We start from the raw sequence: 54,455 nt of genomic DNA on the forward strand, positions 1-54,455 counted from the left end.
TGGTGCTCAAATCCATTTTGGGGTCCAAGCTGTGCCTATGGGTCCCCAACCCCCTGTGTGTCCCAAACCCCCTGTGGTGCTCAACTCCATTTTGGGGTCCAAGCTGTGCCTATGGGTCCCCAACCCCCTGTGGGTCCCAAACCCCTTGTGGGTCCCCAATCCCCTGTGGGACCCAAACCCCCTGTGGGGTCCAAGCTGTGCCTGTGGGTCCCCAACTTTTTGTGGGCTATGAACCCCTCGAAGCCCCCAAACCCCTTTGGGGGTCCACACCAGCTTGTGTGTCCCCACCCCCCTGTGGTGCTCAAATCCATTTTGGGGCCCAAGCTGTGCCCGTGGGTCCCCAACCCCCTGTGGGTCCCAAACCCCTTGTGTGTCCCGAACCCCCGGTGGTGCTCAAATCCATTTTGGGGTCCAAGCTGCACCTATGGGTCCCCAACCCCCTGTGGGACCCACACCTGCTTGTGGGTCCCGAACCCCCTGCGGTGCTCAAATCCATTTCGGGGCCCAAGCTGTGCCCGTGGGTCCCAACCCCCTGTGGCTCCCAAACCCCGCCCCCGCGTGTCCCGACCCCTTCCAGGGTCCCCCGTGTGCCCCCCCGCCCGGCTCAGCGCGGGGCGGGGCGGGGCTGTGTCGTCAGCCCTGACGCACGGTGACGCCCCGCGCGGGGCGGGGGGGAGGCAGGAAGCCGGGCGGGCCGGGCGCGCGCCGGCCCCGCGCCTGTCACCGCCTGCGTCAGAGCCCGGAGTTTTCCACTGACGAAAAAGGGCAGCGCGGCGCGGCGCGGCGCAGCCCCGGCCCCGGCCCCGGCAGCGGCAGAGCGGGAGGCGCCGCGCCAGGCACCGCCGCTGCAGCCGGAGCCGCCGCGCCGAGAGCCGCCGCAGGTAGAGCCCGCGGGGGGCAGCGGGCGTCGGGACGGGGGCGGGGAGCGGGGTGGGCTCCGCCGCGGGGGCGGCTCGGGGCTGCGGGTCGCGGGGTCCGGCGCAGCGCCCGGCCGTCGGGGCTGCGGCTGGGGGCGGGCTCGGCGCTTGGGGTCCGGCGCGCTGCGCGGCTGCCGGGGGTCGGGGTCGGAGCCCGCCCCGCTGCCCGGCGCTCGGGGGCTCCGTCCCGGTTCCCCGCCGTCCGGAGCCGGGCAGGCGCGCCGCGGCGGCGCCGTCCGGCCGCGCTGCTCCTGCCCGGGGGCGAGGGGAGCCCGGCAGGGCCGGGGCCGGCGGGGGGGGGGGGGGGCGCGGGGGCTGGGGCGGCGGGACCGCGCTGGTCGGGGCGGGTTTGCGGCTGCCCCGGCCCCCCCGCGCTGTCCGGCGGCGGGAGCGCTGCGCTCCGTGCGCGCCGGTGCCCGTGCATTGCATCCGCGTAGCGCCGAGCTGCCCGTCCGTTAGGGCTCTGCTCCATCTTCACGGCTGCGCTTCCAATTTTCTGATGTTGAAAGAACGGCGGGGGGGTGGTGGCGGTGGTGGCGGCGGGGGGGTGGCGGCGGCGGCTGGGGGGAGCCTTTTCGGCTCGCTCTTCCCCAAATCTGCCCGGCTGGGGATGCTTTCCCGTCGCTACAGCAACACCTACCGACCGCCGCACGGATGGACCGACGGACGGACCGGGAGCGCCCCCCCCCCGCCAAGCCTCCCGAAATAAAAAAAAAATCTTTTACTGCGCACTTGAGAAAAGGGAAAAAAGGGAGGAAAAAAAAAAACAAACCCAAACTACTAAGTTTTCTCAGTATTTTTTTTTTTTTTGCTTGCCCCCCGCATCCCCGAAGGGTCTGTCACCCCCCGTTACACAGTGTCGCTGTAGGAGGGGGCCCGGGACAGCCCTTCCCTAAAACAGCCCTGCCTCACCGGGGCTGTGAGGACAACGCCTCGCTGGGATGGAGAGAAAACCCTCTCGGCCATTTACAAACCTCAAAGTCTTGTCATTTGTTACAGCGAACTCATCAGCAATTTATTCCCCCCCCCCCACCATATGTTTTTTTTTTTTTCCCCTTTCCCCCTCTTCCTGCACAGTTTGCAGATGAGGCCCGGCAAGGTTTTGGGGAGGGGGGTGGCGGTTTATTTTCGGGATGGCACGTTTGTTCTCCGCGTGGAGAGACTCTGCAGCTCCCGGCGAGCCTTTAATAATTCAGCGCAGGAAATGCGTGCGTATATATAGCAGGCAAGGTAATGCACGGCGTGTACCTACAGGAGGACAAATATGGAAACCTGGTGTGAATTATTCATGAGGTGTAATCAAATAGAGGATTTTCCTAGACAAAGCGCACTTCGCCGTTTTCATATTTATTACGGCACAATCTGCGCCGAGTACGTTTGAACCTCGTCTCATTTGGGCTGTGTCAGATAACCTTTAATGTATTTGCTAATGTTTCTTATTTACCTTTCAAGCTGTCAGCGAGAAATAAGGGCTCGATAGGAAAAAAAAAAAAAAAATCTTGAAAAGCCTTTGCGGCCTTCTGAAAATTAGTCGATGGAGTAGATGCTTCTGATGCTCTTCCCGGGAAAGGTGTTTTGCCTGTTCGGTCTCTGGCAGGAGAATAAACTCGCGGTGCTACGGACTGATTCATGCTCCTGCTCGGTGGCACGGGGTGCTTTGGGTTTTGCTGTTGCATAGTAGGCAGAGGCTATTTTTAACCAGAGCAAGGTTATGAAACCTTAGACCCAGCTGGGTGAAAATAATCTGGTCTGAACTGGAAAGCGCAGCTTGCGTGGCTGGGAACACGTGCGGGACTGTCCCCCTGGAGGGTCCCGATGGGATGATCCCGCTCGCCTTGGCCCCGGACAGCCCCGAAGTTGGGAACTGTTGCCATCGTGGAGGCTGTCACAGCAGCGCTGGGGAAACCACTTAAGTAAATATGCAAAGAATTAAAATAGTTAAATGAACAAGCAATGAATCAGTGTTGATAGCGCAGTGATTATTAAGTAACCCAGAGGCGTTACTGGAATCGCTGCTGCTGTTAGACATCAAATATCTGGGATAGCTGAACGGGAAGCCCAGCTCCGCACCAGTTTTTGGTGATACTCGCGCCGAGGTCGCCTGACCCGCGATAAACCGCGGCGTGCAAACAAACACCGACCCCCAAAAGTCCCCCAGCTTTGCTCCGCGAGTCGCGTTCGGAGCCGTACCTGGCTAAAATATGCAGTGGTGTTTTTTAAACTAATATTTACTCCTGCTAGACCTGCACAGCCACTGCGGCTCTGGGGGAGGGAGCGGGAGCCGCTCTGACTCAGCTCGGCAGAGTTGTTAACTCGCTCCCGGCGCCCGAGACCTCGTCCCGGTGTGCTGGGAAGGGTCCACCTTGGCTTCCCAGGCTGCAGGCAGACGGCTGTGCTTGTTAAGTCAGCAAGCCGGCTCAAAAAATCGCTGGAAAATAAATGCTTTTAGGGCATTGCACTGAGGTTTTGGGGGATTTTTTTCTTGTTTTTACCCAAATTGCTTTGCAGGAGAAAGTTTGCTTTCGATAGCTCATGCACAGATTTGGGATCCTTCCCTTCTTTAGGATGCTCCACCGATGGAAACCCCAAAATTTGAAATAGCCTTGCTCGTAGGTGTTCTCCTGCAATACCATGGGAGTTGTGGCACGAGCGCGCACAGCTGCTGGACTTGCTGGGAGAAGTTTCCTTTGCCTTGCTTGCACTGCTGCGTTCGCCTGTCCGGTGCAAAGCACATAGACAGCCCCAAAATATAACGCCGAAAACATCTTCTGTGCATACTTCTTGCAGAAAGCCATGATGCCTCTTTGTGCAGCCTCTTATAAATAGACTAACTGGACACTGGTAGGGGGTTTAGTTGCCTTCCTCTGCGCTTGGCTAAACAAATGCCAAACCTTCTTAAATCTAAATTACTCGAAATATTTACTGTTGAGACGTCGTCCAAGAGGAGGATAGTTAAAACATTAATTCCTCGCATTCCAGTGTATTAGGGCTTTACCCTGCGACTTGCTGAGCGCCAGAAATGGGACTTTGCAGATTCGATTCCCTTCCCCCCAACTAGACAGCCCCCCCCTCCACTCCCCTCCCCCCCCCCCACCCAAACTTTAATGCTTTTTAAAAAAAAAAAAAAAAGGAGGGAGAGAAAAAGAAAGGAATGCACATCTGGGCTAAATATTTGTTAGAAAGTATTCCCAGGATAGTGGGAGTTCTGGTGCCAGAGAGGAATTCCTGCGGGTTTGATCCATTGCATTATGTACTTGTTCCAAAAGCTGTTTTCAGTAAAATAGATGAGTAAGAAGTCTTAGCCAAGAACAGAATGTCTTTTTTGGCAACTAAAAGGAAGATAGGATTATTTTATTTCAGGTTATGTAAAAAAAAAAAAAAAAAAAAAAAAAAGAGGGAGAAGGTGGTAAAATCCTGCACTCGGTGGTGCCTGCAGAGATTTGCAATGGCAAGCGCAGAGATATATTTTTCTCTTTTTTTCATGCTGCTGTGCACATTTTTGTGACTTCTTTGTAAGATATCAACGTGGATTTAAGATTACTTGCGGAATAACTGCAATTAAAATATCCTCGCTCTGTCTGAATTTGCCTCTGGGTTTTTTTGGATGAGCGGCCAGCGGTTTCCGCGACATGGCATTCAAGGCAGCGTCCAAATCGCTGACGTGAATTCAGCTCCCAAGTGCCGGGCCGAGGAGGGGAGGAGAGGATCGTCTTTGCCTTCACAGCGAAACCCCCGTCTGGAGGATTTTTTGGGGGTGGATATAAGTAGACACCAATGGGTGCAGCCCCACTACATCGCGTATAGCTCCTGAGAAGGATTGGAAAACTTGACCTGGAAAACGTCGCAGCCATAAATCAGCGAAGAAGGGGAAGGCGTTACGGGGGAAAATTAATGTGTTTTGGCTGGTGGGCAACAGGTTCACCAGCTTTTTTCCCATTAATTGAGAATCATGTTTGCACGACACCTACTTTGCATTAACAAAACAATAGGTGTTTGGAGTAAGACAGCATGCCAAAGGTGGTTTTTTTTCCTATGCATTTGGCTTATTCTTATAGATGGGAGATGCATACACCTCCCTTCATCCTTCTGCCAGGCGTGGCTAATCAGCAGTGATAGTATTTAAAAAAAAAAAAGAAAAAGAAAAGAAAAAAATTGCACCATCTTACACACAGCTTGCCTTGGCTCTGGCTTGGTGTTTGTGTTAATTCGGTTAGCTTGCTTGAGGAAAACGCTTTGGTTTTTTCTTGCTGTGTGGTTTGGGGGGAGGCGGTGCGGCTCGTGACGGGCACTGTTGGGTTTGCAGGCAACCTGAGCGGCGGGGCTGCATCGCTCTGCAGCATCGTGGTGTCCACCTTCTCGCTTCTCTGGGAGTCCTGCAGACCAGCTAAATCCCGGTAGGAATGGATGCGGCATGGGGATTTTCTTTTTCTTTTTTTTTTTTTTTTTTTTTTTTTTGGTCTGAACCTTGGCTGCTCCACCACCCTCCGGTGTCTCCCGCGAGGCTCGGATGTGGCCAACATCGCATCTCCGAGGGCGTTTGCTGTTGGACACGTGTCCTACGGGCTTTTCAGGGAGCTGGTTTCTCCCTCCCTCGGCGAGACGCTTGCATCCTTCACCAGCAACGTCGGAGGTGTCCTTTGGAGTAGCAAGTGGTTGCTCTGCAGCGCCAACTGATGCTCTTTGAAGCCACGTGTGTGGGTTTTGGTTTTTTTTTTTTTTTGCAAAGTTTTTGGCTGCTCTGGGTGGACGGTGGGGTCAGCTAGTATGAGCAAACCTCTGGCAACAGCCCAGGCTTTGATTCAGACCCCTGCCATGGATTTGGAGGGTTTCTTTGCTCCTGGTTGTTTCTTAAAGCAAATGTGAGACAGAGCAGAAGGCACAAAAAAAAAAAAAAAAGAATAAAAGGTTTGTAAATGCAGCCAGGTCACCGGTTTGGGTGTCGTGGCCGCCTGCAAGCTCACGCAGGCAGGAAGGGGGTTAATCCAGGTGTCAGGTAGGACATGTGCTGCTGGGGCTGGAGGGTGGCCAAATCCACCTTCTCCCCATCTGTTTTGGATTAAGGCCAAAAAAACAACCACCCCTCCGTGGCGAAACCACCTGCAGCTCCGGGGCTGCCGAGGAGGAGGAGGAGGGATGGAAGGTTGGGGGGAGCGGGGGGATCTCCTCTCCCTGGCCCCCGGGTTCGGGGGGCCGTGGGGGATGCCGTAGCCCCGTAGGCGAGTGTTGCAGTGAATGATTAACTTCGTCAGGCTGAGGAACTGCTTCATCCAGGGATTTTTTTTTTTTTTTTTTTTTTGACCTTTTAGGGGACTATTGTCTCCTGAGAAGCTGTTGGTAAACATAATTACCGAGGGCTGGTGGGGCTCGGAAGGCACCGCGCGTCCTCCCGTCCCGCTACGTGTTCCTGTGCGGCGCTGTCGGGATACTGAAAATCCCATCGTTGGGAGGTGTTGGAGCCCGTGTGGTTTCTGTGCCGCCTGCTCAGGGCTCTCAGGAGGGCGGGTTTGTAGGTTTGGGTTTTTTTTTTTTTTTTTTCTTGACTTAAATTAACTTCAGACATGCAAAAGAGGGTGAGAAAGTGCTACGGTTGTAGAGAACAAATTTGGCCGGTGGAGGAGTTTGAGCTGGCGGGAGGGGATGGGGATGGGGACCGGGTACCTGGCACGTGTCTGAAGCATCCCAGCATCATCCGAATTTCAGGAATGCTTTAGGTTTTGCCTGTTAGCTCCGGTTTTATTGAAGCACCGGGGTGGCTGGTAGCATCCCACGGTGCCAGGGCTCTCCCGTCCTTGCTGGAGGGAGTTTCTGGGCTGGGGCTGCCTCTCTCCCACCATGGTTGTGCCTTACAGCCCGGTGGGATGGGATCAAAGCAAGGCACTCCTCCGGCAGCAGCCTGGTTCTCAGCTTTGGGTATGGCTCGCTGGCTTCAAAATAAGCTGGCAGTGACTTCTGCAGAAGCAGGGGCATCTGGTGCGGTGTTGCCAGCGTCTAAAACAGTCCATCGTCTATGCCAGAGCATCCCAGGTTAGGTGGGCTCTGATATCCATTAGCCTATTGTAGGCAAAGTGTGTAGCTTTTGTGCAATTTCAGGAGGCAAAAACCCCACAAACGCTCTGAAAGCAAAGGTTAAAACATACAACAAAGTTATTTTTGTTTTTTCTTTTTTTTTTTTTTTTTTCTTGAGATGAGCAGGGGAAAAGCATGCAGGAAATTTAGGAATCTAGGCAATTACAGAGCTCCTTTGTTTTTAATTAGCTGTGTTGTTTTTAATTGCTACTATGCTTGATACATAACCCAGCCTAAACAAGAATAGCTTATTGAATGGGGGACTGACTATGAAAGGCACCGTGAGGAGAAGGGCTGTTCTTCACAGTTGATATATTTGTATTTCAGTGCTTCGTTTAATAAGTGTGTTTCCCCAGGGGGCTGTAGCAAGTAAATCATGCCAACAGATTGTTCTCTGCAAACTGGCTTATTTTTGTAATTAGCAAGACGTTAAAGCTGTAACTGCATAGAAAGCAATCTGGGTAAGGAGTTAACATAAAAGAATTAGTAAGCAAAACGTAATACTTATTGTTTGATAACACTGGTGTTGATTGAATTGGTTTCCGGACAGTTTGTTGTCTGCGATAGTTGGGTTTTCTGCTGCGTCGGAAAATGGGAGAGAAATTCAGCAGGTGTGCACAGCGAGGGCGGTAAGGTGTGGGTCTTTTGGGGAGAGCACTTTTTGGGCATCAGACCTGCACGGCCAGGTGGACCTGATGGAGAAGTCTTGCTGGGGGTTAAAGCCATCCTGCTTATCACCAGAAACTGCCAGCATTTCCCTCGCTTTATTTTGCTTTTCTCCTTTGTCTTCCAGTTATATGAAAATTACGGCGTCACCATGAGCGGGGTATTGAAAAGGAAGTACGAAGAGCTGGGGGATGACAGCACCTACTGCTCCTCCTCTTCCTGCTCCCCCCTCTCCTCCTCGGCGTCCTCGGGCTGGGAGTCGGATGAGGAGAGCTCCCGCGGAGAGCCCAAGCCCAGCTCTGCCTTAACGCCCGGCTTCACCCGTGAGTATCTCCAGCAGCCCCTTTCCTGGGATCAGACATGCCCACGCACAGGTTTTTTGTAGCGTGGTGGTGGGTCATCGCCTCTGTCCATGCAGAGACCCCCTTGGAGCACACCTTCAGGGGTGGAAGTGGCCGTGACACTGGCTCCCTGTCATTACACCAATTTATCCTGGTTTTATAATTGGCCAGCATCTTCAGGGTCGTCTTTCTCAGCCCTTCCTCCCAGCCTTTATCATTCCTTTATAACGTTTTTGCTGAAGTCCAAATTTCTAGGAGTAGAAACCCAAAGACCTGGGTGTGCAGAGACCACCAAGCAGTGCTGTAGGACCAGCCCCCAGTCCCCCGTCAAGCTGTTCCACAGGCAGCCACTGAACAGACAGCAAAGGCCCATAACGCTGGGTTTTAAAAACTATTAACCAGTAGTGTAATTACCCTTTCAGAACTCGTTTCCTACGTAAGTTGGGTACTTTGCCAAAGAACATGACACATTTGACATTGCCTCCGCTGTTAGTACAGATAAATGCTATTTTGTTTTCCCAGCGATACCAGTTTTGAGAGCTTTTAGGAAAACACACAGAAGACAAGGTTGTAAAATCCTTTATCTGCCACGTGAAGGGAAAAATAAAAAATACAATAGGGAACATCTTCGTGGAGGAGAAATAGTCCAACCTAGTAAATAATACTGAACACCCACTGTATATAGCAGTTAAGGTCCACTTAGCAGACATACACAAACACGCAGTGGTCTGAAAAGGCTTTAGAAGTCTTGTAATAATAAAGAGTCTCATTCTTGCTTGTCTTCCCAGGTTTTGTGACAAAACAATGAACTTTTTGTATTCTCTGGCTCAATTGGAAAAGGGTCAGGAATGGGAAAACAATTTCAGAGGGGGGTTGCGGGGAGGGAGAAGCAAATGCCAAAGCGCAGCAGCTCAGCTGATAGATGATCGCGGTGGTTAACTTGCCTTTTGATAAAGAGCTAATGTTTTAGAAGATTGAGTCAAGGTTATTATGAAAATGCAACGCGCAGTGCAAAGATATCATCAAAGCAACTGCAGAGCCCAGTGTGAAACCCTCAGCTATTTAGCAGAAGCTGCTGACGCAGCTGGGTGAACGCTTTTTTTTTTTTTTTTTTCATATGAAACTGAAATGCTGTATTTTGGCAAGCAAGACTTGTGAAACGTGGGTGCAGCTAACTGTTCGGTCTTGCACTTTCCCAGCCTTTTGGGGCCAGCCAAACCAGCCGAGCCCCTTGGGTTTTCGGCAGTCCTTTCAGTTGGCTCCCTGCAGTAGGGCTGCCTGCGGCTCCGCCATCCAAAGAGTGGGGCTCGGATCCCAGCTCTGCGGGAGTCACCCATCCTTTCTGGGTTGTTTTTTCCCATATTCTCCATGCTGGCAACTGGGACATCCATGCACCAGCAGAGAACGGGACCAAAAAACCCCACCACTGAATTTGTGCACAGCTGACTCTGACGCTCATGCGGCAGAAAAAGCAGCTCTGTAACCCAGTACCACTGAGTTTTGCTTTGCTTTCCGTGGCCAGCTACGTTCGTGGAAATTCATTGACTCTGAAACTGTCCTGGCTAATTAGTCCACCTCCATCTGCTATGTTTGCACATGCAAATGTGCAGAACTAGGTATCTCTGGAGAGGCTCCTCTTTAAATGGTGTGTAGCGTGTTTCAGCAGTTTAAGATAAACCAGCGTAATGTATTGCCATGTTTACCCTGGGATCACCTGCATAAAGAGTAACATCTTTGCAGCTGCTCTCAAATGAGTCTCTTGAGAATAAACTATAGGTTTGTAGTTCCTCCCAGTGGATGGTGAAAGGAAGTACCAGAAAAACAGCCGGTTTGGCTATTTTCTACCCTGCCGCAAAAGCTGGAGCCACGCAGGGCTGGAGCGTTGGTGCTCCGGCATCCCGGGAGCGAACCGCGAGCTCCTGAACGTGAGGCAGGGTGCTTGGGTTTAGAGCAAGGCAGGCATGTAGGATGGTTTGTTGCTTGTTCATTATGCTCTGCTGCACGTGAAGAATAAGCAAATGTATGTTTCCTGGAGGAAGTCAAGCGGGAAGGAGAAGCAGCAGCCGTTTCTTAGGGCGAATCTGATCGGTGACTCCGATGCATGGGGGCTTGGCTTAGTTTCCTCTCCATCCTCATGCCACCTTTGAAGCGTTAGATCCTAAAACACCAGAAGCCATCAAGCGATGTTGTAACCTTGTCCCATCGTGTCCCTGTCAAGAGAGTAATTGCACGTCCTGCCTGTTTGTAATATTTACAGCCTGTTTGTAATATTTCTGTCCCGTCTGCAGGATGGCAGTACTGACTTTCTCCCTTTTTTTTATTTTCTTCCCCCATTTTTAGCCACGTCTATCCTGAAGAAATCCAAGCGACTAAAGAAGAACAATGTGGAGTTTGACCGGGTCACTGTGTTTTACTTCCCACGCTGCCAGGGGTTCACGAGCGTGCCTAGTCGCGGGGGCTGTACCCTGGGGATGGTGAGCAAACACAGCTCCTCCCGGCAGTTCACACTAGCAGAGTTTTCCAAGGAGCAGGAAAACGTTCGTCGGGAGAAACTTGAAGAGAAATTAAAAGAGGAGAAGTTGGAAGCGTTGAAATGGAAAGTGAGTAGGAGCATGGGGCTAGGCTGGTGAGGAGCGGGTGGGTGTCGTTAGTTAATGGCCATTTTTTTAGTAGGAGCCTCTCTGAGACCTGGGGGCATCGGTCCTTAACCCTGTTTGGGTCTCCAAAAACACGGGCTCCAGCGTGGGATTTTCAGCTCAGTTCTCCACCTTTGAAACCTGGTGGAAAAGACACGGAACTCCATGTGTCAGGTGTCTGTCAGGTCTCTGGGGGCTCTGACACAGATTTTAGTCCTGGGGTTGTCCACCATGGGGGACAGATCTTTCCTTTCTTGTTTCTCCTGACCTGGGGGTGCTGATGGCTCTGTGTCCGCAACAGGTCCCTAATGCTTTGCCCATTTTTTGCCCTCAGCTAACCATGAACGGCACAAAGGAGTCGGAGGAGGCCAACCAGCTCACCATCGAAGACATCTCCGATGATGACATCGACGTCAGCAACATGGACCTGGAGGACGGCTTCTTCCTCCAGCCCTACCCCCGCCAAGAAGAGGCGCGCGCTGCTGAAAGCCGTGGGGGTGAAGAAGATCGACAAGGAGGAGAAGCGGGAGCTGCACAACATCCGTCTGTCCCGGGAGGACTGTGGCTGCGACTGCCAGGAGGTCTGCGACCCGGAGACCTGCAGCTGCAGCTTGGCGGGCATCAAATGTCAGGTACTGCCCTCGCCGCTGGGCGCGGGGGAAAAGCCGGGGCTCCAGCTGATGTGGACGTTAAAGCGGGGGGGGGTTGAGCAAGCAGGACGGGGTTAGGGCAGCTTGTAAAATGCGTCTGTTCCCACCCGCACTCGTAGCGAAGCAGGCGAGAAAAGCTCTTGGAGATACTCCCCAGGCTGCTCGAAAGCGTGCGCTTCCCAAATCACCCGTGTGGCCATGCACACGCTGCCGCTGCAGCCCTGGGGACGTGCCCGAGCCTGCAGCCTGAATGCGCTCGCCACGTCCGTCCCCACGAGACCCGTGCCTGCTCGCTCTCCTATTGGAGACGGGCCACGTGGGAATGTCTGGGCAAACAAAAGCTTCTCGCTCCTCACACGAGATTGCAATTTCTCCTCCTCCCCTTGGTTTTATTTTTGATTTTTTTTTTTCCCCCCACCCCTTGGTGTGTATCACAACTCCCAGTGCGCTCAGGCGAACGTGGGAGTGTCAGCTGAGCGTCAACCCCCAGCTAGCAGTGCGGACCACCTGCAAAGTGGGATAATCCCTCTATATTCAATTAGCTTTTTTTTTCTTTTTTTTTTTTTTTTTATGGGTGCCTGCCCAGCTGTGTTTGGGGAGCCATATTCCCTACCCTGGGTGCCGCTCGCTCCCTCGATACTGTGGTTGCCGGTGGGGGTGGTGTAGGGTGGGTGTGCGCGGGCGGGTGGGTGCACACAGGACGGGTGCTCCGTGTGCATGTCACAGCCCCCCTCTAGCGGCTGCTGATAACGGGGACATGAAGGTGCCGCAGATGCCTGTGGAACAATTTGTCCTTATGTCGGCGAGGGGCAGAAGCTCATGATATGGATCAGGTATTAAACATCATGATGCAATATATAAAAACTCACGCTTGCCCTGTTATGTCTCCTTTTGGAGCATTATATTTTGCTTTTTTGGAACCTTTTAACTTCCTTCAGTTGTACTGAAAGCCAACATTTTTATGACAACCCTTCAAAAGAGCAGGGTGTCTTTTTTTTTTTGTTTGTTTTTCCCCTTTCTTTTTTTCTTTTTTTTTTAAGTCTGCTCTTAAACCCCTCAGCTGTTACTTGGTTTCTCAGGGCGGGTGAGTCATGGGCGGTTTTGGTTTTGCGCCACCGGGTTCGGTCCTAACCCTTCGCCTCTGCTTCTCCCCATGCCAGATGGATCACACCTCCTTCCCCTGCGGCTGCACCAAGGACGGCTGCGGCAACACTGAGGGCAGGATCGAGTTCAACCAGTCCCGTGTGCAGACCCACTTCATCCACACCATCATGAAGCTGGAGCTGGAGAAGCAGCAGCAGAACAGCGAGAAGGTGGTGGAGGCCGAGCCCCCTTTTCGGGAGCGGCTCCCGCCCTTGGGATGTGCGGCGGGGAAGGGCTCTTTGGAGGAGCGCGCCGTGCCGCTGGCACCCGCCTTCCAGTTCAGCCCCGACCTGGAGGCCCTGGGGGAGAACAGCTGCAGCAGCGACATGACGGACTCCTCCATCTCCTCCCACCCCAGCGAGGACCTGGAGGAGCCCTACGAGAGCCTCCCCTCCGACAAGTCCCAGTCGGACGTGGACGACGACGGCTTGGCACGCATCCTCCACTTCAACGACTCGGATGCCGAGGAAGATGGTGGCCGCGGCCAGGATGACCTGAGCTGCTTCCACCCTACCGACTTCTTCATTGAGGACCACAGTGGTGAGGCCAAGCCTGTCCCCGGCCACTTGTCCCACCTCTCCGAGTGCCTGGATGAGAATGCCAACCAGGACGGCGGGGGTTTGCTGGAGGATGCTGCCCACGCGCGGTGCGATGGGCTGTCCTGCTGCGCCTCGTCCCCGGCCGAGCCCTGCTCCAAGAGCTATGCCGACCTCAGCCTTTCCTCTGACTCCTTGGATTTCTTCCAGTCCTTCTCAGACTATAACTTGGGACCTCTTTACAACTCCTTAAAGGAGTACGAGAACCTCGATAACTTCTCAGCGTTACAGTTTCAGTTGCCTAATTTCCCCGGCTTCCCGCAAGCCGGAGATCAGGGCTCCTGTTTCTTGGAGTCCCTCATCGGTTTGTCCGAATCCGTCCCCGAAACCCCAGCCCCTTTCACAGACAATCAACTTTTGGAGGATGCCATCAAGTCATCGCTGATGGAGACGGTGAAAGTGTGAAATGCCTGCGTGGCTGGGGTGGGAAGGACCAGCACCAAAAGGAAAGATGAAGAATGGTCAGACGGGCAAACTTTCACCGAAAGGTTGATGTGCTCCTCAAAAATAAGGAGGAAAAGACAACAAAAAAAAAAAGACTTTCTAAGCAAACAAACTATTTTTGGTCTTTATAGAACATGGACGTTTTGACATACTGCAGCTACAATCAGTCCTCTCGCTGTTTGTGCAAAAATTTCTAAACTTTCATGATGGGGTGGGGTGGGGAGGGAGGGAAAAAGACTTTCACGTATGAATTTCCTTGTGTTTTGTATGAAAAGACCTGTTGAGAAATACTCCTCGCTAACGTTGCCAGTCGTACACACAGCCCCTTCTAGAAACGTTTCAGTGTTGCAGGAACTTTTTAAGACAACTTTTTGAAGCTGTATTTATTGTGAAAATTTGTGGTTTGCGTAAGAGAGCCCAACATGCTCTTACGTTTAAATCAGACAAGGTTTACAGAAGAGATCCATACACTATATGCATAATCATTCTTCATCTATTTATTGCAAATTCCAGAATTTAACTAGCCACTGAAGCTTGAACTAGCATGAAACCTTATTTAAATTGGTAATACCTCAGATGTATTATGTGTACAATCATATTTTTTTGCATAATATATCTGTATTTATTTATTTTCTACCTGTAGTACATGAATAGCACTGTGGTTTATCAATGACCTGGAAGGGCAACAAGGTCTTCAGCAGCACCCGTCCGAAAGACAACCCTGTTTTTTTTCTGAGTCTGAAAGGTGTTGGCTGTTCGGTCTTCACTTCACATTTCTAAAAGAGCTGAATGCCAGCGGGTGGGAGGGGAGGGATGGAGGAAACCTTGGTGCAACATCCTTTGGTTGCTGTCAGCCTTCGAGTAGACATCACGATGGTGTCTGATCTCCATAATATCGCTATGGAGAGGAAAACAAGCAAAACCCTCAACTATCCAAGAAATAACATGAACTAGCTCTATTTAAACAAACAAACAAACAAAAAAAAACCAAACCCTTTTCATAAATTATTTTATAATTTATTTAATTTCCTAAGGATTTGGCTGTGAGATCTTTCCCAATCAGTTATGGTGCCTGAATATGCAGAGGAACCATTAGCGGCGAGGGGGGTGGAACAAGAAGGATCTCTGCAGCCTGGGGCAGGTTTGGGAGAGCAAAGCCAACAACACCAACACCGTGCTCACGCTTCTCAGCAAGTGCTCCTTAGGACTCCCCAGTGCTGAGGGTATCGCAGCTCCAAAACCTAGTTCGTCAGACTGTTTATGCTATTTTTTTTTTTTTATATAGGTAAATCGGGTAAATCAGGTAAAACAGATGCATATGAAGGTTATTGGGTTATTCATCCTTTGAGTACGGTTTTAGAGGGAAGACAAAATAACACCTGAAAACAAAGCTGAAAAACTTCAGGGCTTTTGGTTTTTAAAATGAGAGAAATCGTATTTAGGAATAATACTGGGGGCCCTCTTGGCCTCTTGCTATTTTAATCAGTCTGAGAACATGACACTATTTGGCCACAAGATGTAACTGGACATAAAATCTGTACGTCAGTGATACACTAAGTGCCTATGCCAGCAGTATGGAAAAAAAAAAAAAAGGCTTTAAAACCTACCGGCTTTAACTCCCCCCTTGGAAAATGTGAGATTTGGTGATGGGAGTGATTCCTGGCATTGCCGGCATGGGGCAGGAGGCGGCAGCTCTGGCATCCCAGCCCTGCGGCCCCAGGAGCGGGGTGCTGGGGGGAGCTCCCGAGGGGTGTGGAGCCACGCAGATAGAGGGGAAAAAACCCCAAAATACGGATTTGAGGATTTTTCCATTGGCTGAACTGTTTATATCACCATGACAGGGATGGTGCTCTTGGGTACCTGCTGTTAGACAGGCGCCTCGTGCAAACCTGCCGGCAATTTAGGAAACTTCTGGCGTGTGAATATGGCAAAGGCTGGGTTGTTTGGGTTTTTTTAATCATTATTATTACTATTTAATTGTACATCTTCTCTGGTATTGAGCCGGTCAACTTGGAAGCGGAGCTGACCCGCCACGGCCGCAAGCAGGTGCTCGCCCCGCGCTCGCTGCCGCATCCCGCGAGGCATCGCCCCCGGGACCTCCCCGCCGGGCAGGAGGGCGACTGTAGGAATACTACTGGCAGATGGAGGATTTCCTGGATATATATATATATATAATAATAATTATTATTATTTTTTGTTGTCGTCGTTGTTTCCTTAGACTGAAAAATCCCCTTCAGTTATCTCCTAGGTGGTAGTTTCTATCCTTCAGACAGCATCAAAAATACTGACAGTTGAAAGTCTGGTACCATTCTGTATTTATTGGCACTAATATATTTTATAACATTCCTAGGTTTCTCTGCATATATATATATTTATATATATAAAATATATACATATATTTTATATATATATACACATTTTTTTAAAATGAATGACGGGGATAGACTCCTGCCTTTGTGGATTTTTTTCTATAATTTATTCTTTTTATTTGTGTTGGTGCCAAAAAAAAAAAAAAATTTCTCTCCCCTCCCCCCCACCCTGGGCACTGAATTGTAAATATATAATTTTTTTTTTTCTTCTTGGTATCTGTGTAAAAAGTTGCCTGTTAAACAGTTTAAAAACTGGGTATTTATTGACACAATCTGTAATTATCTAATGTATTGATTGAAACGCTTTGGTTTCAACATAGCTTTATTTTAGCTCTCTTTGTGTATATATTGTGATTATGTTGCTTAAAGGTACAAGTTAAAAAAAATGCTTTATTTTTACCTTATCCATTTGCATTTGTTTATAAAAAAGCATATTTGTCTACAGCTGCTGTCTCTCATTTCATCAAAGCAATATGAAGAAATTTCCATTACACTTTCAATAAAAGAATTTTGTTTGAATACGTCAGCATCTTCGCCCTGTTTATCCTTTACTGTGGCTCAAAAATTTGGATGATGGCTGTGTACGCTGCATTGTATGTCCTACTTGTCCTTTTTTTGTTTGTTTTGGGCTTTTTTTGGCCCCTTTTTGAGGCTAATGGGTGCCCTGGGGTTGCTACCCCAAGTGTCGAGGTGGGAGCATCCTACCAGGGCAGGAGCAGCCCTTGTCCCAGCCTGGTGTCCTCCAAAAGGCTTCTCCTGAGCTCGAGGACCCCCGTTGCTTTTCCAGCTGCTCACCCATGCTTTTGCAGTGTCCCCACCGCATCGTCTTGTGGTGGCACGTGGCAATTGTCCTGTTCAAGTTGCTTCCTGCTCCACTTGTGTCACTCTGGGTGACAAAGTGCCTTTTTTTCCCCTACAAAAGGCAAAATTCAGTGCAAGGGGGTCTGGCTGTGTTGTTTCCCAAGCTTGCTTGGCTTGTGGATGGTAGCTGCACCTCTTCACGGGATGATGGAAAAGACAGCGGAGGTAGCAGCATCCCCATCGCCAGGGAGCGTACAGGAGAAATCTTGGGGAAACCCTAGAAATCCCTTCCCCTTGCAGGCCACAAACTCTTTCTCATCGCCCCACGGCACCCCCGGGACCTGGAAGGATGCAGCCAAAAGAAGCATCACCACGATCCTGTGCCCCAGGGGAAAAGCAGAGAAAATACACTTGGTCCTGGCAACAGCAGGGAAATAAGAAGAAGGTGAGGATGTGAGCCAGCCCATGGTGCAAAGGAAAAGCTGAATAAATCCCAGAAACCTGGATGGGCAAATGCACACCTATCCCAAGGACTTGCGCCTGGCAGTATGGGTATAAATCATAACCACTGACGTTGACCTGAAAGCAAGGGAAATTGGCCCAAGAATGCCATTGTCTAGTTTTCCAGCGAGAATACATTTCTGAAAGGTTGCCATCTGCCCCCCATAGCTGAGAAGCTCAATTAATTGAATAAACTATTTGTTACAAATTATTTGCTGGGTCATAAAAGCAGCAATACTGAAAAGAGGCCTGGTTTTTTTAATTTTATTTTATTTTATGGGGGTTATGCCTATAATCCCCTCATGTTAATTATTCTGCGATTGGGAGGAGCAGAGCCCGTGGTGTACAGCTCCAGCTGCCACACTGGTGGCTTTTTGGCTCACAGTGATGACTTTGTGCCATGCCCCAGCAAAGAGCATCGCAGCAGGGGGACCCGCCACCCCCAAGGGATGGTGCCGAAACAGCCCCAAGGTGCTGCATCCCATCAGCCAGCCTCCAGCACAGGCATCTGCCATGCCGGCACCTCCACGGGGAAGCGGCAGAGCTTCTAACAGCCTCTTTGTGCCAAGAGTTCATGTTTGCTTTGAAGACCAAGGCTGGAGGAACTTCCCTGGCTGGTTTGGGATGGTCCCTCTGCAAGGCATTGAAGTTAAAGCCGTGGCCACTCTGCTTTCATAGGGCTGCATCTTCAAAGGGGTGCAACCAGGTGCAACCCTCGATTTGCTCCCTGGCCATGGAGGGGTTGAGGCCAGCTGACTTTCTGCACACACCGGGACGGCCGTGCCCCAGCCCGGTGACACAGAGCTGGGACTCACGCCTCGTTCCATAGTGGGTGGTGGTGCTCCTTCCCATCCCCAGGAATCATTGACCCCAATTAAACCCATCTGTGCGCTCCCCACCTTGCTTAGATCTTCATCACCCTCTTTATTTTCATTTATTTTCTTTTTTCCTCCACACAGCCGCCCTGTACGCCTTGCTTGTAACACCCAGAGGCACAGAATTACTCATCGCCTGCTTTCGTTTCATTTTTAGACGAACTACGACTACAAGAGTTGAACCGTGCGTGTAGCCACCAGACTAGAAAGCATTTCTCCCCGGGTGGCGGAGCAGCCTCCGGAAAGGGTTGAGTCATTTGATGATCGACGGCCGGTGGGGACAGGGACGGTCTGCGATGCGAGGCGAGGCTCCTTCAGACCTGGCGCCATGTGGGAACGAGGACTTTTCTCAGCAGGAAGAGCTATAAAATTACTGGTAGTATGGACTTTATCTCCAGCAGGGAAAAAAACCAACCCGGTAGAACCCAGTAGCTCCAGGGCAAGGTGAGGGCAAGGGTGTTGGCTCTGCAGCACTGGGGGCCTTTCTGTAGGGCCAGATCCTGCACGCAAATGGCTTGTGTCCACTTAGGAGGCAGGAGCATTGGGGAAAAAAACAGTTTTTTTCATTTCTTGTCTGGCTGGTAGAAGAAAAAGGCAGGTTTGTACTGCATGGCTGAGCAGCGTGACACTGCGGAGGATAAGGTTGCCCCAGGCCTTCTGCACAGCTAATAAAAAGCATCCTCGACGGTGCCTCTGCATCCCTGCTGGCTTCAAGACCTCTGTCAATGTAACAGCACCTTCTCTGCCCGTGCACGTGTATTTTCCATGGAAATGAGTAGAAGTTTGCAAGTGCTAAGGTCTTAACTCAGACCTGTTGAACAACTTGGCTTTCCTGTAAAATGGCACTGCAGAATTGGCAATAGTTAACGCATTCATGTGGCCCATCTGAGTTTTAATCTGTCAGTGCCACGGGATGGGGAAAAAAAAGTTTCAGCTCTTATTCCTTATTCTTTGGGGTAATGATGTTCAACATCACAGAAATGATGTGATGTTCACATCTTCTTCACGCTGTGAAGAAGTGTCCTCGCCACCAAATCAACCCAAAGTACACACCAAGACAAAAGCAGTTTGATTTCTGCACCATGTGAGGGCCCCTCTGTGGTCATCATCTCTGGAGGAGCTCTGAGTCCTCAGCATCTGGGGAAACAGGTGGTGCTAAAGTTAGTGAATAAATATAAGTATTCTGGCTTCAGTGTTCTCCCTGCATAAAACAGCAAAACATCCTGGTTTGCCAGAGCTCTGGATAAAGTGAGACTTCAGATAAGTAGGCAGTAGAGAGAACTAAGTTTTCTCCTTCACAGCTATGACCATTAAGAGTTTTCAGTGCTGCTTAATCCACACGTTTCCATCAGCTTCTTTTATACCCCTAAGCCTGCTGCTGAATGAATGGCAGTATTGCCATCTACTGGGCAGCCGTCTCCTTCTCCCAGCCTCTCAGCTGGCCAAATTGCTCTTGGGCAATGCTCGTCCTCCTCAGTGGGACCAGAGTCACTGCATATCTCACTGAGATACGATATTAAAAACCCCTAAAATAAGTCTTAAATGGCCCACTAAGGCCTGGATGAAGGGTGGGGATGTCCCAGGGCTTGTCTACACTCCCATGCATGGCCTGGCACACATGTTCACAGCTGGAGGAAACCATCTCCAGAAGGTAAATGCCCATAAAAACCCCATGGAGGCACCCCATTTTGGCCAGGAAAGCTGAGGGAGGGACCAAAATGCCTGTGGCTGGACGTGCCCTGATTCCATCGCATTGGTAGGTCCATGAAACCCACCAAAGGGGGAATATCTGTGACCAGGAGGGCTGAAATATTTTGGCATGAGCGTGGAGGCTGTGAAGAGTTTCAGGTCAGTCCAGCCGAGGAGGCTGAAAGGCTTGTGATGGTCTGGGGACCCGGTTCCCCAGGGACCACAGGAGCCACATGCCAGGGCAAAATGTTACAAGAGAACCCTGCTACCACGATGAATAACATAAAAAGATCTCCCTCCAACATCAGCCTGCTCCATGGAGATACCCTGCATAGGAATCTATTATCTATTACGCTTCCCTGGAAATAAATATTTGGATACTACTTCGGAGTAAATAGAGATGAGAACTTAATGGTCCTTAAGTGCTTTTCTTATTCAAAGCATCCCAAAGTGCTTTCTGGTAATTAAGGCTGAATAGCTGTCAGGAGACAAGGGAGCCCGTTGTAGTCACATTCCCAAATACCCATCATTTTTGCCTGCAAGTGAGTGAGCAAGGGAATGGTTGGGTGAAGGAATGATACAAATTTGACTAGAGATTTTAGGGGTTAATCTGATAAGGGGTACCATTGGATGGCACCATTAGATGAGGAGGTACCATTAGAGGAGGTACCATTAGATGACATGTCCATAACCAGAACATCTCTGTTCAGCTGTGACACGACTGAGGGCCCCATTGCTGAACTTATTTCTATGTGACTTTAAAGCTCCCCAGCTCTGTTGTGTTTTGGGCCACTTGAGATGCTCAAGGGTATGAAGACATCCCCATGTGGCTGGTGGAGAAGGCAAGGGACCTCAGGAGAACTGTGCCTGTTCAAAGCAGTGGCAGGATGGGGTGGGATGTCCTCAGACATCACTGATGGCACTGACCACTGTATTTGATCCCTGTACCCCCAAGCTGTGTTTCACAGCATCTACAGCCTTATGTACCCCAAATAGCTCAAGGTGTTGTAGCCAGTCCTACACCTCACTGCAGCACCCTACACCTGGTGGGACCAGCCCCAGTAGATAAGTCTCCTGTTGCCACTGTTGTCTCCTTTTTCTACTCCCCATAAAGATGTGGGGAGCACCAGTTTTCCAAAATCTGTTTTTTTCCCTGGTTTAGCTGCATCCTCCAGCTTTGGAGAAAAGATGGGAACATTATATGTGAGCATTATAGTACTGTGCGCAGCCGAATTTTCCCAATGCCATTGGATATTATGTCGCTGTGACACCTAGTATCTTTGTGCAGTAAAACCTGCATGAAGCACAGCATTTTCAATAGGCTTCCCTATTGGGGAAACAAAGCTCCTGGAATCACAGCTTTGTCCGGCAGCTCCGGGGAACAAGTAGCTCTAGCAAAGCTCTTGGGTAGTGAGAGGTAAATGAAGTGCAGGAGAACCACATGCACCCTGTCCGCATTCTGCCAGGCTATCGCCTCCCTCTTATCCTATGCAATAAATCATGGCTGAGCAGCACAAGCTGTTCCTGTCATCAAAACACGGAAAGAAACGTTCCTCTTGGCACCAGGGAGGTGATAATGACCCTGAATTAGAGCTGTACGTCTCCAGCACCTGATCCTCCTGCTCCTGCGGGTGCAGCCTGATGTTTCTTGTCCTGGCTGTTGCAGGAATGGTCCAAGTCTTGCTCACGTGGAGGAAGGATTTAAAAGAGCAATGTCCAGCCTGGCTTTTGCAGCAGCTTGTGACAAGAGGTTTCAAGCACCCAATGGCCACGGCTGCCCCGTGGAGACCCGGGGCAGTTGCATGGCTGCGGGCAGAAGCAGGGAGAGCCCGTCACCGCTGTCATGTCAGGGGATGAATTGGGGATGACCGTGGCATTTTGGGTTGTGCCGAGGCACGTGCATACTCATTAAATTGCTAACGTAGTCCTGGGAGTGCTTTTGGCCCAGGGAGCAGCAACATCCCCGACGGTTCCCAGCTTTGCTCAGCCCAGGCCAGGGACAGAGGCTGATGAGAGTTTGGGACCCCGTGTGACATCCCCAAACCCCCCCATGACCCATGCACTGAGCACGCAGGGTTACACCCCCCAGCCCAGGAACCAGGCACTGCAAAACCACCAGTAATGTAATACTTCATTTCTCAGCCTCTGAGTAATTTTTTGAAGAAGTTTGAGGGGCTCCCTTTAAAAATCTCCTTTTCCAAAGCCTTTGATCTGTGTCTTTTTAATTGCTTCTGAAACTCAAAGGGAAATGTTTGAGTATAGTCAGGCCAAGATCTCAGATGCCAGCGTGCTCCTGTCACTTGGCTCCTAAGTGAACTTTTAAGGGACATTACTCCACCACTGAGCCTAACAGGTCTAGGCTTCTTCAGGAGAAGTTAAATATTTGAACTTGATATTGCAGCAGAAATCACACATGCTGTCTTAAAAGGAGCAAGAACCATTCAGTAATATTAAAGGGCAGGAAAGCTGAGATTTGGGATTTTTCAAATTGTCAGAAGAGGAAAATTGCCAAACTACTGAGCACCCAGGAGACACTGCCAAGTGCAGTCCAATAAAACAGAGAGCTAAAAATACAGCTGGAACTCCACTCCTTTTACAAGCCCTAAAGAAAGTGCCGCTGGTTTCGTTTTCATTTGTGCTTGCCGTAATAAGGAAGATTTATCTGTTCACAAATTGGACCTCTGGATAGGGGCGGTGAAAAGCAGCTCCTGTGTATCATTGCTTATCGGTCTGTCTGCAAGCAAACACGAAGGACAGAGTGCAAGGCTGCGTACATGCCATTTTATCATTCTCGGCCCACAAAACTTCTTTAGCAGTCGGTGATAACTGTATCGGATATTCCTTCGGTTTGCCAATGCCCTCTAGTGGCTTTTGGAGCAAAGAAATGTGCATTCCCCCCAAAAAAAGAGAGGATTTTGCAAAAATACTGCTATGCCCTAGGTGGGTGCAGGCTTTAGGAGAGATGGGACATAGGCAGTTTAAAATGGAAAAAGAGCTAAATCAAAATCCTTCATTCATAAATGCTCATCTCATACACAGCAAAAGGGGAAGAGGGAAGGTTGTGTGGGGGATTCCCCGTGTATTCCTAGAAGATGGTTTTGTAGTTCATCAAAAGACAAATCTTGCTTTATTGTGGACGTACATCTCCCTTTCTTCCTCCTTCCCTCCCTTTACCAACCCTGCTGTGCGTCTAATAAGAACACGGCTTTTAGATGGAAATGTTATACACTGCAGATAGGCTTGCCCAGCTGGCTGGAGTATGGGCCCCTGCGTGCCTAACAGTGCAGGGGATCGTTTTACACTGAATTTATTGCTTCCTCACTAGAAAAGCACCCTCCAGAAATGCCCTTTTCTAGGCACTTAGTCTTAGAAAACTGATTTAAAAAATAATCATCCTGCACAGAGTGAATTTAAGAAGAAGTTAGATGGATCATGCTTTCTATGGGTTGAGTTTGCCAATACACTTGAGGCAGATGCCCTCTGTATGAGCAGCGCTGTATTGAAGCTGTTTGTTTTGGAATATAAAAAGAACCCAGTTCTTCAAGCAAAACCTCTGCTGGCTGAGAATAGAATAGAATAGAATAGAATAGAATAGAATAGAATAGAATAGAATAGAATAGAATAGAATAGAATAGAATAGAATAGAATAGAATAGAATAGAATTGTCGTGGTTTAGCCCCAGCCAGCAACTCAGCACCACGCAGCCGCTCGCTCACTCCCCCCACCCCGATGGGATGGGGGAGAGAATCGGAGGAGTAAGAGTGAGAAACACTCCTGGGTTGAGATAAGAACAGTTTAATAATTGAAATAAAGTAAAATAGTAATGATAATGGCAACAGTATAATAATGATAATAATAATAATGATAGAATAGAATAGAATAGAATAGAACAGAATAGAATAGAATAGAATAGATTAGACTTTGGTTGGAAGGGACCTGCAATGTTCATCCAGTCCCACTGCCTGAGCAATTCAGGGCTGACCAAGTTAAAGCATGTTACTAAGGGCATTGTAAAAAGGCCTCTTAAACACTGACAGGCTTGGGGCATTGACCACCTCTCTAGGAAGCCTGTTCCAGTGTTTGACCACCCTCTTGGTAAAGAAATGCTGCCTAATGTCCAGCTTGAATCTCCCCAGTGCAGCTTTGAACCATTCCCACGTGTCGTACCACTGGATCCCAGGGAGAAGAGATCAGCACCACCCTCTCCACTTCCCCTCCTCAGGAAGCTGTAGACACCGATGAGGTCGCCCCTCAGCCTCCTTTTCTACAAACTAGACAAGCCCAAAGTCCTCACCCGCTCCTCACAGGACACTCCTTCCAGCCCTTTCACCACCAGCTTTCTTGCCCTCCTCTGGACCTTCACATCCTTCTTAAGTTGTGGGGCCCAGAATGGCACACAGTACTCCAGGTGAGGCCACACCAATGCTGAATACTATAAATAATATATGTATATAAATAAAGTGGGATAACCACTTCTTTTGACTGGCTGGTCATGCTGTGTTTGATGCAACCCAGGATGAGGGTTGCCCTCTTGGCTGCCAGGGCACACTGCTGGCTCCTGCTGAGCCTGCTCTGGACCAGCACCCCCAGATCCCTTTCTGCAGGGCTGCTCTCCAGCCACTCCTCTCCCAATTTATACTTGTGCCCAGCAATGTCACACCATTGCTCTGCTTCCACTGACCTGCAAGCACTGAGCTGACCACCTCTGCTGCTGATGGGGTTATCCCTATGGAATTCCTCATCGAGAAAAACCCATCATGGTCATTTTCTGCAAGGTGGGTTTGGTGCCAAAGTGACAGTCTTGAAGAGCCATGCTTGCTGCCCACAGCCCAGCCCCAAGTTAAGGACACTGTCATTGGCTTATATTGTCGTTACAGCCTGTGGCGTTTGCTGGAGCCTCGTTCCCTGCTGACCGGGTCTGAGCGGGTGCCTAAGGTAAGGCAGACACAGCACCAGGTCACTGGTTGAAATCACAGGTACTTTATTATACTCTTAGTCAAACCTTGCTATTAAGGTTTTGGGCCCCTCAGTACAAGAAAGACATTGAGGTGCTGGAGTGTGTCCAGAGAAGGGACAGCTGGTGAAGGGTCTGGAGCACAGGCCTTATGAGGAGCAGCTGAGGGAACTGGGGTTGTTCAGCTTAGAGAAGAGGAGGCTGAGGGGAGACCTTATAGCTCTCTACAACTACCTGAAAGGAGGGTGTAGTGAGGTGGGTGTTGGTCTCTTCTCCCAGGTGACAAGAGACAGGATGAGAAGAAATGGCCTCAAGCTGTGCCAGGGAGGTTTAGATTGGGTATTAGGAAAAATTTCTTCATGGAAAGAGTAGTCAAGCATTGGAACAGGCTGCCCAGAGAGGTGGTGGAGTCCCCATCCCTGGAAGCGTTCAAAAAATGGGTAGATGTGACACTTTGGGGCATGGTTTAGTGGACATGGTGGTGCTGGGTTGATGGTTGGACTGGTGATCTTAGAGATCCTTTCCAATCTTAATGATTCCTAGTTTTTACTTCCATTAAAAAATAACCCAGCCACCAAGCCAGGAAACATGAAATTATTACACTACCGTTAATTGATTTAGTGGTGGACTTGGTAGTGTTAGGTTAATGGTTGGACTGGGTGATCTGAAAAGTCTTTTCCAACCTAAACGATTCTATGATTCTATGATTAATAGCCCAAAGAGTGTAGAAGGGATGAGAAGAGGGTTAATGAGCAGAGGTACTTTGTTCTAGTTCTTCTCGTATTTATGCACCAGTCAATTCTTCTCTAGAAACCCCCGTTATTCTTTGTAGTCTGGAAAACAAAAAAGATGTGAATTCAGTAGAGAGCCAGAATAAAGCGTGTCTCCATTCCCTGTAAGTGCTCTGAAGAAGGGCTTGTTCCCAGCTGGGCCAGGGGACTGCTCTAACAACCTGTTCCCACCCAGAAAGGTTTATGGACTGCAGTAGCCTCTCTCTTCCTTGCAGTGATTTAAAATACTTCTCCCCACCTTTCTTTCCAGCAGGCCCCACAGTTTACAGTGGCATTTCCACAAAACCATCCCCTGTGCCTGGGAAACGGCTGCTCTTTGTGCCAGACATTATGTCTGGGAGCAAAGAGGTCGTTGCTCATTCCCAAATGTAAAGCTGAGTGCATAGTGCTGCACTGCAGGACTTGCACTTGTAGAGATGGTTTATGTTTGCTGCATTTCCCATTTTCCAGCCAGCTAATTCCTTCAGTGGTTTCCTGCAGTAAGGTTTTGTCTGGGTGAATGGTGATGATCATTTTTTGGATGCAAAGCCCAGCTCCTGCGGGGCTTGAATTTTGCCCGTGGACCTCAGCAGAGTATTTCAGCTCCAAGGCAGCAGCTCCTTCCTTACAATTGTTTGCCTACACCAAAAGTAGCACCAAATATCCTGATTTTAGGCCTCCTCAGATCTCCCAGTTCAACTCCTAATGGTTTAATAAATGAAAGACTCCAATTCCTCTGGCACTCCCTTGCCTTCATGGGAGACGCATCAGGTTACCTCGCAGGCACTAAGCAACTTACGCTGTCGATCCAGTCTATGTAGGCTGACACACGTGTGAAGACGGTTGGCTTCCTGTAGGTGTTACAGTAAGGAACTAGCCCAAAACTGACAATCCCGTGGACTTCCCAGCGATTGTCTTTGTAGCAGCTGAGAGGGCCCCCAGAGTCCCCCTGGATCAGAGGAAGGAGAGGAACATATTAAGTCAAATTATCTGAGCAATTTAGGAATGACTGGATAGGATTAAGGAGTACCAGTTAGTTAATCACTGTCCTGAACATGAAAATAAATGTTTGTGCTGCTTTCTTTGCAAAGGGCTGACTGCTCCTGAGCAGCATGGCAGCAGAGACCCCCCAGCACCTCCCAAAACATTGCAAAGATCAGACCCACTATTTATTATCTCAGTCTATACACACATACACACATGTGCACACACACACACACACACATACACACCCCTGGAAGGGCTGAAACTCTAATTTCCCACTACTATTGCAAATATAGTGACTGTAAGCAACTAGTCCAGTGCACACTGCATGACACGCAATCCTTTCCAGCAAGGTCCACCTGCACAGCATCTGTTAAAAAATCAGCTACAAGGAACCAGGTAGAAGGGAAACGCTGGTCCCCTTGTTCTTCACAAACAAGTTTATTCAAAGGGTCCTGGGAAGTTAAGGTGGTGAAAAAGAAAGCAGCTCGAGTTAAAATATATGAGAAGATAAAGGCTCTTGCTTGGCTCAGATCCCGGTTTGTAACACAGTTCCGCCATAATTAAACCACACCAAAAAATACACTAAATATCTATAGACCTATAATTATACTATACTTACATAGTACTATACAAGTACTTTGTATAATTGCATAACCTGTTTTATTTCTATATGTTTCTATGTTATATTCATGTATTTACATAATCAAATATCTTACATATTTGTTAATTATTTTTTGAAGGCTCTGCATAGTTGCTTTAGCAAGAAGCCACCTCTGTAGTGAAGGAAATACAGGCAGAGGTAACATATCCCCTGCCTTCACACACCAAACCTCCTTGCCTTGACTCTGGGGCCACCTGGAGCCCCTGGGATAAAGGGGACCTCACAGCATCTTCCTTTTCCACCTAACCTGGGCCAGATGGTGCAGCCTGGACACAGCCAAAACTTGCAGCAACCTCAGCTGCCCATATAAGCAGAGCGGCTGGGGAGGAGAAGGGTGACAAGCAGGACAAAAGCATGGGGGAGCACTGTCTGGTCCAGGGTGCAACATGACAGCAACATGGGAGGAGTGGTAGGACTTCCCTGAAGCTTCATCCTTTGGATGAGGGCAGAGGGGACTGCCAAAGTCTCAACCCATTCCCCAGGATCTGGTCAATGGGACATGCTGCTGAAAGGAAGGCAAATCTCCCCTCCAAAATCAGAGGGGAGAGATGCACCCTGAGGATTTGGAGGTTTCCTCTCTGCTGGCTGCTCTGTGGGGAGATGAAGGAATGTGGAGCAGTCTGGTTTAGAAGGTGCAGGTGGAGAAATGGCAAAACCAGGTCCCAATTGAAGGAATAGCAATGGTTACCAACTGAAGGAACAGCAAGGTCAGATAGGAAGGAAAGAGAAAGAAGGGAGCTTGAAAATCCTCTGATAATAACAGGTCTTACACTGCATCCAGACTTCACGCCATCTCCACCTGCACAGATCATAGTGACTTTTGCTAGAGATCCCCACCAGTCTTGCTGGGAGCAGATCTCATGGTCGACCACCGGCAACATCGTCTCCTGCAGTGTGTCCACAGTGCTGCCATCCACTAGCAGAGAAAGGGTGAGATTTTGGTCCAGGAGCTCTAGCGGTTGAGGAAGGAAGCCCACACCCTGCCTTGGGCAGCCTTACCTGCCCTGTGGTCCCTCTGAAACCAGGAGGGACACTCAACACTCCTCCTTCCCCCTTACTCACCACTAACCACCCCCCAGCCAGTAATATAGCAGGGATAGTTATTGGGTAAAATTTCTCCTGCAGGTGGAAGCGCTCCCAGCTCAACGAACCCATTGCCATAGGCAGGAGAATCGAGGCGCAGCAGGGCAATGTCATAGCTGAAACGGGATACAGGTAAAAGACTCTTCACTGAAAATCCTGAATTAGTCATAAACCAGACCTCCTCACTCACATTTCGTCACTTATACAGGTCTCTATAGCCTCTGGCATGATGATAGGCAAGCACCTTGCAAACATCATTAATTATGCCTCATAGCTATCACAGGCGACAGGAAAATCTGAGCAATTAAGAGAGAAGAGACCATGGTACAGACTCATAATGGGCTAACACTCCCGCAAAACCTCATACTCCTTTGGAGGCACCCAACCTCAGAGTGAATTTCGGTGGACAGGCATGCCTCTGAGGGGGGATTTAAGACAATCTCTTGACATTTCCTTGTTGGCTTCCCTCCATCAGATGCAAACAGTGGTGTGACTGCTGGCAAGCCCCTGAATCTGCTGTACATCCTGGATCCATCTGTGAGGCCCATCTTTCCCCCACCTTGGGCAAAAGAGGACTGGGGTCATCCACACAGACACCTCCAAGAGAGGAGATCATTTGGGAAATCTCCATTGCATTATCTTCCAGTGCTTCCCACAAATCCAACCTCACTGGGAACTGGACTGAATATACACATAAATGCTAGCAGGACAGGGTGCTAAATATCATTCAACCATCTGATGATATTCAAAATAATTACCCATTGGCAATATCAGAGGGATTCCAGCCATCATGAATGAAGACTCTCTCCACATCGATATAGTACTCGGTGCCATCCACTGTCGAGAGATTGTGCTCACCCAGAGCCACTCGGTAGCTTGCTCCCGGTGGCCTGAAAATGAATCACAGAATAATTAATGTAAAAACCACTAGCTTTGCAGTGTAATTCCTGCACCACTGAGACCTTCCACCAATGTAATAATTTCTAAAGCACCTTCCACCAGAGGATTTTCAATGGACTGTAGCTAAACGGTCTTATGAATTAGGCAAATGCTGCCTGCAGTTTGCTGGCGAAGCAAGTGAAGGTGCAGCATCAGCTAATACAGTGCTGAGCTCGGTCTTGAACGAGAACGTTCATTTTGTATCTCTGCATCGATCTGAAACACGGTGTGAAGGATCAGCTCGTTACACTTTATTGTAAGTACATTCATTAAAGGCATGAGTAATTAAAGAGGAGTGTTCGCTTATTGGTGTCACGCTGTATCATTTAGGCGGTGCCTGTTAGACATGCTGCAGAGCAAATTGTACAACACAGCCCATGAGCTACAAAACATGCCTCTCGTTCAATCTTTCCATCTCTGTGCAGGTTTCTCAGGATGCAAACCTATTCAAAATGCTCACATTCATGCAAATGCACCACCTCTTATGCAAATCAGCAATCAGTTTGATATCCACTTCCAGGAAGTCAGCAGTTAATGTGTAAAATCAAGGCTAAAGCAGAGTTTTCCAGTTCCCTTGATGAAGTGTGCAGAGAGATGTCCAGATGTGCAAGGAATGGCACCAGTGGGGAGCTCAGAGGGTGAGAAGTGTCTGGCTCCTGTCTGCAGCAAGAATGAGGACCTGAACAGGAGTTTTAATGTTTTTTATCCTACTCACATGCTGAGGCAATGGGCTGCAGTCATGACCCATTTGCTGCTGATAAGGGTTCCACCGCAGATGTGAGAGTAGTACCTCGGGTACTCAGCATAGGCAATCTGAAGTGATACCTGTATCAAACAACAACATATTTTACACCCAAGCCATGCTGTACCTCTGCAGAAACAGTGTGTGTGGCTTTGGACAGTAGAAGCTGTCATTTTCTTACTGTTTTTTCAAGTATATGGCTTTTTTCAATTATAAGACACCAGCATTACTTGCCACTTCCAGGTGTTTGGTTGGGCTTCGTGGCCTCCAATTACTCGCCCTGTCAGCACATCCTCCTGAAGAGCATCCTTTAGGGGACTTCCAGAGATTGCCCCTAACCACACAAAAAACGGAGTGCAATTTGTCATATGGAATCCTAATGAGCACCAGTCATCACAGGCTACTGCCAGCGACAAACTTGTGCTGCACAGGGCAGCCAGCGCAGCAAGTCTGAAAGACCAAGTGATTGAGACTTGCACATGGTGACACTGTGATCGCTCTCCACCCTGGAGGCTGTCTTTAAAGCCTCCATGGTTGAAAAATACCATAAACAGGCTTCAAGATGCAAAGCTCTCATATAAATTGATTTCCCTTTCCCATAGTCCCAACAATCCCACCATAGCTGCCAGGTGGTTGTGCACCAACCTAAATCCCCCTTTTTTGGGGGTGTAGGTTTCCCCTCCCCTCCCTCAGAGCACCACCAGGTCTTTCTCATGGAGATCTTGTTCCCACAATAGAGAAAAACCCTTCCAGATAGACTAGTTAGGTTTTGCCCTAGTACAGTAACTGCAGAGAAAAACAATGATGCACTCTAATCTGCACCACCAGTCAGAGGATGAGAGGTTCACCCTTTCCCAGCTCAAATGCTTCAATTGCAACTTACCCAGGCAACTAAGAAGAACTAAATACTGGAACATCTTTAATGAAGTGGTAGCATTTATCCAAGAAAAATTCTTTTTATACTACAATATCGGATAAGAAGTTGTGTCTAAATTTGTGATTAATACAATTTATCTATACTCATAGCTCATTAAAGTGATAAAAAATGTTCTCTACATGGAAAAAAAGGGGGAGCAGTGACCTGTTCAAGGTAGAGCCCAAGGTTACACAAACACCTCCACACCGCACATTTCCCACAGAGAGATGAAGCAGAAAAAAACCTGGTAAATTCAGAGACCTCTCAGATCAATTCAAAAGCAAAACAATGCAAACCCAAGCTCAACAAGCCAACACTTCAGACTAGTAATTGTTGATGCACATACTGTATTCCCTTGTTAGAAATTTCTGTCAGTCCAGCTGTCTGCTACTCCATGTAACATGAACTGATCTTTGTCAGCTAGATAAAAAGAGCAACAGCAAACAGGGAGAAGCACTGAGGGTGGTTCAACCTTGGCTGAACATGTTAAACCAACCTTGGCTGGACGTGCTGATCCTTTTTTAGGATCCTTTTTTAGGATCCTTTTCTGCTCCTTCTTCCCTGCTGAATGAGTTTTCCTCTGCCTTCCCCAAAATGCTGGGTCTCAGTGGCAGGATGGGAGGTAGGGAGCTGGTCTATGGCCAGTGGGGAAAAAAGGGAATGGTGCAGGTGGCAAAGGCATGTGCTATGTCTGAGGAATGGAAAAGGTCCCAGAATCACAGAATGGCTGAGGTTGGAAGGGACCTCTGGAGATCATCTAGTCTAATGCCCTTCCTCAAGCAGGGCTACCTAGAGCTGGTTGCCCAGGCCCGTGGCTAGACAGCTTTTGAATATCTCCAAGGATTGAGATTCCACAGCCTCCCTGGGCAACCCGGGCCAGAGCTCAGGCGCCCTCACAGTAGAAGAGTGTTTCCTGCTGTTCAGAGGGAACCTCCTGTGTTTCAGTTTGTGCCCATGGCCTCTGGTCTTGCCACTGGGCACCACTGAAAAGAGCCTGGCTCCATCCTCTTTGCACCCTCCCTTCAGGTGTTTCAATACATTGATGAGATCCCCCTTGAGCCTTCTCTTCTCCAGCCTGAACCGTCCCAGCTCTCTCAGCCTTTCCTCATGGGAGAGGTGCTCCAGTCCCTTCATCATCTTTGTGGCCCTTTGCTGGACTGTCTCCAGTATGTCCATGTCTCTCCTGTACTGGGGAGCCCAGAACTGGATGTAGGACTCCAGGTGTGGCCTCACCAGTGCTGAGCAGAGGGGAAGGATCACCTCCCTCGACCTGCTGGCCGTGCTTTGCCTAATGCAGCCCATGATACCGTTTGCCGCCTTTGCTGCAAGGGCACACTGCTGGCTCATATTCAACTTGGTGTCTGCCAGGACCCCCAGATCCTCTTCTGCCACGCTTCTTTCCAGCAGCTTGGGACAGGCAGTAGGTAGGGGAAGCACCAGGCAATATTGCCAAGACCTGCATCCCATCTTTGACAGTGGCCTTCACGTAGCACTTCAGAAGAAAATGTAGAAGCCTTTGTAATGGATAACCTTGTTTTAGGGGGAAGTATGTTTTGCTTTTTTATATCTCCATTAACTGCAGTCCCCTAATCATTTTATACCTGTGGAGCATGATGATTTATATCCCTTTAATTGTTTAAGGCATCTATCTAGGAGCAGAGCAGATGTACAGATTCTTCAGTTAAATGTAAAATACAGCCCTGCTTTACATATCTAGTGAGGAAGAAAACAAGAAATGCTTTTAGCTGGTGGAAACCCAGAGACTTGTTTCCATGATCAGAAGAAATCCCCTTGGGACACACAGGCTGTCAACAGGTGGGCAGTAACGCTCACCTTGAACTTTAACTGCATCCAGAGACCAGCTGTCAAGTGAAAAAGGAAGAGTTAAGGAAACAAACTGGAGAAGATAGCAAGGCTCATCCACCCAGGTTTGCTAATGGGATCCACTGTCCATGGAATGAATACGGTAGGACCAGGACCTTTTCCATATCATCCCAACAGTCCTCTTTAACAGATCCTTTCTATTTTATTGGAAGCCATAAAAAGTTCAGTTTGCTATTTCAGCACTGAGACCGTCTTTAAGTCATTGAACACTTTTTCCCCTTACATCATAGATCATTTTTAGCTTCCAGTTAGTTTTGGCTAGGAGGTCAGAAAGTGGCCTCCTAGCCAAACAGTCTCTTCACTCACTTTCACTACATTCATCATCCCTGTTAGAGCTGGCAAACTCACTCATTTTCTATTGCTAATTTATTTTTCCAAAGACTTTATGTGTTCACTACATACAATTTTGTTGAAGAACATTGTTGTCTGTTTATTCTCCTTTTGGACATCATGTCGTTTAGCTTAAGTAATTGTTTGTCCATAATCTGTACTCTACAGCAATGCGCATGGTATCATACTCATTTTGCAGCTCAGTGGCTTTGATGTTGGGCTGTGTTGCAATGCCCAAAGGAGAAATAAGTTACGCTGAGGATGATGAATTACAGCTGTTTTCAGAATTCCTCCACTTCAGACATTGTTTTAGCATAGAGCTCTTGAGGGACTGTCTGTGTTTTGCTCTGGGCTCTACATACATGGTTTGTGGAAGAGGTGAACCTACAGAACATATGTGAATGGAGAGAGGGGAGTTTGAGCATCGGGACTGGGAAGCTGTTCCATGTACAAGCACTTGCCAAGGTGAAAAAACTTGAATTTATGAGTTAGGACTTTAATTATAAGGGAAGGAAATGAAAAAACATGGAGATTGGTGTTAATGGCAACGAGAAGGCTGATTAGTTTTTGGTATCTCAGCATTACCATGGAGTTCCAATTGTGAAGCCTGGCTTGAGATGCCGAAGTCTAGAGCTGTCATCCAAAACACATCTCACCTACTGCTGAATCTCAGAGGCCCATAACCCTCCAGGGGCTATGAAATCTGTTTCAGAACATGCACAGTCCAGGAATGGAGTCCAGGACTCTTCCTCTCTGAAGGACCATCTCAAGCCAGAGCCATCTCAGGGTTTCTTACAAGTGTAGGCAAAAATGAATTTCTGTGCTCCAGGTCTTTACCAGTAAACCAAATGGATTATCTTTCACATCACAAAACCAACTCAAGTGGCCCTGTTTGTGTCTACATGGCAAAACTCTTTTATACTCTAAACCAGAGAGGTCTTATCCATGCTGCCTATGGAGCATGGTCTCTCATCCATGCTAACTTTCCAAACCATGCGTAAGAGTTGCTATGGGGAGCATGGGCTGGTGCAAACCAGTGTTATGCTAGACTGTGCTAACATTTAACTGTACAGAAAAAGCAGGACAACATCTGAGTTGGTGCTCTAGCACTGTTTAGTTAATTGGTGCTCAAATATTGTTTAATTAGTGATCTAGCACTGTTTAGTTAATTAGCATATAGCCTTTTTTTCCTTATTCTCAGAGCATCAAAATTAAGTATTTTGATGACAGCAGAATTTTCTGGGTGAGTAGATTATTTCAGGAGTGATGGGATGGATAAGGGAGGTTGTGAAAGATAGGACGGATGGTAGGGAAAGATTCCGGGACTATACAAATAAAGAGATTTGGGTGGACTTGATGAAATCCATTACGAGCTACTGAGCACAAAGTTGAGGATATAGTCATCTGTCAGGGAAGTCCTAAAGCACAAACTGACTTCCAGACATTGGAAAGGTTTACTGTGCATGTTTATTGTGCAGCTTTATGTTTGCTCTGCTCTTACAGGCTTTTTCTAAGCATCTGCTATCACCCATTGTCACTAGGATATTGGCTAGATGGATCTTTGGCCTGACACAGTTCAGCCTTACATATATCTTTATTTATTGACTATGTTTCTAGAAATGAAAGCCTCAGATTTATTTTTGCAGAGCAAACGCCAAGGCTTCCTTTCTTCTTTATAGCAGCAATTTAACATAACATCTCTATTCAGGATAATATTAAGCACATTGTTAACTTAAGTATGTGCTAATGTAAAGCACATGCTCCTCTTCTCAACAGAGATAGTTTTAAATGTATTAAGCAGGACTAGAGAAGACTCCTTCCAATGCACACAGAGTATTTAATTTTTCATTATTTTTTTAATCTGTATTCCTTCTCTTCCATACTGAGTTTGAGTTGATCAACACACTAATAAACCCATAAATATTCCTAGCTTATCATCATTTGGCAACAAGTTAGGACAACATGAGGAGAAACCCTTTTATTACTTAATTTAAAAAGTCTATGGATACACTGTCCTGAAGACTGACAAAACCTTGCTCTAACATACAGTTCTTAACAAATATACTACAGTAGCCTTAATAATCAATAAATGAGGATAAAGGAAGAAATTACTTCACTTTTTCCTCCTCTTTCTATTGCCACAGGATGAAGCCTTTATTTCAGTACGAATACTGTTGAGCTGGGAAAAGGGATGCTTGATATGAAATGGCTAATTTGTCAGACCACACTGTTAATCTCTGTATCTGGAAGCACATCTTTGAAGGTTTGCCTAAAATATATCTGACAAAAAGAAATTCTTAGCAAGAAGGAAACATAAAATAAGTAAGTAAGAAAACTTTACATTTCAACATTGGAAATTGTAAAATGACATGAGGCAATGCCTGCATATTCACTTTAATAATAAAAATGTTGATTAAATTTAAGATCAGTCTCATGGAATACATGGACTTAACCCATATTTACTGATGTTTCACATGATGTTTGATGGAAAGGGCAAGTGACTGAGTAACACTAGAGTTAGTACACACTGTGAGGTACATATACATGAAAAATGCTAACTGATGAATTTATTAGGCATCTGAGGTGCAGGCAAGCTATAATGCACACATAAGCTACTCTGCAAGTGGTTTTTGAAGTTTGATATACAGACTGTTGAGGGTATGGGGAACGTGAGAGCATCTGCTTCATTAGAGTTATAACACCAAGGACATTTTTAGTTCAGAGGGAATAAGAAGTAAAAGGGAAAGGGATAAACAAAACACAGAGACACAAACCTGGTAGACAAGGGATAACTAAGATGATGACGAAGACCAAAAGTCTCCAGATTGTAACTGATGGGCCATTAAGGAACTACAGGCAGAGCTGTGGAGAGAGCTAACCTGTAAGGTGCAATTGATAAGAAGGGGAAAAGAAGATGAACTTGAGGATTTGGGGTATTCGAGGGGGCCATGCAGGACAAGCAAGAGGGACTAGCTGGCAAGTAGGAGATCGTACAGGAGGTATAATGGCCCAGTGTTCCCACTGAGGGTGCACCAGACTGGGCTCCAGCAGCTGGGCAGGAGAAATCCTGGGTCCTGGAGGCTGCTGGAGATGGCAAGTCTTATAATGTGCTTAACACATATATAATACTGCATATGACAGTCTTACTGGTTTTATTTAAAACCTTTCTGCACTATCTGGGCAGGTAAAGGACGTTTAAAATTGATAAATCCAATTTACTGCCACCTTAGGGTTCTTTCAGTCTGAGTAAATAATATAATTGGCTGCAAGACAGAGGGTCTGATGTTCACTGTCTTTTAAATTGAATCATCTTAAAAATACAGCTATGATAAATGCAATGTCCCCTGTTGGTGAACCTAAAGCTCTCCCTTGCTGAACATGCACAGACTTTATTGTTCTTGTCTGAGTCATCTTATTCTTTTCTTAAACAGTTGTCTTTCCATGTGATTCTTCTAAAAAATGAAAACTTTAATTTTATGTTAATTAGAAAGTCCAAAATACATATTTACTCTACTTTTTTTTTTTATTTCTAGTGTTTACTGACATCTCTAATAGCTAAATATTTCGCATTAAGATCTTATTTTAGGGTTTAATTGCTGCTTATGCCTTTTCCAAAATCTTCATGAATCTTTGGATAACTTGGAGAGAGCATCAAAATCTAGTTAAAAAAAAAGACAGCTAATAATAAATTAAAAGCTATTTTTCTCAGGATGTAATTCAAAGCTTTGTGAATGAGTTAAATCATGACAAACTTCTGTTGCCTCCACATATCTCTTATCCTTTAGGTTACTGAAAGCAAGTTTGAAACCTTCAAGAGATACAGAAAAAATAGTGGTTTACTACCTGTACAGCTTCTTGAGGTTAATCTGAGATTCAAACAGCACTTCAGACCTGATATGACAACAGATTTAGAGTGAAAATAGGGTATCCCAGGAAGTGTTAAGATAATGAACATGTGACCCACGGTACAATTTGTTTCCATCTGGCCATTTTACTTGGATTAATGTGTACGTTGTGTTAGGAAACCCCCAAAAAGGAGGTCTTCAAGGAAAAATTTTTGCTAGTTAATAAAGCCTTATGCACCTTGGATCCTGGTCCAGTTTGCAAGTAAGGTGCCGAATGCTTGGTGAGCTCACACTATCCAGGGCTGGGAAATGAGGGCTAACACGCTCGCAGCCGTTGCAGTCCCGGGAAAGGAGCCTGTCACATCACCATGCTTTTCAGAGCCCAGATGCTGACGCAGCTCCGGGGAACTGCAGGGAACTGCTTGACTACACGTTTTATTTGGAGGCTAAATCAGTACATAAGGACCAACGAACTGGGAGATGAGTAACAACAATGAACACCCCACTTTTTTCTAACTCTTCAGCCTCTGACAACATCCAGTTTACTTTTGCTAATAGTTTTAGTTGAATTCTGGCCTTGGTGGTCTGTTTTAAGTATCACATGGGGTTGGGCTATTGTCAAAATACTTTGAATGCTTTCCTTCTAAGAAAATATAAATCACACAAATTACAACAATCTCCCTTCATATTCTAGTGATCGCATCATATCTTGCACTCTCGTATTACAAAAGGCTAATGCAAAACCAAACCGGTTGTTAACAGATTGCGAAATAAACCTCAGTACTTCCATTTATAGTAAACACCCAATATAGCATAAAAAAAACCACTGAACATATACTTCCACTTTTATCTTTTTTCTTGCAGCAGAATTCCTACAGGCAGGTTTTTAGGTCCTCATAATACAGAGGAATTTATATGTGAAATCTTTATATTAGAGCAGCATATTATTGACAAACTAGATGGAATATATGGACCAAAAGTTCTTATAATTAAAATACCTGTAAAAGCTTTTCAGCTTGTCTGAACATTGAGCACATCAGATCCAAAAGGAAAATCATCTCCCATGTTACAGGCAAAGATAAAATTTCCAGGAATAACCTTTTACAACTGCATGCTGTCAATGTGACAACATGTTTCCCCAGTGTCGTATAAAGAATTTTGATGATTCAACTCTTAATTATTCAAAATGTTGCTAATCAAATCAAGGTCAAAGGACTTTTTTAAGTAGCAAAACATGTTACCTACTTTAATATGTTTAATGATTGATAATTAGTTTTGAGCATTCATATAGCTCTATTGAAATCATTAAGTGTACATATTTGTGCAGGGGAAGCATGTAATTAAATATTTTGCTGGATCAGGAACAGAGTGTTCAGCTAATTGTAGTTTCATGCTGCTATTTCCCAATATTGATTTGACTATATTGAAAATCTTAGGAAAGGAGTAAAATGTCAACAATTCAAATTACTTATGCACATCACAGAATTCAAAACGTAAGTTTTGAGACATGTCTTTTTTATTTATTTTTAACAGCAGAGTAGCTTGATCTTGCCTCCAGATTCTGCAGAACATTCAGAACATAGTTCAATCTCTTGTTTCAGTTTTTTAAGTAACTGTTGTGCTAGTAAGCACTTTACTGAAATCTACAGTTTTCAAAACTCTTAAGAGTTATGGGTGTGGTCTTCTACATGCAAATAAACTGTATGCTTTAGAAAAATTAGTCTATGAAGCTTTATAAATACTGGCATTCCTAACTCCACTGAAATCAATGGAAAAGTTTAGTATTAATGACATCAGAATCTCTCCCAGTATGTTTATGGAAAAGTTCACTTTGACCTTAAGTAAAGAGGAAAAAGTACAAAATAAATAGCCCACATTCTGTTTTTTTTAGTCCTTACTCAACATGGAAAAAAGTAGTAAACACATTCATATATAAGTATTTTAATATGCTTATTAATTTAATTTCAAAGCTTTTAGTTTAAAGTTAAGAAGAAAATGTTATTCATTGTGGAGAAATAACCAGGTAAAAAATCCAGGCAGGAGTCTATTAGCAATTTATAGTAGGAAGGAATGTATAGGAAAACATCTTAAGAATTCTTACCTTTTTTTTTGCCATTTCTACAAATATGCTGAGAGCATTTTCTACAGTTTGTATGCCTGTAATAGCCAGTAAACCATAGTTCTGTAATGTCGTTAGCTGATTTTGGGCCTCCTGCAAACAAGGACAAAACTCCTTTAATAGTTTTTCTGCTGTTCTTACACCCTGTTGTACAGCTTCCTTCTTCTCATCTAAATCACTGTAACATTAAATTCTATATGGCATTTCCTAGTTTGTAGTGACTAATATAAAGCAATATGCTTCTTTGCCTATAAATTCTAACTACCCCATATGTAAACAGAGTAGTTATGCATTTGTTTTTCTAAGTATATCATAAATCACACTGTTTCCAACACCAGAAATGAATCACCTTAATCTGCTACTATTTGCATATATGTTCTATAGCTAATTTCATCCTACTTCAGGTGTCACATGCATGGCAGTTTTCAGAAGTGGTACATCTTCATTTAGTTTTAAAATGAAAAGACATTTTAAAAAGAATGGTTAGATATTAATATTCTATTTCTAGGTGTATTGTCAGTATGTACACTTGTGCTTTTGCTGTACATAAATTCATGCATTCAAGACTGACAAATTTTTATCTCAGTACTGTCCATGGGGGATACATATAAGTTACCCTTCTCTATTTACCCTCATTTCTTCTTTCCCATGTCATTCATGCTGGTGTAATAAGAAAGGCACACACCCTACAATATCTGTTTCTCTCAACATCAGAATTTCTGGAACAATATTTATGGCCTCAAAGCAAGAGATGTAGGAATATACATACAAAAACATATCTCAAAGAATAGAATTTCAGCCAATTTCAGGAAACTCAACAAAAAGAGCAGAAAAAGGCTGAGTGCCTCCACTTGTGGCTGCTGAGATGGCGGCTAAGTATTCACAACAGATGGGTGGAGATGCCCATCTAGTTCAGCTTCAGTTAACTGGGTTTGCAGTGCCTAATATTTCAGCCAAACTGACAAAAACATCTGAGATGACAGCAGTTGACAAATGTTGTGTACTCAGACGCATAGCAGAGCAATTTTTTAACTGAGGATCAGAATTTCTTTTGCTGAGAAGTTGCAGGTGTGCTCTCATCCAGAAGGACAAACAACATAAGCACCATTGAACAGGGACAGCTGAGCCTGGGATGGCGATTCTGGCCTGAAAGAGCTACAAGATGTGGAAGGAAGGGAAGGGCTCTTGGGCTCACTGGATACTGTCAAAACAGAAGAAGGTCCTTCGCCAAGAGTAGGATCAGCTGAAACTCTACTGGCAAACTGCACTTGGCAAGGGTCCTGAGTGCAGCAGCAGGTGCTGCAACCCTGTCCTCACACTCCCTGGGTGTTCAGCTGCCTGCATTCAGGGTCAGCTCTGATATAGTGGAGCTGCAACCTTGGATCAGGCTTCTGTGGAAACTGCTACGTTGTGAGAAAACGCTGAATGAGGAAAAAAAAAACCCGAGAAGCCTCATCTGGGGCCATACCCATTGGGCCTGCTGCTCAGGCTCTTGCTCTTGATCCTTGCTTGAGCTACGTTGCTTAGGATACAATTCCCCATCCCGTCTTCTCCGACTCCCCATTTCATGGTCATCAGCTTTAAACAGATTAGCACTTTCACTAGTACGTTTGAAGCTCTTGGCAAGTCATTGATTGATAAATTTGATGCTAAAGGCTGCCTGCTGGTAAAGAAGATAGGAACCTTGCAGTACCTTATTTATTGATATTACAGTAGTGATATTACCTGTTACTATGTGTGGTTGATGGATCTTCTTCATGTAGGGCTTTGGGATATTCCCAAGAATGACAGACTTTGAGCTTTCAGATCACAGGAAAGGAGGCAACTGTAACTATTAACTAGGGTAGCAAAGATAATTTGAAAGGCATTCTGATACATCCTTTCTTCATGTTTGCCGTTAGTAAAGAAAAACCCAGACTTTCTACAGAAGTGACATATTTGTGCTGACCAAGTGATGAAGTGATGAGGAGAGTTGGTACACTGACCAACTTCATGCTCTGCATCTTCAATATCACACAATCCAAGTCAAAGCCAGAATTCCAGAGGTTTAGTTGGCTCAAAGGGAACTTTTCTACATTTATCTTGAGGCCCAGAGCTCCTTCTATGCCAAGAACTAAACAGCACCAGAGCAAAGGGCTTGGCATGTCCTTCTGTTGTCTATATTGTGAAACTGTTTGCACAGTTTCTGGTGTGGTTTTGCCCCAAATTTTGTGTCATCTGAAACTCTGTCCAGATGCCTCCTTTTTAAGCCTGCTGCTGATGCAAAGGAAGCAATTACTCTTTTCCACCTCAAGTTTCTGACAAGCAATATCAGCTTTTTGAAAAGTCTGGATGCTGAGGCAACAGCGGTACATCGTTCTCTCCCTGGAGAATAACGGGATGACTCACTGAATGTGGTGAATCAAATTAGTCTTTTGCAGAGTTTAAGAACTTGGTTTAGGCATTGAAAAAGACTCTACAAAAGGTGCTGTACTTGACAATTAAATGAAAATGCACAGGAAAACCTCAAGATAGCAGCCAACCTACCTTACAGACATCCCTACAGGTAGAAGTCTTGAATTTGACAGAGACAAAGCATTGCTCAGGAATACAGTCATGTTGTGGTCATGTAGCATGTGAAGAGCCAATGTCCGAGAGGATTTAGACAAATCTGAATCATATTGTTGATAGCACTCTGGCCCCAGTCACTGCTTTTTCTAGCTTTGTTGAAGCATCTCAGAGCTTGATTAGATTGTCCCATGTGCCTACCTGAAAAAAATAGAGGGCAATCAATATTCTCAGTATGAAGTTTCCATATTTACCTATACAAAGCACCACAAAAAAAGAAAAGTTTTTTAGAAAAAGAGAATTTTGAAATATTTGCTGTAAGCATACATCTGTGTACAAACCTATAAACAAGAAGTGTATGGATTTCTTCAGATAGATGTTTAATTTATTTTATAATATTGATGGATGTACGGGGTTTCTCATACATATGCCATCCTTTCATTTATAGCTTCACAGTTCTTACAGTTTTACAGATCATGTGCTTGCCAGTTCTGATGCACACATTAATACAAAATCAACCATTTAAAAAAGAGGCAAATCAGGCATCAACCATGTAAACTCTAATAATGAAGAGGACAGTTAGCCCTGGAAGAGAATGAGTTTGTTTACTTTTCCCCAAGTACCACAACTCTTGCACTGAATCATGACTGCTTAAGTGCCTAGCTTCTGCTTGTACGTTTAGACAGAGTGCTTCTGCAATTAATGAAGTACTTTTGTTTAGGTACTGAATGAATTTAAACTCAATGGTATGTGTTGCTGGAAACCTGCCAATTCAAATCTCTCTCTGGGACACAGATGCCTACTTTTCTTCAAACTTCTACCTTAATGTCAAAGCTGATGCTCCCACTCTCACCCTGAAATCCTGGCAAAACCATGAGCTCTACTAAATGCACAATGTTCCCTTTATGAAACAGTGAGCAAGAGAATAGGTGTTTTGTGCCAGATGTTAACTATGTTGTTTAACACAATTCACAAAGATACACCTATACTACAGCAATGGTGACAAATAAAATAGCGAAGATCAATATTGATGAAGAACGGCATTTCCTTTAACAACTGAGGTCTAGAAAGAACCCCTTTGAGCAACTGGAAAGGACAATTTATAATTAGAGTAGCATACAGTATTAGGGTATTGGCTCATGTGCTCTCCAGTTACGGGTACTTACGTAGCTCAAAACTGATGAGCAGGCAAGCTCCATCAGCTGTGCCAAGGCTAATGTTACATATATGGTTGAGCTGCTCTAACACCTTGTTGCTACAAAAATAAGTGAGTTGTTACCACTCTATTCCTGGCAACAAGGTCCTCACTTGCCTTGAGCTCCAAAACTTTTCCTCTCACATGGTAAAATGATTTGATTCTCTAACTCAGGGAAAATAAATTCATTTTCTCCTGGTTATTTCTCTGCCATTTTAGAAAGGTGAATAAGGCAGGTACAGAATTGGATGATTTTCAGAGCCTGTGCAAAGAAGCAGGTGAGACCATGTGGCAAGAAGCAAGGCAGGAGGAAGAGCAGGACCTTCCCATTTCAGCAAGTACCTGAATCTGTATCATAAAGTTAGACAATAATGCTCAGAAGTAAAAGATTGTACATCTACATAATGAACATTTGACCAAGTTTTTCACTCAGTGCTGCAAAGACAGTCCAGCGCAGGCTGAAAGATCTGTGCCATATACTCTCTATTGTTTCTTCACATACTTAATACACTCCAGTTGCTTATGCTTGTAGAGACCTACTCTGAGCAATCAAGTCATAAAGAAATCACTAAAGACTTAAGTTAAACAGATTCTAGTTACAAACAATTTGGGTTTGTGTATTCTGCATTATGCAGTAAAAGGAAAAAAAACCCTTTCTTGCTATCAGATTGATTATATAGTCCAAATTAGCTTTGTTTAATTGTATTTTGATATATCACTTACAGATATATATCACTTAGATGTGAAACCCTATAACTGTAATCTCTCATTTTAAAGCCAAATGCCCAAAAGATGTAAAGCCAAAAAGTAGACTAAGAACTACCTGGACTTATATATACAACTGGAAAACAGGTAAAAACCCAAATCTGTAGAATATAGAGGTCATGTGTATAACATAAATGTGTAAAAAATGTTTTGAGAATCCCAAAAGAAACAGGTACTTTTTACAGTATGTTAGAGGACTTATTTGAATTCTCTTACTGACTACATCATAGAAAACCATCTTGGTCAGAATCCTGGCTCACTGAAATAATTTAAGCCATTTGTCTCTTCATGTTTGCAGGTGGAGGACTACGTACAATCAAGGCTCTTGTGCTAAGTATCTGCAGCTGATATATTCAAATTAACATACTTCTATTTGGCGTACTCTATTTCACTGTAAATATAGCTTTCCTGATTGTCATGCTCCAGTACTTTCCAAAAGAAGTCTTGACCTATTAAGAAGTTCATATTTTTACCAGCTCTAACTTATAAGCAAATCTGAAAACACTAGTTGTATTTCTGTGCACATGAAGAAATAACATTTAACAAACTGAGCCTTAAAGCAGTCACATAAAATGCACAGAGGTTCTGCAGCACTGCTCTGAAAATCCAAAATCCACAAATATTCCTTTGCATGCCTTACCAGCAGTAGAGTCCTTTGCAGTAGCTATATCCAGGTTCCAAAAATAATCATGCTTCTTCACCATTTCAAAGAAAAAATGTAGTTTTATCAAGGTTACCACTTCTCAGCAAACCAACTAATCCTTCCAGGGCTGAAAAGTTACCTAAAAATTATAAAGTAGTAAAGTAAATTTTTTTTGTTTTGTGGCCTGTAATTAATAAGATACAGCAATATGCTTATCTCTTGGGAAGAGGGTAAGGTTTTTAAAGGAAAAAATGGTGAAGCCACAGAGCCAGAAAGAATTCAGATGCTGCTAACATTTCCAGCTTCTTGAATTAGAAAGCTCTTCCAGAAAACTTCAGGTCTATTCATATTAGATATGTGGCACTACAGAAAGTCCTGAGAAATCCTGGATTTTACTCAGAAGGGGAAAATTTTGTAGGCGAAATTAAGAAACAGAGTTTTCACATTTTCATGAGTTAGCTTTTTAAAACTTAGAGCAGAAATCTGACCACACACACGCGCGCACACACACACACACACACACAGAGTCTTCAAGTTTATTTAATGTTATATACCTGGGGATTTTTCCACCTTCTGGTAAAGGTTTATTCTTGTTCATACTTCTGTTTCCTAAACATGAGATCTGCCATCATCTAGAAGATAAAAACTTGTAAAAATAAAAGGAGATGCACAAATCACCAATAAAAAGCCCTACATAGAAACTGGCATTAAAGAAGATTCCAAATTCAGTTCTTTTAAATCTTATCAGAATACATAATAAAAGAACAAATTACCATACCAAAAAGCATGTGGGCCATTTCCACTTTTTAGGAAGAGAGAGGCCCAAACCCATCATTAGGTGTCACACTGTAATGGTGGATCGATGTCACCATTTTGGCATACAATTACCCACAAAAACCAAACATTTCTTCTATTTTCATAACTGTGTATAGAGTGAATATTCTTTCTGTTCTACAAGGACTGTATCTGGGGGATACAGATCTCCAATTTTCATCATTCCATTACTTCACTCCTTTTTTATCACTTTTTCTGGAAACAATTTTGTGTTGCCAACCTATCATGCCAGCAATTTCATTGTTAGTACTTTCATGTGAAAATAATGTGCTGGTGTGTAGACTGGGAAAACAGTTATTGGATCCTGACAATCAATCATCCAAATTAAAATAAGCCAACTTCAGTATTATCTGAGAAAATAAGAAGTAATTAAAAATCAAGTATTTAGATAACAATTTTAATAAGTATCAAGAGACTTTTATTTTCTCTCTACTGAGTTATATCATTGAAGACAGAAGAGTAGATAATTTTTTTCCAATGCAATTGCAATCTACTTTTATAATTAAATCAAAGATAGATTTCCCCATTAGCACAACTATTGCAGTATCCAAGTAATTATGAATAATCAGCAAAGGATATTCTTTACTGATTTTTCTTGTGCATCATTAATTATCTGAAGTGACAGGGCTAACATTATTTCTATTATGAATAAACAACTAGAAGAAACACAGAGGAAGTCAAATACAAATAATAAAGAGAAGGCTAATCTTCAAAAATCAGTGTAATCCTGGAAAATGTTAGTAACAGTTCTATTTAAATGAAGCTGCACGTGCTTGCTAGACATTAAAGATTGTAATATGTTGCTTATCATTAGTTCTCCGTAAAAGCATAGATGGAATTCATATCTAATTCAGTGCTATTTTCTGCCAGTTAATGGTCCTGAGAATCAAGCATTCACAAATGTAAATGGGAGTTTTTCCAAACCAATACTTTATGGGCTTTAAGAACTAGTTTTTACTGCAAGTAGAAAACCACACCTGAGCAATTTTCTGTGTTGTAAGTGTGACCTGATTTTTACATTTGTAATATAATACTCTCTTCTGATGATTTACTATACTGCCCATGAATTTTTAAATATTTTTCAATTTGATACATTTTACTGAATGGATAAATAAGTACAAAAATGGCTAACATGGCTGTATATCCTTTTGGTGTTCGTGTTCCTTTTTGACTCTCATTCCATTCGAATGTCAGAAATATTATTAAGAATTCAGCCATGGTAATTCTATGGTTTTGAAAAATCACTAAATACTTCCTTTTCCACATTTTTGAGGACACAACACCAACAGAACAATTGCTCTCACTTACCTTGTATATAGATACTATGAATGAGATGTTGATTGAGATTTTAAAAAATACTTTCTTTGCTACCTGTTGAAGTATATGTTAATGCATTTTTATAGCCTGTACATAGTCCTTCTGACTCAGGTAGTGCTGGACATTAATCAGCGCTGCCAGCTGCTTCTGAGAAGAAATTGGTCCTGGCTGCTCCAAAGGGACACGTTTCAGTGTTCTCGCATTTCAAAAGCCTGTAGCAATGATGAACAGTGTAAGAGAGATTCATGAAAATGCAATAACAAATGCAACAATTTCTGACAGGTTTTCAGAGCAGCTTCTTTCATGCCTGTGTGTTGTTTGGGCATCCACCTGAGGAGTGGACATCTGCCCTTAAATCGCCTTTTCTTGGTCTGAAACAGAGAACTCAATTCAACTCTCCTACCACCAGATTTGTGTCCTAAAAGCCAGACTGGTATTAAAAGATAAACCTCTTTCAGTTGCTGCCGACTGAAGCTCTCCCATTTTCCATAACATACATTAGCATACATTAACTAGACTTGGGCAACCTGACCCGTGTCTGTCGGGAGGGCATGGCCATGGGACTATAATGTCAATATTTTTTTCTTCCAAGTGTGTTTCATACATAAGCATGGATGACTGAGAATACAGTTGAATAACTAACCATCCATTGAAATATCATGCCTTTTCCGAGTGGACATGTGGCTCTCCCTATCTCCTGGCTTGACCCTTGCCTCTCTGAAGTTCACTTCAATGAAATCCTTTCTTAAAATGCTTAACTCTTCCAATGCAGTATATGGGGAGACTGATGGGGGTAAATGCAGCTATGAATTCCACCCCTACAGTGACTGTATCCTGATTTTAGCACTGCTTTTTATTAAGGGATAATCCTCAATATATAAAATTTACCCATTTTCAGTATGTCACAGTAAAGGCAGTACGGATTTTAAATGGTGTCTGGAATGGTGCTGCCTCTGCAGGCAGGTGAACTGTGCTGAAAGAACTATGTTTACATTGAAATTCCTGCTCTGTCTTTGATGGATTCACAAGTGTATTTCTAATATGAAATCGGTTTCTCAGTCACAGAAACACACACACACATCCCTGGCTCCCACATCACTTGCCCTACTCGCTGGCTAGTCTGGCTGAATATTTGCCATGCACTGACATACCACAGGTCAATGCTGTTCAATGTTTTTATTAACGATCTGGATGATGGGGTAGAGTGCTCTCCCACTAAATTTGCAGATATTACCAAACCAGGGGAGATGTTGATATGCTGGAGGAGAACATCGCTCTTCAGAGAGATGGAAATGGGCTGGCAGAAACCTCCTGAAGTTCAACAAAGGCAAATGCGAAGTCCCGCCTCTGGGATGGAATAACCACGCGCGGCTGTGCAGGCTGGGGAATGCCTGGCTGGAAAGCAGCTCGATCTGGGAGTCCTGGTGAACGACGAATTGAACATGAGTCAGCAGTGAGCCCTTGCAGCAGGTAAAGCCTACCACGGGTTGGGCTGAATTAGCTGGAGCGTAGCCAGCAGGTCAAGGGAAGTAATTCTCCCCCGCTCTTCAGCAGCCATCAGCCTACGGCCCTGAAGCAGCGTGTCCAGCTCTGTGCTCCCCAGTGCAAGACAGACAAGCGCATACTGGAGCAAGTCGAGTAAAGGGCTACCAAGATGATAAGGGGGCTGGAGCCTAGAGAGTTAATTGGCTTGCCCTATAGGATAAACCTATACTTTATCAGCAGAATACATCTTTAGACTCCCTTGGCAGTGATTCAGTCACTTAAACATAGGCTTATGCGGCCATTTTAAGTGCCCCAGCATAGCTGACACATCCTGACTGGGCTGGCAGTCTGACAGAGGACCTATGTCTAGACATGGTCCTGGGCAACTGGCTCTCGGCAGCCCTGCGGGAGCACTGGGGTTGGACAAGATGACTTCCAGAGGTCCCTTCCAACCTCAACCGTTCCGTGATTCCACAGGAGACCCACTCACTTCTGAAGCTTTTAAGTAACTTAATCCAAGTTATTTCAGTTTGCTGACGACTGCATTACTCCTTGACTGCTATCAATGCAGTTAGCCTGCTCCTTCATGAAGCAGCGCAGCTTAAATGCTGGAACACTTCCAAGAGCTCTGTTTGTATGGGAAATGCTGTTGCCCACCAACCCGAGCAGTTGTGATAGCACTGGCACTCTGCTACAGTAATGGACGCAAAAGAATAAATTGCTTAGTTTCTGCAAGTCTCAGTAATAAGAAAAATAAGACTATTAAAGAGATGTTATGCTATACTGCTATACTAAATTCAGTTGCACCCTAGAGCTTTGGAAACACCAAAACTTTCTTTATCAGTGAACATCAACATGTTATTTACATTAAATGGGAATTCTCTCTTCTGAATACAGAAAGCAGCTTGAAACACACTATGGCAGTTCACCAAAATCAACAAAACTGGATACAACTGAACACTTGCCTCTGCCTGGCAACTTTTATGTGTAGAAATATCTTTCTTTATGCTTCTCCAGGGTTGCAAGATTCAATTCTTTATGAGTTCTGTAGAGGTGATACTGTTTACAAGGTGATGATCATGTAAATTTTTAATGTATGGTGTACATATGAAAATGATGTCTTATTGTTACGGAGACAACTGCTTTCAGAATTCCTGTTCATGAGCATCCTGTGCATGTCTTCAAAGAGGTATAAACAAATATGACTGAAGATCTTGACAGATTTATTAATATTTGCCAGTGAAATGGATAATCTTGTTGGTTACGGAGTCATTCAGCACTAAATTCCATTGCTCGCACATTGGCATCTAGTATCCCTGGAGATCCCCCAAAGTATTTGGAGTGAGGGCTTACCTCCTCCTTCCCTTGGGAGCTGCTTTTAAGCTGAGCCTTTACCACCAGCCCCAGCGTGCGCTACGCTGCGGCAGCTCAGCAGCTATGTCTGTGCCCGGTCTCAGACTGCGGCCCTGATCTGCATTTGTTGGCTTAGCCAGCTAGCAGAGGAAAGCGCTCAGGCCCTAACACCCTGTTGATGCCCAACACACCAGGCTGCCACAAACAGCAGTAGCTCTCCGGTGCAGACAGGAGAACCAACCTCTGGCCAGTGCGGTCAATGGAGTCCACAGTGCTGTTGATCTGACTTAATGTAGGTGTCTACTTCAGGTGAGCTTAGAAATTCCCCACTTTCTAGACCTCCACGGACTACAGCGGGAGCTTTGACGCCTAAGGCTCAAGTCGTTTACCTGCAGGTAGCTGTCCTGCACCATCTGAGATGCCATACAGTACCTCACCTCGCTTTCAGACGCTCTTCCAGAAAGGCACACGCATCCTGTCCTTCGTGTATAACAACTAACAGTCTTGTTCCGATTTCTCAAGTACCCTAAGGCGTCTCAGCTGGCACCGAAACCCTGTGTTTAAGCAAATGAATTAGGACCATAGGCATTATGTCGATGTTTTAATGTTGACCCAAACACCACCCTAATAAGCGCTATTCCGAGGGCAGTAACACTGCCATCAAGTAGTTTCCAACTCAATGTCAAGTTCACTTTTTTCCCAAAACAGATCAAGCAATAAAAGGTATCTTTTGAAGTAAATTTAGCATCTTTAAAAGATGGACAAAAGCAGTTTTTCAGGATAATAAAGGTCCTGTAAAAACCCCATCTGCACAGGTTTGAGAGGAAATTAATCTCCTTAAGAAAAGGCAGTTTAAACAGGTTTGATCTACTAGAAGCTCTTCCTTTTATTTTTGAATATTGAATTTCTGTAATCTGTCCTCGGTAACACTTAGTTTCTATTCCCAACCATTTTGACCAAAACGTCACTGCTTGTTTAGGGTCAACTTCTTTGATCATCTTAAAATTTATTATAGGAATATTATTATACAAATCTTTTGTATTCATAATGACTGAAGAATGAATCTTCCATTGACACTTTTCATCTTTCTTGATTTTTCTAACTAATTAAACTCATTCACAGAATTTCCTCTGAATTGCAAGCTTGCTTCTGAAGCTTACTGAGTTCAGATGGTGTGACATTTGAGAATCTTCACTCCTTTGAAATTTTTGAATTGGAATGTTTACACTTTTATAATTTCTGATGAGTTCTACAGAAAACAATTCTGAAAGAGGCCAAAGATCTTTATTCACACTACACAATTCTTCTGCCATAGTGAATAATTACTTGTACAAGGGGGATGACAAATCCTTAATTACAACAGCTACAGCCAAGACGTGCCTGTTTTTCTCCACTGATTGAAAAAAGGAACTTACAGCTAACTCAGTTGCAGCTTTGTATACTATATCTGCATAGCTAAATGTATTTTAGAACAGTCAGCACACGTTTCACATATCAACTTTCATTTACACAGGAACTTTTAGAAAAGACTGATACTGCAAATAAGCGGTAATTGCGAAGCATACAAAGAGCTTTGAAAAATAAGCATTTAAAGTTTACAGTACTCTGCAGAATCTGTCAGTTCTGTATTACACTGTTTTAGTTTCATTACCATGAATAATAAATGACATTTCTTTCAAAATTCAGTATCTGCAAAAGCAAAGCCCTCATGTAGATATCATTATGTGAAAATGCCATAACACTGCATTATTTCTAGTGGCTTAAAGCCTTATAATTATCAGAATATATTTGTAATGACTTACAATTGTTGTGTTTTTAACCTTGCATTACCAGTTAGCTGTTTTTTATCATGTACCAACTTTATTATAAAAGGAAAATCCTCTGTTGACGAAGTATTTTGGAGAATGCCTAAAATATAACTCTTAGCCATTTACTAACAATAATACAAGCCCATTTTCTCTGTCTAATACACAATTAACAGATTAAAACTTAAAAAGTAAGGTTTCAAAAAGTATTTACTAGGAAACTTGACAATTTTCATCCACCAGTTATGGAACAGTCAGTTTTGACGACATCAATATGCAGGTAGGTAACCTTTATAAAGTGTCACAGATGTGACCGGACAGTCCTCATCATCTATTTTCAGGAACTCTTTTAAATGCAGACTGTTTCCTCTATAGCATAATTCATGAGGAAAGAAGCACAGAAAGAAATACAGGAAGAAGATGCTTGAAATTCTTCTTAAACTCCTCATACCTTTTTCTCCGTAGGTCAGGATTTGCCTCTTAGTGGAGTAGTCTGTAAGACCTGTTCAGAAAGTCTTTTAATTCCAGACTCCTTGCCTCTGGCATACAATTACATCAAACTAATTCCAAGGTTAAAACCAAATGTAAGTAGATCTGATGAAACAGTTTTACCCCCAACCATTATTTTATTTTCTCACTGTGGAAAAAAATAATAAACATTCTTCCTTGTCAGAAAAAGAGGTTTGGAATAATGTAGAAACATCCACTAAAAAAACAAAAATCAATTAATTCCCCCAGATTTTATAGTAAACAAGAAATATAATCTAGATAATTATAATCTTAGGTACAGTATACATTAGTTTTTGCATATTTATATTTTCTTATATTTGGCTAAAAGTCTGATGATTTCATTTTACTTTTTAAATAGTGAGAAATTTTGTCTTGTTATGGATGAATACCATTTATACACTACCTCTCTAGATCCAGGAGACATTTTCAGCATTCTGTCAAGTCCTTCATCATTTTTATCCATTAGCCATAAAAACTTTCCTGCATAATATAATTCATTAGTCCCTGCATTTTTCCTGTTTCTCTTGTTTTCTAGCTCTAAACCAGCTTCACAATCTAAAAAACAAATATTCAAACAGAAATGTGCTAAACGTGTTAAATTTTGAAAAGTCATGTAATGACAAAAATAGTCAAATGAAACAAGCCTCCTAATCCTTGAAACACACGTGCAGGTAGCTTCTCAGATTGTGTTACTGAAATAGAAATTGTTCAGCATTTGCCAGATTGGAAAGTAAATTAGTAAGCTTTTCTCCTTTAGAAACCATGTCTTTAAAAAATGAGTTATTTTTGCACAAAGGCACACTACAAAATAATAGACAATTCTCCACTGATATGGAATGTAAATCTCCCATTACCCTGTAGGGGACTTCAGCTCACTCCCAACTGCTGTTGAACGTTGGGTGACTCCCATGTGAGCTGCAAGTGTTTTGTGTCTTTCACGATCTTTGTATTCCTAAAATGTATTACTTCTAATAGAAGCAATAGCTGCTAGTTCGTGTTCTCCTCTAGTGCCTGAAATACTCTTGTGCTGATGTGCTAGAAACACCCATGCAACTATTCCAAATAAATCTTTAGTGTAGTGCAGAATCATCTTCAAGGTAGCTACATGAGAATAAAACTTGATTTCTCTTCATGAGAATACCACAATGTGATGACTATGAATTCTCCTACACACTGCTGTTCTTTAATAATTTATTCAAGTCTCTGAGCTTTCTATAAGTTGACAAATTGAATATGCAAGCACTGCTTAAGTGTTGAATAAACATGAACTAGATTATTTTTCTAAATAAACAAAAATGTATTGCAAAAGAGTGGTCCAGGGAAGATTGGATTTTTTCAGTAATTGTAGTGACAGCAGCACTATTTTTGGTACTATTTTATTTAGCAAATTAAGCAAAATATTACTTAAAACATACCTACATTTATCCTAGATTTCTTTCATTCTACAACCCCTAATTTAACCTGGACAAGTGGATGAAACACTGGACTAATGTATTGCCAAGTTTCTGACTGCTGAAACTTGTGACAAGTAATACGTAAAAGCACAAGGAAAAAAAACCCCTTACCTATATTTTTACACCTTTTGTGTGTATAAATGAGTTCCAAAAGACAACACAATGACACAACAGAGTGGTTCTTTCTGGCTTTTGCTGACTGAGATAGCACCTTGCATTTGACCAGCAGAGACACTGCAGCTGGATGGCTGACTCAGATGTTATTAGCAATCACTTAAAAAGTTATTTGTATAAATGAAGTCCGAGCCACAGTCTAACTAGGTCGTTTGTTTCATTTGCATGCTCTGTCCCAATAAGCTATTGTCAGCACATGCACGTTTCTACGATAGCTTTGTAAATGACGTGGAATAGCAAGGAGTAATGAACTATGAGCATTAACATTAAGAACAGCTGTGTTGGCTCAAACCAAAGCTACATCCAGCCCACTCGCAACCTGCAACAGCAGCTCTAAAGCGCCTACCAAAGACTACGACAGGGACACGCGTAAAGGATACTTCCTTTGGACAGCGTCCCAACCTTCAGATGGCTTCAGCTCAGAAAATACCTTTCGTTGTATGGGTTTCCGTGTGCTTATTGGTCCTCCCCGGATTCTTCTTCAGTGAACTTGCCCGCTGCCTCCTTGGGTCCAAATAAGCTCTTGGCATCACACTCTTCTGTGGTGGAGAGTTGCAGAACTCAATTAACTGTTAGGTGAAAAAAATCACCTCCTTTTGCTTACTTTGAATGTGTGCCCTCAGAGTTACAACAGTTCCCTTGTTATTAAATTGAAAGAGAGCAAACACTCAATTTCTGCCTACCCTCTCCATACCACAAATGATTTTATAGCACATTCTCTCTTCGACTCTCTCTCTTCCAAATGAAAAAGCCCTGGTTTACTTATCATTCCCTATGTGGTAACTAGTGATAACTTTAATCATTGCTGCTGCCCTTTTTCAAGCTTTCCCATTACTGCTTTTTTTGTTTTTTGTTTTTTTTTTTTGTTTTTTAAGGAAGGACAAGATGTGGGAAGACTATGAGTTTATACAGTCATTCAACAACGTCCCCTTTCTTAGTCTCCATTGCTTTCCTGATAGTTCTTAACAACGGCATTGCTTTTTGGCTATTTCTGATTTCTGAAACAACACTTGGTAAACTCTAGATCTCACGTCAGACTGTTGCTGAACAGCTCAAAGCTCACCATTTCACAAGTGGAATTAGTCAGGATTTTTCCCCACACGTATCATTTTATGTTTATCTGCACTTAATTATACCTGTGGTTTTATTGCCCACCTAATCTTCTAAGATCTTTCTGTAGTCCTGCAATTGCTCTTTAGTTTTGCTGTTCTGAATAATTCCATGACATCAGTACATTTTGTCATCTCAATGCTTATCTTTTTTTCCAGGACTTTCAGAATATGAAGAAAACCAGGCTCGGCTCTAACTTCTATTTTTTGACAACTCTTTGGATGATCTTTCCAGGCAGCTATCATTCACTCCTATCAGCTACTTCTTATCTTTTAACCACTCATCTAAATAAAGATATGTTATGGTATTGATGCTTAGTTGCCTTGATAAGCCCTCGAT

General features: G+C 44.7%; 2 protein-coding genes across 2 annotated transcripts; one reads left to right on the top strand and one right to left on the bottom strand.

The window, feature by feature from the left end:
• The first annotated feature begins 6,475 nt into the window (after positions 1-6,475).
• On the top strand, positions 6,476-13,420 carry CSRNP1 (cysteine and serine rich nuclear protein 1). Its single transcript, XM_009479908.2, is given in 6 exon segments — positions 6,476-6,487; positions 7,777-7,972; positions 10,331-10,590; positions 10,961-11,083; positions 11,085-11,258; positions 12,437-13,420. Coding segments are annotated over 6 exon segments (1,749 nt in total).
• Positions 13,421-20,731: 7,311 nt separating this feature from the next.
• Positions 20,732-41,278, bottom strand: LOC104029719 (elastase-1-like). Its single transcript, XM_075706552.1, has 9 exons — positions 41,203-41,278; positions 40,393-40,502; positions 38,907-39,017; positions 29,804-29,913; positions 28,908-29,024; positions 28,129-28,265; positions 27,837-27,982; positions 26,218-26,367; positions 20,732-20,869 (listed from the first exon to the last, which is right to left on the bottom strand). Exons 1-9 carry the CDS (start codon positions 41,276-41,278, stop codon positions 20,732-20,734), a joined length of 1,095 nt encoding a protein of 364 aa, XP_075562667.1.
• Positions 41,279-54,455: the final 13,177 nt, after the last annotated feature.

This window comes from Pelecanus crispus, chromosome 2 (genome assembly GCF_030463565.1).
Source record: "Pelecanus crispus isolate bPelCri1 chromosome 2, bPelCri1.pri, whole genome shotgun sequence".
NCBI lineage: Eukaryota > Metazoa > Chordata > Aves > Pelecaniformes > Pelecanidae > Pelecanus > Pelecanus crispus.

Excerpts from the sequence above, each read along its gene's own strand:
- LOC104029719 (XM_075706552.1), bottom strand. The coding sequence starts at position 41,278 with ATGTACCGCTGTTGCCTCAGCATCCAGACTTTTCAAAAAGCTGATATT. Across the intron at positions 40,503-41,202 it reads GAAACTTGAGGTGGAAAAGA|CTGATGACCATGAAATGGGG; the intron begins GTAATTGCTTCC and ends ATCTGTTTAAAG. Across the intron at positions 28,266-28,907 it reads CCCTCTGATATTGCCAATGG|CTATGACATTGCCCTGCTGC; the intron begins GTAATTATTTTG and ends ATCCCGTTTCAG.